The sequence below is a fragment of the Plecotus auritus genome (genome assembly GCF_963455305.1).
Source record: "Plecotus auritus genome assembly, chromosome: 4".
NCBI lineage: Eukaryota > Metazoa > Chordata > Mammalia > Chiroptera > Vespertilionidae > Plecotus > Plecotus auritus.
The window spans coordinates 110,827,554-110,899,310 of NC_137775.1; the positions used below are offsets into that span (position 1 = coordinate 110,827,554).

The following is a 71,757-nucleotide window of genomic DNA, read 5'->3' on the forward strand; positions in this document are numbered from 1 at the left end:
TGTCCCAGAGGCTCCTTACACTATATTCATATTTTTGGATTCTTTTTTCTTTTTGCTTTTCTGGTTGGGTGTTTTTTGCTTGTTTGTATTTCAAGTCTTTGACTTGATTCTTGCGATCCTCTAATCGGCTGTTGGATCTCTGTATATTATTTTTTATTTCATTCAATGTATGCTTAATTTCTAGTTGGTCCTTTTTCATTTCCTTGAGGGTCTCGCTAAATTTATTGGCTTTTTCTAGAAAATTCTTGAAAAACCTTATAACTGTGGTTTTGAACTCTATATCCAGTTGTTTGCTTTCCTCCATTTCTTTTATTTGTGACTTGTTTCTTTGTCTCCGCATTTTGGCTGCTTCCCTGAGTTGATAGAGTGGCTTTGTGTGCTAGGTGTCCTATAGGGCCCAGTGGCTCAGCCTCCCCAGTTACCTGAGGTAGACACTCTTGGTGCACCCCTTTGTGGGCTGTGTGCACAGTACTGTTGTAGTTAAGCATTGATTGTTGTTGGTATTACTGGGAGGAATTGACCTCCAGGCCAATTGGCTGTGAGGATCAGCTGTGTCTATGCTGGGAGAACTTCTGCGCTGGAGACACCCTTATGAGACAAGACTTGCAAAATTGCAAAAGCCTCTGTGCTCAGCCTGTATGGAGCAGAGTCTCAGGGCAGAGCAGACAGCCTTGGCTTCCCGTCAGCCCTGCCCTAATAGGCCCCTGGGTCTAGTGTCCCGCAGTAATCGCTGCAAGCACCTCTGAGAGAAAGCCGCCCTCGAGTTTCGCCCGCTGCCAGACAGTCCAGTTTCTCCCCGAATGAGTCTGGGTCCCCAGAGTCTTGCCCGGAACTGGAGTTCAGAGCAGTCAGGAGCTTTTGTCTTCCTCCTGCTTGAGAAAGCCAGCTGTGCACTCAGTTGCCCATCCTCTCTGTTTGTGCGCCTCAGTACCTCTGCCTTCCACAGTTCCTCTGAGTCTCAATGTGCTTTTCTCTTTCCTGACAGTCCAGTTTCTCCCGGCATGAGTCTGGGTCCCCAGAGTCTCGCTCGGAACTGGAGTTCAGCGCAGTCGGGAGTTTTTGTCTCCCTCTTGTTTGAGAAAGCCAGCCGCGTACTCAGTTGCCAGTCCTCTCCACGTGCGTGCGTGTGCATCTCTGTACCTCTGCCTTCTGCAGCTCCTCTGAGTCTCAGTGTGCTTTTCTCTTTCCTTCTAGTTGTAGAATTTCCACTCAGCCAGCCTTCCTGCGGTTCTGGATGATGTCCATTTTGTCTTTTAGTTGTAGTTTTGAAATTGTTGTGTGAGGCAGCAGTTTAGGTGTTTACCTATACCGCCATCTGGTTTCTCCTAATTCCCTTTTAATGTGCATGAATTTTGTGCACCAGGCCACTAGTCCTATATAATAAAAGTCTAATATGCTACATGTTTGGTAGTCTGGTCAGTCATTCAACCAATCAAAGTGTAATATGCTAATGATATGCTAAGGCTGCTCAACCACTCGTTCTGATGTGCACTGACCACCAGGGGGCAGATGCTCTGACAGGTTAGCTTGCTGCTGGGGTCAGGCCAATCAGGACTGAGTGAGATGGGTCGGACACACCCTGGAGCCCTTCTGTAATCCCTCCCCAGCTGGCCAACTTCTCACATCCCTCCCTGTCCCCAGTCATGCACTGGTGGGGTCCCTCGGCTTGGCCTGCACCCTCTTGCAATCCAGGACCCCTAGGGGGATGTCAGAGAGCTGGTTTCGGCCCGATCCCATAGGCCAGGCTGAGGGACCTTACTGGTGCATGAATCCATGTACTGGGCCTCTAGTACATAGATAAGGTGTACCTGGCTGAAAAAAAGTAAAAACTGAAAGAAAACTAAAAAATAACTTAGAAATGGGATCTATTTACTTAAACTATCCATACAAAATTCCTAAAACCATACCTCTCTAGTGTGCACCAACATTATCAATACACCAATGAAAACATTCAGTGCTGATGAATCTTTTTGGGACACTGGCTGTTTTTTTTGCTGCTTAGCATCTGATTTACTCTTTCTGGGAACTTTCCTTTGGAAACACCCATCCTCCACTCCCAGTCCCAGCGCTGCTATGACTCTAACTTTCACCCTCCAGGCCAATTCTCAGGTGTCCCTGGCCACTGCATGGGTTTAGGTATGGGCTATGATCCAGGCTCACCCACAAAAAGCTGGGATTTTCGTTGGAATGGTTGGAAAAAGAAATTCTTTTTCTTCCTGGATTACTAGCTATAAAAAAATAATGTAAGCTGGCGCTCAGCATCCTCTCATGGAGAGGGCCTGTCTGAGAGTAACACTAACAGAAAGCAGAGCTGAGAGGTGAAGGGAGCCAGGCAGGGAGGGAGACAAGGAATAAGAAGAGGAGGAGGGGAAGGAGGAGAAGGAGGTGGAACTGATACCAGACAAAACAGGTTGGAGACCACCTGTCACCACTTGAGCCAAATGAAGCAGAGACGGGGTTGGATCACGTATGAGCGTTTATTCCAATAATGCCGGCAGCATGGAGGAGCCATCGGTCACCCTGGAAATTCACCCCCTTGCTAGTTGGCTGATTATATATGATTGAGGGGTAAGATAGCTACTTGCAGCTGTGGGCTGCAAGTGTAACAGGGAAAGTGTCGGGTCGGGTCTGCAGTCCGGCCTTCAGGAGCTCAAAGGCAGATAACAAGATGGCTAATCTGTGATGCTACAAACAGCTCAGCCCGTTCCTGGGACTGGAGAACAGTCAGATGGTCAGTGTTCTTGAGGTCAATTCCTGGAGGGAGTCAGGGTCCAGGCATAGCAACCAAATCAAAGTGTGTCCTATCCTTGGGCTGTTCTCAAAATGTATTTCTTTTTTGAGTCATGGACCCATCGAGGCATCTTATCTTTTTACAGCCTTGTTTCATCCTCCAGTTTCCCAGGGTCTGTAAGAAAACTTCTTATCTATAGTTAGTAAGGTGAATAATCATTAGACAACTGTGGCTCTATTCTTATTTCATGCCCTTCTCTCTCTCCCACCCCCCCATCAGAATCATAAGAGAAAGGAAAGAAAGGGCAGAGGGAGGGAGAAGGGAGGGGGGAAGAAGAGATGGGAGGATAGGAAGAGTGAATGGAGATATGACTGGAGATGTCTCTGCACTTTTTTATTATCTGAGGTGATAAATTTCCTTTTTGCTTAAAAGCCCGTGTGAGTTGAAATTCTGTTACCTGCCACAAAAGGGCCCTGACTGATTCAACTGCCTACTTAGAACCAGAGACAAAAGGGTAAAAGTAACAAGAATGTTGCCAAGCACACAGAGTAGGCCAAGCTGGCTGGCTGTAACTGCTGAAAGTAGACCAAAAAGTTAGAAAGCATACAAAAGTTTGCCAAAGCATCCCAGGTTTCAGAAAGTTATCTAAGGAGATCCCTTCCTGATTCTGGGGCTGGGTATAATTGCTTAAAAGTATGTTACAGGATTCCAGGGTAGGAGGAATAGGGGAAACTGAGACAGAAAAATTAGGACAAGGCCAAACAGTGTGAGTAATTTGCAGCCAGCTTGCAACTAACAAACTCTTATCATCTTCCCCAACCAAGGATGCAGAGCAAATGGTTAAAATACCTCCCTAATGACAGAATGCAGAAAGGGAGGAGGAAAGGAGAAAGGAAAAAAGGGCACTTTTACTCCCTAAGCAGAGAAGTCAGCAGTCTCAGGGCTTGGCAAGATAAAATTGCCAGAATTCTGGGAAGACCACAAGAAAACCTTGAGACTTAATCTGCACCAAGATACTCAGCAAAAGAATCTTTTGAAACCTATAGACAGGAGAAGGGTGTATTACTCCTCGAACTTGCTCCAGACACTCGCTTTTCTGAATTAGCCGGAAAAGCCCATCTGTGCTCCAAGCCGGATAAAATAGATTTGCTTGCTTTGCTTTTTCAATAAAGGTGCATGCTTTTATTGCTTTAATAAGTTGGCTTTTCACAACGCAGCCAAGGTCTCTTGTATGAATTCATTTATATGAGAAGATAAGGATCAAGGCTGGGGACAGCCCTCTCCCTCTAGTTCAGGGGGGCTGTCCTGTCTAGTAACACTTCTCTGGTGTCGGTGAGAGGTGCCTATAACAGGTAAGGCTTTAAAACACAGCAGACATTATGCACAAATTATAAACCAATAACCAGAATGAGTAATTTTTTGCGGGGGAGGGGGGCGAGTAAAAAATTTTTTTTTATTGGAAAATAAATATACAACTTGGAATGGATTTGAGGCAAATTGTTCCATAAGCAGATTTTCTTGAAGTGGCTAAACAAAGTTTAAAAAGCAAGTAACAATAAAAGAAAATGTTTCTGGTACAGGACCAGCAGTACAAAAAAATAGTGTACTAGTACCTGGATAATACACCCGTTTTGCAATAGTACAACTTTTAAGTACATGTTGTTGACTGCCAATAGTCCACACAGAGTTACAACTCCACACTTCAACATCAACATGCTGACAGTTCCTAAAGAAAACTACTTAAAAAAAGGCATAACCAGATGTTCCCTCAGTTGACCAACTCCACCTAAGTTTAGATGTGCAGAAGGCTTAGATATATCCAGAGTAAGCCACATGCAGCATGTTACTTGATCAATTTTCTAAAATAAGGTTTCAGGACAATAACAGTAAGATAAGGGAAGAAAACATGGAGGAATGAAGTCCTAATTACTATACATGCATATATTTTTTTTAACAGTAGGGGGAGTCTTTTACAGACAAGTTACAAAGAAAAGGCAAGTAAACAATTTTGTACAAGAAATTTAACACTTTCTGTACAATATCCCCACTTTGCTGTCATCATTTGTACAAACTCTTCACAGTTTACTTAACCATCACCATCAATATCTGCTTCCCTGATCATTTCATCGACCTCTTCATCTGTTAACGTCTCTCCAAGGGTTGTCATCACATGGCGAAGCTCTGCTGCACTAATATAGCCATTGCCATCCTTATCAAACACACGGAATGCTTCTCGAATTTCTTCTTCACTGTCTGTGTCTTTCATTTTTCTTGCCATCATTGTCAGAAATTCTGGGAAGTCGATTGTGCCATTACCATCAGCATCCACTTCATTTATCATGCCCTGTAACTCTGCTTCTGTGGGATTCTGCCCAAGAGACCTCCTTACCGTTCCCAATTCCTTTGTTGTTATAGTTCTATTACCGTCCCTGTCAAACTGTGAAAAAGCTTCTTTGAATTCTGCAATCTGCTCTTCAGTCTTTTTTTTGTCTCCCCATTTTGGCTGCCTGTTGGGGTCAGTGTGTGTGTATTAGGTTGATCTGCTGTGACTCCCTATCTCTAGTGCAGGACAGTGTCAGAAGCTGTTTGTGACTGGTCTTGAGTACCCTGTTTGGAGCTATTAGCAACCCACAGCGTATGGCTCCCTCTGCTGGGGCTGGATGCCTTTGGAAAGGACCAAGATGTGCACCAAGGTCTGCTTTTCATAGCTGCAGGTCCAGAAGGAGATCACACAACGACTGAAAGCCCCCAGAGACCCTGCTAGGCCTTCAGTCAGATCCTTATTCATACTGATTTCCTCAGGCTATTGACTCCAGGGTGGGGTGAGAGGTTTTCCAACAGGGTGGGGCAATTGTTTGCCCCCCAGGCAAAAGCTGTCTGGATGGTAAAGGAGATCTGCTGAAGGAAGATGTCCTCTGCAGTTTGAGGGAATGACTCAGCACAGGAAACGGGGCGGCTGCCTTCCAAGCTCTAACTCCAGAGCCCCCAACACCGGATTTTGCTCACACAGCTATAGTGCACTCTGTCCTCTCTCTGCCAGAGCCCAAGGTGAGTGGCTGTACCTGGAATTTTGTGTCTTGCCCTTTAAGTGGGTGCCTGCATTTCCAGCGGTTTCTCCCCAGCAGACAGAAACCCTGCTGATTTTCACAGCCAGATGTTGTATGGGTACTTTTTTCAGTTCTGGTGCTCCAGGCTGAGGGGTCCAGCTTGGGATTTAGACCCCAGAATTCTCAGTGGGAGCACCCCACAGCTGAGCTGTCCCTCTGGAACTTCAGCTGCTGTGTGTGGAAGCCCGGCTAGTCCTTTCTTGCCTCCGCACTTCCTTTCCGTCTTTTTGCAGTCTTCATTTTCCCTCCTTGGTTATCAGGGTTCTCTCCATATAGTCTTCAGTTGATTATTCAGAATGTTTTTTCTGTATTTTAGTTGTAATTCTAAAGTGTCAGTGTAGCTTCCACTTACTCCGCCACCATTTTTCCTTCTCCTTGACTTCCTTCTTAATCTCATTGCTCTTCCTCCTGTCACCAAGTTATTGTCACTATCCTGTCCTTTGTGACAATTATTCCCTTGCATTTCATTATATTTTTTCTACCCATGTCTTTTGCTCTAAATAATATTTATTTTTAGTGTTATTCAATATTAACCATGATAAAAATATAATCAGACTATTCTTCTGGGAACTGCTTCTTTTATTCAACATACTGTATGTGAAATTTTATTTTTTACATTTTATTTTATTGTTTAAAGTATTACAAATAGTAGTACATATGTCTCCTTTTTTCCCCATTGACCTCCTCTCAGCCTCCCCTACCCCTGGCACATGACCTCATCCTCCCCCTCCCCACCGTGACTGACGTCCATTGGTTATGCTTATATGCATGCATACAAGTCCTTCGGTTGATCTCTTACCTGTATGTGAGATTTAACTATGCCAATGTAAATAACTGTGTTTTGCTAACTTTTACTGTTGTGTATTATTCCATTATATGAGTACTAGTGGCCCGGTGCATGAAATTCGTGTGTGTGTGTGTGTGGGGGGGGGGGTCCCTCAGCCCAGTCTGCACCCTCTCCAATCAGGGACCCCTTGGGGATGTCTGCCAGTTTAGGGATTGGGTCTAAACCGGCAGTCGGACATCCCTCTTGCAATCTGGGACTGTTGGCTCCTAACTGCTCACCTGCCTGCCTGCCTGATCGCCCCTAACTGCCTCTGCCTGCATACCTGATTGCCCCTAACTGCCCTCCCCTGCCAGCCTGATCTCGCCCCCAACTGCCCTCCCCTGCTGGCCTGATTGCCCCTAACTGCCTCTGCCTCGGCCCCCACCACCATGGCTTTGTCTGGAAGGAAGTCGGATGTCCAGAAGATGGCCGGTTGACCCGGTTTAATTAGCATATTACTCTTTTATTAGTATAGATTCTATAATTTATTTAATCTACTGCTCATGGGTGTTCGGGATGTTTCTAGCTTTTTACTCATATGACCTTTCTTATGAAAATATCCTGATGTACTCTCATGTAAGAGTTTCTCTAGGGCAGTGGCCTTCCAACTATTTTTGCTTGTGTATTCACTAGAATATTTTTAAAAATCTAGGTGCTTTCTTGAACATTTTATATTTAACTTCTAAATATTTTTTTCATCATGAATGTTTGCAAAGGATGAAATTTCTATCACATTATAGACATTGACATTTAAAAATATAATTGCTACTTCTTTTTTAAAAATATAAATAACATAGAAATTGGATACCCACCATAAGTAATTGTAAAAATATACAAACAAGCTCTTTTCTAATAGAAATTTTACACTGTTCCTTTTTTCCCCTGACTGCCCATTTATATCCCTCATAGAATTGTATCATGGATTTTTTTTTCTTCAAGATAAAACATGTTTTACAGGTGCATTCACAAGTATACAAACACTCAAAGAAAGTTCTAGAAGGACACAAGTTATGCTGTGACACCAGCGGTGGTGGGGGGAGATATTTCCATGTTTCTGGATCACCTGAGATTTTTTCCTTTGGTTTTTTACAAAATACATTAAAACTATGAAAAAAGACCCCTGAGACTCTCCTAACTCCCTCCCAAACCTCACTGCTACCCCCACAGGATCAGGTGCCCAAAGTGACCTCTGCTCAGCTCCACTCTAGGGCCTGGACCCCAGCAAGTCCCCGTGGGGGAATCTGGCTAGCTAGAGCTTGGTCACCATCAGCAATAGGGAGCTCACTCATGTTCTGCGGTCAAGTTCTTCCCCAAGGAAGTGAAAACCTCGCTTGGCCTAAGCCACTGGTCGGCAAACTCATTAGTCAGCAGAGCCAAATATCAACAGTGCAACGATAGAAATTTCTTTTGAGAGCCAAATTTTTTAAACTTAAACTTCTTCTAACGCCACTTCTTCAAAATAGACTCGCCCAGGCTGTGGTATTTTATGGAAGAGCCACACTCAAGGGCCAAAGAGTCGCATGTGGCTCGTGAGCCGCAGTTTGCAGACCATGGGCCTAAGCCATTCCCAGATGTCTCAAGGCTCCTGGGTGTCCATCCAGCCTGGTTCAAGCTTCAGCAGTCCCCTCATTTGCCCACGCAGAAGTCCCGGAAGATGATGTCCAGGAACTCCTCAGTGCCCCCTCCACTGTGGAGGTGGGCCAGGTGTCCCCGGGTGACACGCAGTGCCTCGGCTGCCAGGGCTACATCTGTAGCTTGCTTGTAGTGACCAAGGGCATCCAGGCAACCCTGGAGGTGATGTTGGTGCCTTGCCCGTGTCAGAAGTGGTGGGCCAGTGGATGGGTTCCCACACACTGCAGCCAGCTCCTTCCTCAGTGCCTCCAGGAGACCGTCCAGCCCTGCCCCAGTCAGGCAGGACAGCAGCAGGTGGGGGGGGGCAGTTCAGGGCTGAGGTCTGGACCCCCAGGGGGCAGCAGGTCCGACTTGTTCAGCACCAGCAAGAGGCGCTGGCTGTTTCCATTGGGGCTCCATGGCGTGGGTGACAACCGTGTCCAGGAAGTTGCAGCTAGATGGAGAGGCCAGGTCAGAGGCGTCCAGCACGGCCAGGATGAGGTCAGCCTGCTCCAGCCTCTCTCGGGCGTGCCGCACACCCTTCTGCTCTACTGGCCCCTGACCCTCCCGCAACCCTGCGTGTCGCTCAGGAGCGCTGGGAACCCGGCCAGGTCTACAGGAGTATCCAGCACATCACGGGTGGTCCCCGGCTCTGGGGGCACGATGGACACAGGCTTCTGGCTGAGTAGGTTCACTAGGCTGCTCTTGCCTGCGTTGCGGGGAGGGGGGGGGGGGTGGTCCCGTGACCACTACGTGCGCTCCTGAGCGCAGCCTCTGCCCGCACCTAGCATCTCGAAGATGTGTGTCCAGTGCCACCTCCAGCTCTCGCACTTGGCTGTCAGCTTGCTCCAGGATGCCCTCCTCCAGGTTGTCATCCTCCCCAAAGTCGATATAGGCCTCCACATGAGCCAGAGCCTTAGTGAGCATCTCTGCCCAGCCACAGCAGAGCTGACCCAGCTCCCCGTCCAGCTGCCTCAGGGCTTGCCGCCGCTGTGCCTCAGTTTCCGCATGGATCAGATCCGCCAGTCCCTCCACCTCAGTCAAGCTCAGCTTCCTGTGGGCAAAGGCCCGTCTGGTGAACTCTACCGCCTCCGCAGGCCACAGCCCTGGCACCCTGCCCAGGGCCTGCAGGACGCCACTCACCACTGCTGGGCCTCCATGCACGTGGAACTCCGCACAGTCCTCACCCGTGAAACTGTGGGGACCTGGGAACCAGAGCACTAAAGCGTGGTCCAGAGGCTCCCCAGAGCGGGGGTCGGTGAGCAGGCGCAGGCTGGCGCTGTGGGCGCGGGGCAACTCCCGGGGTGCAGTCAAGCTCCGGAGGGCGTGCCCACTGGCAGGACCGCTGGTCCCGATCACCGCGATGCCTCAGCGGCCTTGGCCAGAGCTCAGCGCGAAAATGGTGGCCCCGGACCCAGGAGCCCGGGCGCCGCTGCTCTGGCGCATTCACGGTCTGCAAGGCCCATGTGCCGCCTGGGCTACCAGGGTCCAGAGCCCCTGCCACATGGATTCCCAGCAGCGACCAGCCTGCCTGCCCAGCCTAGAGGTTGCGAGTCCAGCTGTATCATGGATTTTTATGCTGGAAAATCTTGATCACCCTAGCTTACATTTCTGTCACAAAAATATATATGAATATTGATAAAAAGTTCTGTGACCATAAAGCTTTAAGTGTGAAACATCTCTTCTGTATTTATTTATTTATTTATTTATTTATTTATTTATTTATTTATTTATTTTCATTCCCCGTTCTTTTTTTTTAAAAAATAAATCTTTATTGTTCAGATTATTACAGGTGTTCCTCTTTTTTTTTCCCCATAGGTCCCCTCCACCTGATTCCCCACCCCACCCCATGCCCTTACCCCCCGCCACTGTCTTCATCCATAGGTGTAAGATTTTTGTCCAATCTCTTTCCACACCCCTCACACCCCCTGCCCCCTGAGAATTGTCAGTCCACTCCCTTTCTATGTCCCTGATTCTATTATATTCACCAGTCCATTCTGTTCTTCAGATTTTTTATTCACTTGATTTTTAGATTCACTTGTTGGTAGGTATGTATTTGATGTCATTTTGTTGTTCATAATTTTTATCTTTACCTTTTTCTTTTTCTTACTCTTCTTAAAGAATACCCTTCAGCATTTCATGTAATCCTGGTTTGGTGGTGATGAACTCCTTTAGCTTTTTCTTGTCTGTGAAGCTCTTTATCTGTCCTTCAACTCTGAATGATAGCTTTGCTGGGTAGAGTAATCTTGGTTGTAGGTTCTTGCTGTTCATCACTTTGAATATTTCTTGCCACTCCCTTCTGGCCTGCATAGTTTCTGCTGAGAAATCAGCTGACAGTCGTATGGGTGCTCCCTTGTAGGTAACTAACCGTTTTTCTCTTGCTGTTTTCAAGATTCTCTCTTTGTCTTTTGCCCTTGGCATTTTAATTATGATGTGTCTTGGTGTGGTCCTCTTTGGATTCCTCTTGTATGGGGTTCTGTGCGCTTCCTGAACTTGTAAGTCTATTTCTTTCACCAGGTAGGGAAAGTTTTCTGTCATTATTTCTTCTAATAGGTTTTCAATATTTTGCTCTCTCTCTTCTTCTGGCACCCCAAAAATTCGGATGTTGGTACGCTTAAGGTTGTCCCAGAGGCTCCTTACACTATCTTCATATTTTTGGATTCTTTTTGTTTTTCTGGTTGGGTGTTTTTTGTTTTCTCATATTTCAGATCTTTGGTTTGATTCTTGGGGTACGTTGATCTACAGTTGAGTTTCTGTATATTCTTTATTTTGGACAGTGTATGCTTAATTTCTGACTGGTCCTTTTCCATTTTTTTGGCATTCTCATTAAGGTCCTTGAAGGTCTCACTAAGCTCCTCGGAGGTCTCATCAAGTTTCTCGGCGGTTTTTAGAAGATTCTTGAGTAACCTTATAAATGTGGTTCTGAACTCTATGTCATCCAGTAGTTTGCTTTCCTCCATTTCTTTCATTTGTGACATGTTTCTTTGTCTCTGCATTCTGCTGCTTCCCTGTGTTGATGGAGTGGCTTTGTGTGGTAGGTGACCTATAGGGGCCAGTAGCTCAGCCTCCCCAATCACCTGAGGTGGATGCTCTTGGTACACCCCTTTGTGGGCTGAGTGCAAAGTCTTGGTGTAGTTAAGCCTTGATTGCTGTTGGTACACTGGGAGGAATTGACCTCCAGGCCAATTGGCTGTGAGGACCCGCTGTGTCTATAATGGAAGAACTGCTGCGCTGGAGACACGCTTATGGTGCAGGACTTGTTTCAGTGGGGCTTTGGTGCTCACTGAGTCTGCCTCTTGAATGTGTCACCTATGGATGTGAGGAGTTGAAATCTGGTGTCTCACACTGACCACTAGGTACACTGGCTTCTGGATCTCCAATGGGGTGCAGGTCAGCTACTGTCTGAGGCCACCCAGCAGGAGCTACAGCGAGAACTATAGTTTTCTCCTCTTTGCTTGGGGTTTGGAGGTTTTGGAGCTGTCTAACCCGGGCTGCAAGTTTGCCTGGTTAAGCTGCGATAGGGCAGGCCATTCACATACTAAAGCTGCTGTTTGGAGCTTGGGTGGGTTTGTAGGTTGTGCGGGGCGGGGTCTCAGGGCGTCACTAAGCTAGGGCGTGGCAAACAGCAATGGCTGCCAATAAGCTGGCTCTGCGTCTCCGACCGTGTCCCTGCGTCCCGCTCCCCAGCACAGTAAACAATTATTCCTGCACGCAGCCCTGCAAGCAAGCCTCACTCACTTTCCGACCCGATGGCAGACAGTCCAGCTTCTCCCCGTAGGAGTTTGGGCCCCCCGCTGTCTCCCCAGAAACTGGAGTTCAGAGTAATCGGGAGCTTGTCTCTCTTCGGGTTGAAAAAAGCAGCGCTCCCAGTCGCCTGCCACCAGCCCGATTCACGCACCTCCGTACCTCAGCTTTTCAGCGCTTGTGCACCTCTCAATGCTGTTTCCTCTTTCCTTCTAGTTGTAGAACTTCCACTCAGCCAGCATTCCCATGGTTCTGGGTGATAGACGTTTTGTCTTTTAGTTGTAGTTTTGAAATTGTTGTGCGAGGCAGCAGTTTAGGTGCTTACTTATGCCGCCATCTTGGATCCTCTCCCCATCTCTTCTGTATTTAGTTATCATTATTAAAGTACTAGAAGCCCAGTGCATGAAATTCATGCACGTGGGGGGGGGGGGCGGGCAGGGGAAGGGGGTGTCTCTCAACCCAGCCTGCACCCTCTCCAGTCTGGGACATCCCTCTCACAATCCGGGACCACTGGCTCCTAACCACTCACCTGCCTGCCTGCCTGCCTGCCTGATTGCCCCTAACCGCTTCTGCCTGCCAGCCCAATAACGCCCTAACTGCTCCCTGCTGGCCTGATTGATGCCTAACTGCTTCCCTGCCAGCCTGATCGCCCACAACTGCCCTCCCCTGCTGCGACTCGCCTCCTCCGCCGGGACCCACTTCCTTCACGCCACGCAGAGCTGCCTGACCCCTAGGCCTCACTGCGCGGAGCGGCCACTGGGCACCACGTCCGCTGTGCATGCGGCCATCTTGTGGTGGCCATCTTGTGACGACATCGGGCGAGGGCGTGATGCCACCTAGGCTTTTATTATATACGATTATTGGCGCACAATTGATAAAAGCAATGCAAACATGTCACAACATTTGTAAAATAATTATTTAACAGTAACTTTTAGTTTGGAAATGCACCTCTCAGTGGAATGGATGACACTTTTCCCCATTTATTTTATACTAGAGGTCCAGTGCACAGATTTATGCAAGGGGGGCAGGTCCCTTAGTCTGGCATGCACCCTCTCACAATCTGGAACCCCTCGGGGGATGTAGCAGTGCGCCAAGAAGCAGGTGGCCAGGGAGCAGCCCAAGCTGTGGCCTGGCACCATGCCGCTCGCGCTCATCCTGGCCTGCTGTGCCTGCCATCACTACTTGGGAGCGCTGCCAAGGAGTCTGGAGAGGCTCCCGCTGCTGCAGTTGCACTGGCCAGCAGTGAGCCTGGCTTCTGGCTGAGCGGTGCTCCGGGAGCACGCTGACCACCAGGGGGCAGCTCCTGCGTTGAGTGTCTGCCCCTTGGTGGTCAGTGTGTGTCATAGAGACTGATCAACTGGTTGAAATGATTGCTTAGGCTTTTATATACTAGGTGTACCAGTTAATAATGAAGATGTTTTTCAATAGGTGGTGTTACACATATGTTGATATATATGCGATTTGATATGTATGCTATTTTGTTGTATTGACAGCAAGTTTCAAAACTTCATATGTCATATTTTCTGAAGGTGTTAACATCAGAGATATTTTTACGCTTAAAAATGTCGAATTTCATGCCAAAAAAAGAGCATTTGCGGGAAGTTTTAGTTCATTACTTTACTTTGAAGAAAAAGTTATCGGATACTTCGGGAAGCTTATGGTGAACATGCTCCATCTCAAGATACTTGTGAACGCTGGTTTAAATGCTTTAAAAGTGATGATTTTGATGTGAAAGACAAAGAACGTCCAGGTCAACCGAAAAAGTTTGAAGACCAACTATTACAAGCATTATTGAATGAAGATGCATGTCAAACTAAAAAACAACTTGCAGTAAGATTAAACGTTGCTCAGCAAACAATTTCCAATCAGTTACAAGCAATGGGAAAGATTTTAAAGGAAGAAAAATGGGTGCCACATCAACTGAACAAAAGACAAATGGAAAACCGAAAAGTCATCAGTAAAATGTTGCTTCAACGGCACGAAAGAAAGTCTTTTTTGCATTGAATTGTGACTAGCGATGAAAAGTGGATATGTTTTGAGAATTCCAAATGCACAAAATCATGGGTTGATCCAGGTCAACCATCAACATTGACTTCAAGGCCAAATCGCTTTGGAAAGAAGACAATGCGCTGTATTTGGTGGGATCAGGAAGGTGTGGTGTATTATGAACTTCTAAAACCAGGTGAAACCGTTAATACTGATCACTACAGACAACAAATAATCAATTTGAATCACGCTTTGATCATGAAACAACCAGAATGGGCCAGAAGACAGGGCAAAGTAATTTTGCTTCATGATAACGCACCACCACACACTTCAAAACCAGTTAAAGACACGTTAAAGGATCTTGCCTGGGAAGTATTAACCCACCCACTGTATTCACCAGACCTTGCTCCTTCAGATTACCACTTGTTCCGATCGATGACACGTGGACTTTCTGAGCAGCACTTCAAAACGTACAAAGAAGTGGAAAATTGGGTCTCTGAATGGTTTGCCTCAAAACAAGAAAAGTTCTATTGGGACGGTATCCACATATTACCTGAAAGATGGGGGAAATGTGTAGCTAGCGATAGTCATTACTTTGAATAAAGCACTTTTGATGTTTCTCTTGAAATGATCGTGTTTTCTTTGATTACAAAATCTGCATTATTAACTGGTACACCTAGTACATAGATATGCATGCATAACTATGCTTCTTTGTTAGAATGAGAGAGTGTTCAGATCAATTATATTCTTATTTTTGCTTTAATCAGTACAGGCACTGAGAAACCTTGTTCATATAAATAAGTAAATAGAAATGGAAACAATTTTGTTATGACACTGCCACTCAATTCCTTGAATTCCTTCCAAGATAAATGTCAAAAAACCACATAGCAGTGTATTATTAATTTTTAAGTAACTATTAATGGATATATCTGCCTTCTTTTTTGTTGAAAACAAAGTAGTGTAAACTGCTTGACTTGAAAAAGGATCGATTAGTCAGCCATTGGAAACATTAGATTTCACAATATCAAAAAAGACTTTACTAAGACCTATCAAATGACTATATAAATCTCTTACTCTTTCACTTGAGAGGCTAAAAGGTATCTCATTTAATCCAATATATCTAAATTTTTTGAAATAAAAAGAAATATTGTGAACCTTTGTCAATATGTTTTGAAAACTTTAAAAGTGAAACATTCTATATAGAGAGAAGTAGCAAACTCAATGTATCATCATTAGCTGTCATTATTATACTTGGACAGTCTTGTTTCATCTTCTCCCTCCCTTCCTGTCTTGATTATTTGAAAGCCAACCCAGATATCATATCATTTCATATCTAACTTCTTTAGCCCATAACTTTGAAGCAGTAGGACTCTTCCTTTTATTAATATCACATCCAAAACAATAAATACCTAATAGTAAATATCCAGACAAGGTTCACAGGACATCCCTATCCCTTAAATGCTGTCACTTTGCCTAAATGACAGCGTGGGTGGTTGGAGGGACAGATGTCTCCCTAGTTTCTGTGGAAATGCAAGTCCGCTTCTGTGAGGAAACCTCCTAAACTTGTTTTCCCTCAGGTCACAGCCTGGGTAACCTGAGGGCAGGATATTTGACAGAAGTAAGAGGGAGGCCAGAGCCATAGAATGTCTCAAACATCGTGCCTGCCTTGAATTCAACCTTCACTGGCATCTAGAATTACCCACAAGAAAGAATCTTGATGCCAGAGAGGCATACGGTGGGTGGGGAGGTGCGTTTGCTCCAGTCTGGGCCAGTGGCTGGCTATCATGCTGAGCCAAGCCCTGTGATGGAGACAGAGGGTGTGACACCCTAATTGATCACAGATGCTCTTTCTTCCGGGTCTTTTCCTTTTTTGTTCTCCTACTCCTCTTTCTCCTCAAAAGGCGTTTATTACTCTCAGTCATCTCAGACTAAAATAAAATACCATAGACTGGGTGGTAAACAACCAATATTTATTTCTCACTGTTCTGGAGGCTGGAAGGTCTAAGATCAAGGTGCCGGCAGATTCGGTGTTGGGGGGGAGAGCCTGCTTCCTGTTGTTGTGTCCTCATCTGGTGGAGAGAGAGCTCCACTCCCTTCCTTTTCGTCTAAGGGCACTAATCCCATCATGTGGGGGCTCCAACCTCCTGCCCTCATCTAGTGCTAACCACCTTCCAAGGTCCCAGTTCCAGATGCCATCATATTGGGGACTAAGGTTTCAGCACATAAGTTTTGGAGATACTAACATTCGGTCCACAGCAATTACACATTATCTTTAGGTGCTCTGACAGGTGGAAGAGAAAAATTTAACTCTAGGATCATCCTCACTGAGGCTTGTCTTGGTGGGAAAATCTGGCAGAGAGAAAAGTGCCATTGGGAACAGCATTCTCTGCCAGCCCCCCTTGTCCATGGCCTCCCTCAGCCCGAAGTGTCTCAGTGGGTTCCCAGCAGCTCCAGCACCACCTATCTAGGGAGCCCCTGCCGAGCCCGTGTACTCTCCCTTAGGCCAATGTCTGACCTCCAAATCCTTTCTCTCACATCCCATTTTCCTGGAACTCCATCGTCTATCACACAGTTGCTTTTGGAAGCAGGAACCTTGAATTATTTCTCTTACATTCCCGGTGCCGAGCAGAGAAGATGACACTCAGTATTTGTGAAATAAATGTCTGTGCAGCTGGATTGAATTAAGTCCAGGAAGGGGGAGACCTAGGCAGGTTTGACAGTTTGGGAACCGTGTTGCAGAGGTGGTCCCTGGTCAGAGAACGCAAGTTCCTTTGGGTGGACAGGGTTTGAGGAGCTTATACATAATCCTCCCTGTGGCTGTTTGGAGTCAGTAATGTGCTTCAGCTGGTCAGATCAAGGCAACACCTCTGTTACCAGTAGAGGTTTGGAGAATGACAGCTGGGTGGCACCACTGAGTTCCTAAGACTCATCCCAGACTTAATCATTTACCCATCCAGTCACAGGCTGCCTGGGACAACTGCAGGTGTCCCATACAGGGTACAAATGAGCAGAGAAGGGGGGACAGCCACCAAAAGGAGGAGAAGATGGGGCAGGGGCCATCTGGGGACTTCATCTGGCTTCCCATTTCCACAAACTTCATGACCTCTGCCCAGATGTCACCCTAATGTCTGCCCTCTTCCCTTTGCTGCTGTGGAACACCTCTCCCTCCCCGAGTTCCCAGACATGATTGTGGGGATATTGGGGCTAAAGAGGCTGCTTTACAACACAGCTCCACCAACAATGGGAATTTACTGTAAATGGGGGTGGGACCACATTGGCCTGCTGCCAGTTTTACAGCCTCCCAGTTAAGAAGGAAGGGCTTTTAGGTATTTAAAAAGTTGAAGAAATAAAAAGAAGAATAATGTTTCATCACCACATAAGAAAGCCACATGAAACTCAAATTTCAGTGTTCACAAAGTTTTATGGAATTCAACCTCACATCTTGTCCATCCACCATTTCCTTTGTAAGTGACTGAGATCATGTAGTCTGCTGAGCCTAATCCACTATCTGGCTCTGCTCTATGAAACCCCAGTTCCTTTTTTCCCCCAGCCACTGTCTCTGTTTTCCCCAAGGCCTCACCCCATCCCACCTCTGTGGCCATTTTCTCTTCTTCTCACATGTTCATGTCTCCTCCCACCTTCTTCCCCAGCCCCCTCATGCCTCCAAAATTCCCCCCAGAACATCCTCTCTCAGGTGGGGATGGTGATGGGTGTCATCCCTTACAGCCTATGATGAAATCAGAGCACATTTCTGAATAATGTAAGGAATTCTACATCCAGCTTCTAATATAATGTGTTTCTTTCCTCAATGTGTAATATCACAGTCCACTTACCTTCCTTCCTACAAAACCCTTCCAAAGATTCCAGGATTGTATATAGCTAAGTTATTATTTACCTCCATGATTTTTAACAAAACAAAAAAGAAATATTTTTTTTTTTTTTTTTTTTTTTTTTTTTTTTTTTTTTTCAAATTTTTATTAAGGTATTACATGTGTACATATCTTATCATTGCCCCCGACCCCCACCCCACTCCCATATATGCCCTCACCCCCCAATGTTTTGCATCCGTTGGTTACTCTTATATACATGCATATAAGTCCTTCAGTTGATCTCTTATTTCCCCCACCTCTCCCTAACCTTACCACTGTAATTTGACAGTCTGTTTGATGCTTTACTGCCTCTGTAACTATCTTTTTGTTCATCAGTTTATAATGTTTTTCATTATCCCCAAATGAGTGGGATCATGTGGTATTTTTCTTTCATTGACTGGCTTATTTCACTTAGCATAATGTTCTCTAATTCCATCCAAGTGCCTACAAATGGTAGTAATTCCTTCTTTTTTACGGCAGCATAGTATTCCATTGTGTAGATGTACCATAGTTTTCTGATCCAGTCATCTGCTGATGGGCATTTAGGCTGTTTCCAAATCTTAGCTATTGTAAATTGTGCTGCTATGAACATAGGGGTGCATATATCCTTTCTGATTGGTGTTTCTGGTTTCTTAGGATATATTCCTAGGAGTGGGATTACTGGGTCAAATGGGAGTTCCATTTTCAGTTTTTTGAGGAAACTCCATACTGTTCTCCACAGTGGCTGCACCAGTCTGCATTCCCACCAGCAGTGCACGAGGGTTCCTTTTTCTCCGCATCCTCGCCAACACTTGTCGTTTGTTGATTTGTTGATGATAGCCATTCTGACAGGTGTGAGATGGTATCGCATTGTTGTTTTGATTTGCATCTCTCGGATAATTAGTGACTTTGAGCATGTTTTCATGTGTCTCTTGGCCTTCCTTCTGTCTTCTTTCGAAAAGCTTCTATTTAGGTCCGTTGCCCATTTTTTTATTGGATCATTTATCTTCCTTTTATTAAGTTGTATAAGCTGCCTGTAGATGTTGGAAATTAAACCTTTATCAGTGATACCATTTGCAAATATGTTCTCCCATACAGTGGGGTTTCTTGTTGTTTTGTTGATGGTTTCTTTTGCTGTGCAAAAGCTTTTTATTTTGATGTAGTCCCATTTGTTTATTTTCTGTTTGGCTTCCATTACCCTAGGGGCAGTATCACTGAAAAAGTTCTTTTGGCATATGTCTGAGATTTTGCTGCCTGTGGATTCCTCTAGTATTTTTATGGTTTCCCGTCTTATATTTAAGTCCTGTACCCATTTTGAGTTTATTTTTGTGTATGGTGTAAGTTGGTGATCTAGTTTCATTTTTTTGCATGTATCTGTCCAATTTTCCCAACACCATTTATTAAAGAGACAGTCTTGACTCCATTGTATGCTCATGCCTCCTTTGTCAAATATTAAATGCGCATATTGGTTTGGGTCGATATCTGGATTCTCTATTCTGTTCCATTGATCTATATGTCTGTTCTTGTGCCAGTACCAGGCTGTTTTGAGGACAGTGGCTTTGTAATACAGCTTGAAATCTGGTATTGAGATCCCTCCTACTTTATTCTTCTTTCTCAGGATTGCTGTGGCTATTCGGGGTCTTTTTTTATTCCAGATGAATTTTTGGAGAGTTCTTTCTAGGTCTGTGAAATACGCCGTTGGTATTTTAATGGGGAGTGCATTGAATCTATAGATTGCTTTGGGTAGTATGGACATTTTAATGATGTTGATTCTACCAATCCATGAACATGGTATGTTCTTCCATCTGTTTACATCTTCCTCTATCTCTTTTTTCAGTGTCCTGTAGTTTTCCGCATATAGGTCTTTTACCTCCTTGGTTAGGTTTATTCCTAAGTATCTTAATTTTTTTGGTGCGATGGAAAATGGGATTGCTTTTTTAGTCTCTCTTTCTGTAAGTTCATTGTTGGTGTATAGAAATGCCATAGATTTCTTGGTGTTAATTTTGTATCCTGCTACATTGCCGAATTCATTTATTAAGTCTGTTAGTTTTTTGATGGAGTCTTTCGGGTTTTTTATGTACAATATCATGTCATCTGCAAATAAGGACAGCTTTACTTCTTCTTTTCCAATTTGGATGCCTTTTATTTCTTCTTCTTGTCTAATTGCAGTGGCTAATACTTCCAGTACTATGTCAAACAGGAGTGGTGAGAGTGGGCATCCCTGTCTTGTTCCTGTTCTTAGGGGAAATGGTTTTAGTTTTTGCCCATTGAGTATGATGTTAGCTGTGGGTTTATCATATATAGCTTTTATGATGTTGAGGTATGATCCTTCTATTCCCACCTTGTTGAGAGTTTTTATCAAGAAAGGGTGTTGGATTTTGTCAAATGCTTTTTCTGCATCAATTGATATGACTATGTGATTTTTATCTCTCAATTTGTTTATGTGATGTATCACATTTATTGATTTGCGGATATTGAACCATCCTTGCATTCCTGGGATAAATCCTACTTGGTCATGGTGTATGATCTTTCTGATGTACTGCTGGATCCTATTTGCTAGAATTTTATTGAGGATTTTGGCATCTACATTCATGAGAGATATTGGCCTGTAATTCTCCTTCATTGTGTTGTCTTTATCTGGTTTTTGTATTAGGGTGATGCTGGCTTCATAGAAGGAGCTGGGAAGTGTTCCTTCCTCTTGAATTTTTTGGAATAGTCTGAGGAGGATAGGTTTTAGTTCTTCCTTGAATGTTTGGTAGAACTCTCCTGTGAAGCCGTCTGGCCCCGGGCTTTTGTTTGCCGGAAGCTCTTTGATGACTGCTTCAATTTCTTCCATAGTTACTGGCATGTTGAGCTGTTTAGATTCTTCCTGATTGAGTTTTGGAAGGTTATATTTTTCTAGGAATATGTCCATTTCCTCCAGGTTGTCCAGTTTGTTGGAATAGAGTTGTTCGTAGTAATTTTTAACAATCCTTTGTATTTCGGCGGGATCTGTTGTTATTTCACCTCTTTCATTTCTGATCTTGTTTATTTGGGTCCTCTCCCTTTGCTTCTTGGTGAGCCTGGCTAGAGGTTCATCAATCTTGTTTATCCTTTCAAAGAACCAGCTCTTGGTTTTGTTGATCTTTTGTATTGTTTCTTTGGTCTCTATGTCGTTTATCTGTGCTCTGATCTTTATTATTTCCTTCCTTCTGCTTACACTGGGCTTTTCTTGTTGCTCTTTTTCTAACTCTTTGAGTTGTAGGGTTAGGTAATTTATTACCCCTGTTTCTTGTTTTTTGCAGTAGGCTTGTAGAGCTATGAACTTCCCTCTCAAGACTGCTTTCGCTGTGTCCCATAGATTTTGGATTGTAGTGTTTTCATTGTCATTTGTTGTCATGATGTTTTTTATTTCTTCTTTGATCTCTCTGGTAACCCAGTCATGGTTTAATAGCATGCTGTTTAGTCTCCATGTGTTTGATTTCTTTGGGTTGTTTTTATTGTAGTTGATTTCCAGTTTTATGCCACTGTGGTCTGAGAAAATGCTTGATATGATTTCTATCTTCTTGAATTTGAAGAGACTTTGCCTATGTCCCAACATATGGTCTATCTTTGAAAATGACCCATGTGCACTTGAGAAGAATGTATATTCTGTGGCTTTGGGGTGAAATGTTCTGAAGATGTCAATTAATTCCATCTGGTCTAGTGAGTCATTTAGGATTGATGTTTCTTTGCTGATGTTTTGTTTAGAGGATTTGTCCAATGGTGATAGTGGGGTATTAAAGTCTCCTACTATGATTGTATTGCTGTCAATGTCTCCCTTAATATCCTCCAGGAGTTTTTTTATGTATTTGGGTGCTCCTGTATTGGGTGCATATATGTTTACCAGAGTTATTTCTTCTTGTTGGATTGCTCCCTTTAGTATTATGAAATGGCCTTCCTTATCTCTTGTTATGTCCTTCAGTTTGAGATCTAATTTGTCAGAAATAAGTATTGCTACCCCAGCTTTTTTTTCAGTTCCATTTGCCTGGAAAACCTTTTTCCATCCCTTCACCCTCAGTCTGTGTGCGTCTTTTTTTCTGAGGTGGGTTTCTTGTAGACAGCAGATATATGGGTCGTGTTTTCTTATCCAATCTGTTACCCTATGTCTTTTGATTGGGGCATTTAATCCATTTACATTTAAAGTTATTATTGATAGGTACTTATTTGTCGCCATTCCTATTCTTTACCCCTGTGTTACTTCTTCGCTTCCTGTTTCTTTCTTTCTTTCTTTTTTTTTTTACAGTAGACCCTTTAGCATTTCTTGCATTGCTGGTTTGGTGGTAATAAATTCCCTTAGTCCTTTTTTGTCTGTGAAGCTCCTGATTTCACCTTCAATTTTGATTGACAGCCTTGCTGGGTACAGTATTCTTGGATTCAGCCCCTTCCTTTGCATGACTTTGTATATTTCATTCCATTCCCTTCTGGCCTGATGAGTTTCTGTTGAGAAATCAGTTGCTAGTCTGATGGGGGTTCCTTTGTATGTAACTTTCTGTCTCTCTCTTGCTGCTTTTAAGATTCTTACTTTGTCGTTGGTGTTTGCCAATTTAATTATAATGTGCCTTGGCGTCGGTCTTTTGGGGTTCATTTTGCTTGGGACTCTGTGAGCTTCTTGGATTTGTGTGGGTTTTTTCTTCCCTATATCTGGGAAATTTTCTGTCATTATTTCTTCAAAGAGGTTTTCTATTCCTTGCTCAGCTTCCTTTCCTTCTGGAACCCCTATTATGCGGATGTTGTTTTGTTTCGTGTTGTCCCAAAGTTCCCTTAGACTCTCCTCCTGCCTTTTAATTTTTTTTTCTAGAAGTTGCTTTTCTTGGGTATTTTTTTCCATCTTGTCTTCTAGCTCACTGATGCGGTCCTCTGCTTCTTCTAGTCTACTCTTGATGCTTTCTATTGAGTTCTTTACAGCAGCGATGTCATTTTTCATTTCTTCTTGGTTCTTCTTCATTTCCTCTTGGTTCTTGCTCATATTGTCGAATTTGTCTTCCATTCTTTTCAGCCACCTTATGACCATTTCTCTGAATTCTTTTTCTGGAAGGTTGCTTGCCTCCATTTCGTTTACTTCCTTTTCTGGTGATGCCTGCTTTTCTTTCATATGCGGGCTGCTTCTTTGTCTCCCCATGGTCTCTCTTCTCTGGGTGTCTGGTTATGTAGTTCTCTCTCTCCTGGGTTGATTTAAAGGCACAAAATACAGCACTACCAGGTACAACTCACAAGGCACTGAACAGAAATGTATTCACGATATTAATAACCTCCAATAAAGGTGACCACCAGAGAAAGGCAAATTAGGTGATAGGAGAGAAAGAAGAAGAGGAAAAAAGAAAGAAAGAAAGAAAAAAAGAAAAAAGGAGTGTGAAAATGAAATTGGGAAAAGGGAAAGTAAAGAGAAAAAAAAAAGTAAGAGAGACAAGAAAGTGACTAAGAGAGAAAGGGGAACAGACTATATATATTGGGGATAAAACTCCAATAGAACAATCACTAATCCCGGCAAATGCCAGCAACAAGTGCCTGGGGATTAATACAAACTACAACACCAACTAATATGGATTGAGGCAAGGGAAAGCTGAAGCACAAAACAAACAAAAAAATAAACAAAAGAAGAATAAGCAAAACAATCTCACAAAAACAGCATAAAAATTGGATATAATCTACATTCAAGCAAACAACAACAAAAGGACAGAGAGAAGGACAAGTTTATGGATAGCTCAGACAGCGAAGGGAGAGGTGTATGTGGACTTGGAGCAGGGGATTAGAGATTAGATATGTAAGTAGGGTGAAATTTTAACAAGGGGTAAACAGAAAGAATAGGGAAAATCTAAAGCAGTAAAAGGGTAAGACAAACAGGACACTGAAAAGGGGGAGGTTAGGAAGAGAGTGATGGCCTAAAGGTAGAGTTGAGATAGAGTAAAACGATGCTAAAGGAAAGATAAAAAATAGAATGTAGAACCCTAATCCCAAAATAAAATGAAGAGAAAATAAAATGACACTTTAAAAAAAAAAGATAAAATAGCAGTAGTAATAATACGGATTGAAAATAAAAATGTAATCATTAAAAAGGTAAAATCAAGTGATGAAAAAAGAAAAAAAAGTTTCTTGATTAAAGGATGCAAAAAATGAAAATAAAAAAAAATAAAAAAATAAAAAAATAAAAGGTAAAAATAAAATGTGAAGTAGTGAAGGTCATTCACTTCCTCTGTTTTTCTGTTTGGCACGCCTGTTTCTCAGTCCAGACAGTATTGCAGTTCCCTGCGATCCACTGCTCTTCGGTGTTGTAAGCCAGTCCTGATTTTAAGCAGGCGGTGTGTCTTAATTTCTCGTATTCCTTTATTTTTGATTACGCAAGAGTCAATTTGTGATTCAGCCCCTGGGTGGCAGTGTTTCTGGATTGACTTCCGGGTCTATCTATGGCCTCTCTAGGCAGTGTTAGAGCCTTTTTTCTCTGTGGCACTGCCACCGGCCTGTGGGCGTGGTCTGCCTCAGAGCTGACTCTCTGATGGTCACTCCCCGCTCCGATCCCCAGGTTCCAGAAAAACAACTTTCCCCTGCAGTCTCCCAGGGTGTCCCCAACTGGGTGATCCTATGTATTGGGCTTAGTAATCAGAAGCAAGGATTTGAAGAGGAAAAAGCCCAAGTGTGCGAACTCCAGGACTGCGAGTAAACCCAGGCACAAAGGGAGCGCACGGGCTGCGCGTAAGTCTGGACAGCCTGAAATTCTTAGGGTGTCCCTGCACTTCAGATCAAAATGGGTTGCTTTTTAGAGTGCCCTTCTCTTAGCAGCTCTGAGGACCCCTTTCCACAATCACAGATCACGCCAGCCCCTACAGCCACGGATTTTTCTAGGCACAGACTTCCCTGGTCCTCCAGCTCCCGCAAAACGCGCGTTCCTCTCTCCCGCCGGGACCAGAGACCTCACCTTATCCCAGGCGAAATCTGACCTTTCCGTGGTGGAGTGTAGAGCTCCTCTGAACCCGTGTGCTTGCGCCAGTTGGGGAGCGTTGTTCTGGGGCTCGCAGCTGTTCCTGGGGTGCCGCAGTTGTGGATTCTCAGGCTTCAGATAAGCTCCACTTTCCGGATCAAGATGGCGCAGACTCCGCGTCCAAGCCCGCAGCTCCGGGAGGGGACCCAGCCGCAGTTGGTGCTGCCAGGTCAGGGGAACCCCGTTCAGCAGTCCCCCACCTCCTTCTGGAATTCAGCTGTCTCCCAACCAGCCAACAAACACTCCTTGTGCGTCCCTCAGCTGTTCTTTCTTTCTGCTCCGGGACAAGGCTCGGAACACGTCTGTCTATTCCGCCGCCATTATTCCCTCCCTCAGAAATATTTTTTTCTTTGGATTTTATTTATCTAGAAGCACTAGGAGAACATGAATGACATGTCTAATGCAAGGAAGAGAAATTAAAAAGGAACTTAAGCAAAAAGCAAATAAGTTTCTTACAAACATAGACAGAGATGGTGAGTCTGGAAAAAAAGAAGCCAGTTGCAGAAGTCAGCTGAAAGTCCTCAGCGTCCTTAAGTAATACACAAGTTAATTAAAAGGGCAAAAAAAATCAGAGTGCATATCACAAGGAAAACCGATAACCCAGTGTTAGAATGCATCCACTTTCCGACTCTGAGGAGCGCCTTGGACACCCAGTGACTCCGGGCCTCCTTCAGGTCTCGCTTTTGCTTTTCAATGTGAGCTTGCACCTTGGCCAGGTAGCACCTGGGCTCTTCTCCAAGGGTGCTTCCCTTGCCTTCCTGGAGCATCTGTGCATCGAAGTAGAGGTCGTTTGTGTAGAAGGCGCCCTGGTGCTCCCTCTCCAGGCTCTCGACCACAGCCATCAGCTTCTCTAGCTGCTCCCTCTGCTCCTCCCCTGTGGCCCGGTTGTTGAAGCCACAGTACCTCCTCCCACACTCCTGGATCAGGCTCCTCAGGCTGTCGTTGTCCGTGTTGACTACGTACTCATCCAAGGACCCATCCCCTAAGTCCTCCTTGTGGGTGAAGAGGACCACCACATGTCTCATGGCTCCTGCCCCAAAGACCTCCTTCACCCTCCTTACTGCGATTGTGTCCTGGGCAGTGAAGCGCCCCAGCTGTGTCACCAGCAGCAGCACATGGGGCCCTGGGGCTGAGAGCAGGTAGCAGTCCCCGATGTCCTTGTACATCTTTTGGTCCTGGGTCTTTGCCTCAAGGATGGAGGGCGTGTCAACCACTAAGATGTTCCTGCCATTCCATGTGCCTGTGGCCTTCCTGCAGCTCCTGGTCACGGTCTGGGGCCCCAGTTTGGACTTAAACACAGGCTGGCAGAGGATGCTGTTCCCAGTGGCACTTTTCCCGCAGCCAGATTTGCCCACCAGGACCAGCCTCAGTGAGGATGATGATGCAAACCGGTTATCTTCTACACTGCCTGAAAGAGAAAAATTGTGTCTTACTAAGCCAGTGTTGCTTCAGATATTTTGATCATGGACCATCATGGTATCTCATTAAATCTGTGGACCTCCATCCCAGGAAACTGTCATATCTAAATACATACCCAAATTTGCTGACAACTGTATGAGGTTCTTGGGTCATAGAAAGTCTACATCGGAAGCCCACGTTGGATCCATAGCCAAGAGTAAGAACTGCTACACCGACGAGGATGCTCTAAGACCTTCATCTAAACCAGGGAAGATACAGTTTTTCTGAAAGTAAAGTGGTCCCTGTGTTTCTCCAGGGATGGTGCTTAGGCCAGTTTCATGCTAAATAAATGTGAGGTTAGAAGGAGGCAGAGGATGAGAATTCACACATGGGAAAATATTACCACCTCTTTTTCACCCACAAATTCCCAGGCACACATGTGTAGAAGTGCTCAACACATTCATAAACCTTGGGATGAAAGGGAGTCACAGATGTGACCTCCCACCAAGGACCAGCTGAGGTCCCTGGGCCTCGGCTCTTTGAGTGGGAGTTGGATGCTTGAAATTGAGACAGCAGGAAGGTCGTAGGTAATGTCAAAGGCAAAGACTGGGAGATGACTCCAGAAGGGTGGCTGAAGAGGATGGAATTTAGGACCATTAATAGTACATGTGATAGAAAGGTCACCTACTTGGCTGATTGAATTACAAGAAGTTAACAGAAGTGATGCTGGGGAGGGAAACACTGAGCCAAGAGCTAAAACCTTCAAGGGATGAAGGAAGATGAGAACGGGAGATGTTCTAGAGTTCTTATGAGCCCAAATGGATTCCAAATTCATTGTAGGCTTCTAAAATCTATTATTTTATTCCTACTCTGTGTTGGTTCTTCCTTTTCTGCAGTGTTCTGGGATGTTTTTGTAGCAAACATGATTATTAAATCTCTCTGGAAAACTTTTCCATTTCTTCAGCTCAGAGCAGACAAGGAAAGAGAAAATTTATTCACGATTCAGTTCAAAATCCTGCAACTTCTGACTTGAAGTTTCATTTCCACATTTCCCACATGTCCTGTGTCTGGAGAGCATTGCACTGGGGGATCAGGTGTGTGTGTGTGTGTGTGTGTGTGTGTGTGTGTGTGTGTGTGTGTGTGTGATGATGGTTGGGAAGGTAAAGAAAAAAATGAGCATTATATTTTTCTTCTTCAGTTTAAAATCACTGGGTTTCTGTCACTGTGTTTGAGGTGAGGGACTGGTACCTTTTAAGAACTTGGAGGCTTTCTTACCTTCAGCCATAGTTCCATATCTGTTCTTTGAAGTCCTTCCATTCTCTTCTGGAATAAAAACAGGAGAAGAATAAAAAGCAAGTGTCTGATACCCTTATAATTAACCCAGTTTTAAAAAACTGAAAAGGAGCAAAGGGAAGGCCAAATATTACAGTCATTTGTGCAACTTCGCCAGGAAGCTGCGGTTTAACACATGCCCAGTAAAGTTTGGGTGATATAGGGAAGGTACTTGCTTGTCAGTCACAACTGGGAACAGGTCGTTGGGCAGAGTAGGCATGGTCACTGCAAGCATCAGGAGATTTGAGGTACTTAAAGCTCTGAAACAAAAGTGTTAGCTCCATTGCTTCCTCTTGGAGCTTGACTCCTGGCCTGGGGACTCTCAGGCTCCTGATCTCTTGCATTTGCCATATGGCTCACAGCCATGTGGACCCCACACAATGGACTGATGGACTGCAAATACCTTGATGCTGTGCCGGACCCAAGTCCACCATGGAAAAGAAACTTTGGACACTGACTTTGCTTCTAGCTCTACTGAATCCTCAGCTGCACCTCTTCCAGGACTGGATTGAAGGAAATGGGATTGAAACCCAGGATATAATTCCATGCAAATAAAAATCACTCATCCTCCTGTGTGAATCTCAGGAAATTCTTTTTGCACATCTCATCCTCCCTCTGAGGCCTCTGAAAATGCTTATTCCAGTGGTGCCCCAAGAACCTCACTCCCACAAGCAAAGGAGAAAGACAATCAATGCAATTCTCTGATAAAAGTCCACATGGGAGTTGGTAAGGCCTGAGGGCACTTCCAGTTCAGACGCCTAATGCTAATTCTCCATGAGGAGCCATTTTCATTGTTAATTTTCTAACTCACATTATACTTGCAAACATCAATAAATAACTTTCAGCAAACCAGGTGATGCTAACACATTGCACTGTTCTTATAATGCTTGGTGGCTTTTTTTGTTTTGTTTTGTTACTTAGCTTACAGGAAAGTAGCAAATATTTAAAAACAATCAGTTGCTTATGTCCCTCCAACTGGAAAAGGCATGAAATGAAGAAAGCATTCTTTTATGGAACGAAGAGGGGAATATTATTTTATTTTATTTTATTTTTTTTGGAATCAAAGTAGGCCAACTTTCTGGAAAAAGTACTTCCTCTCATGTCAGTCCTTGAAGGACTCATGTCCCAGATTCAACCTTCCCCTGGGAAGGTGCCGTGTACTTTTCCTCTTGGTCACTGGATACCCATGTGACACAAAGAGTGCCTGGCACTGGAAGTTCTCATTACTTCAAACAGGCCAATGCCATTTACAGCAAGGTAATTTCTTTCTCTGTTCTAGCAAGTTTGTGGTTAGCCCCCTCAGCAGTTAGTTGGTAAGAGAGAAAGGGGTGCCATGGCCGAAGAGAAGGAATCAACACTGAGGACAGATTCAAGAAAAACTCACTTCCTGCTCAGTGTTTAATCAAATGTTTTTCCTGGCTGGCTCTGAGGTCCTTGTCTCCAAGTGATCACCATTCTGTATCCCAGTAGATTTAAACAGAAATTGGCACAACCACGGGCATCAATTGGCATAAATGTTTCATTCAAATGAGGCATAATATTGTGTCACTTATCTTGGTGTTAGAAAAGGCAAGTATGTCACATACATCTATACCTAAGATGAGGTTGCATTTACTTATTCAGTTTTAAATATTATGCAGTTATGAAACATAATTTTAAGTGAAGAAATACACAGAGTTATAAAACAAAACCTACAATTTGCAATGAACAAATGTAAATATTTTGGCATTTTTATTGAAGCTATTCTGTTTGATTAAAAAGCTAACATTACACATAGAATTTCATTTATGTTTTTTTGACTCCCCAGTCTCTTTCACACTCCCTGTGCCCTTCAGAGGCAACCAATATTCTGAGGTTTATATGTATCATTTCATATATGTACTTACAGTTATATATATATACCTGTATCTATAGGTTATGTCTAATACTGTTTTTGCATTTTCAACTTTTACATAAATGACATTATTTGTGTAACATTTTATCCAATAATATTTTTAAAAAGGAGGTCCAGATACTTTAAAAAAATATATTTTTATTAATTTCAGAGAGAGGAAGGGGGAGGGAGAGGGAGAGGGAGAGGGAGAGAGAGAGAGAGAGAGAGAGAGAGAGAGAGAGAGAGAGAGAGAGAAACTCCAATGATGAGAGAATCATTGACTGGCTGCCTCATGCATGCCCCCCACTGGGGATCAAGCCCACAACACCAGGCATGTGCCCTTGACTGGAATTGAACCCGGGACCCTTCAGTCCGCAGGCCGACGCTCTATCATTTGAGCCAAACCAGATAGGGCCAGTTACTTGTTAAATATATGTTTTTATTGATGAGAGAGAGAGAGAGAGAGAGAGAGAGAGAGAGAGAGAGAGAGAGAGGAGAATGGGAAAGAAAGAGAGAGAGAGATAAATAGATATGAGAGAGAAACATTGATTGGTTGCCTCCCGAACATGCCCCAACCAGAGATTGAACCCAGGTTTCCTGACTGGGAATTGAACCTTTGACCTTTTGGTGCATGGGAAAATGCTCAACAAACTGAGCCCCTTTATTAACAAACATTTGTCTCAAAATACATGCTTGCTACAAAATAATTCCCACTTACTACATATTTCTGTGCAACAATTGACCTGGGATAGACAGCTCCCACCTGACAAGATATTGTCAGTATGACTCAAGAGCACCGTGCAAATCCTCACTGACACCAGCCATGTGTGAGAAGTCCCCAAATCTGCACTTGCACTTGGCGATGTTCCACTTTTAATATGTTTTTTTTTTTTTTATCACCCTTATGGGCATACATAAGGATGTCTTCATCCATTTACACTTGCATTTTACTGATTATCACTGAATTAAAAAAGGGTGTTTGTAGTCTGTTTGCTATTCAGGTTGCTTCTGTTATATAGAAATAATGCTTGCATGTTTTTCTATCCACTTAGTGATTTTTTTGGGCCTCCTTAGGAAAACCACCCATTTTGACATCATCAGATGTGAAACTTCTTTCCTTTTCTCCTTTCTTTTACCCTTTCCTTCCCCTTCTACCCTCCCCCACTTAAGGCCAGAGAAGAGCCTCTCCTCACCACCCTCTCTTATACACTGTACTGGACTCTGGGAAATTATACTCTGGCTCTTGCTAAACCTGCTCCAATTCTGTGACACCTTTTCTACTTTAAATGACCTTTTGTGAGGTTTGGAAACCTCAGAAAATATGTTTGAATCAATTTCTGGCAAAGACGATGACAGTGGTGACCATGTTGCTAGTGAACTTCATCATTGTAATAACCGTCTGTGTGGCCACTTAAAACTTTCTAAGTTCTTTCCTGTCCATTATTTATTCTTCTCCTAAATTAATACAGGTTTAAAATTTTGATTAAAACATTAGGAAACTGAGCAACAAATGACCCGCCCAAGGTCACACAATTGTCTTGGAACTAAAACTGAAAAGCAGCTCCTTTTGCCGACCAATTCTCCTTGGTTCCACACGAGGAAAGAAGATTAATCCAAATAAGTCCTCAGCCTCTTGGACCCCACATACAATGTGGCTGTCCCATGGTCAAGACATAAACTGAGGCTGACAGGCTGGAAGCCTGCCCTGAAACTAACAGAGACAATTGTACTGTGAAATCCTGAGCGCATGCTTTTCCAAGAAAAGATTATTCAAAAAGAAAACTGCAGGGGGCAGGAGCTGCTCTGAATTGAAGCATTTCAGTGCAAACCAATCTGGTGTTTCACTGACTTGATTATCAGTGTGACCCAAATGGACCAGGGTGCCTGACACAGAAAGTCAATCAAACTCAGGTAACATTAGCCACGATGCAGGGTAGTAGTTCTCCTGGACTGTCTTCTGAATATGTCAGGCGGCAAAGGAGACGTGTGTCCATAGGGGAATGGGCTTTTAGGCAGAAATTAACAAATAATGAAGTGTCCTGGGAGAGTGACAAAGAATATTGATGAAGATGCTAAAATGAGTCACAGACAAAATATTAACAGGACTGAATAAAGCCTAGGAAAAGACTGGGGGCAGCATGGCAGACCTGCAGGAATGTGGTGCAGGGTCAATCTCAGAGCAGGCAAAGGTGTCAGAGTAGGCAAGAATGTGAGGATCAAGAATGGAGGCAGATTCCTTCTCTAAAAGGAAAATTCTACTCATCTTCTCCAAAATGGGGCCAGGTATCACGAAAGAGTGGCAGGCAGTGTGCAAGCTGAAGTTGTAACAGCATTGGCAGGACAATAGGAGGGTCTAGTTCAGGCAGGGGATGAAGGAAATGAATATAATCTACCTTGATTTTATAATGATTTTAAAATTACAAGAGCCTGATTTTGTCATGATGACACCTTATTTTATCAAACCATGAGAAAGCAGGCTCCCTCCTGCTGTTTTAGGAAAATCAAACTATTTCTTGTCTGCCTTGTTCATAAGTGTCTCCTTCACTCATCTGCCACAGTCCCCATATTTCCTGGCATTAGAGTCCCCTGTTTTGTAGTTTAGTTCTTGCGATTTCAGGATACTTCTCTCACATAAGGTTTAGCAGACAGAGGGATTGTCCTTGTGCCTGAACATGAGTCTGTTCTCCATGCAGCTGAGCCATATGTCATGTCAGAGGAAAGGTGTGGGCTATTGGGGGAGAATAGAGTGGTTTCCAGAGGACAAGGTCATGAGACAATGTGTATTCTGGGGTGTCCTGTGGAACAGGTGCGCAGTGGGGCAAGGTTAAGAAATTAAGAGGGATAAACAGAAGCATACCTACGCCCCGCAAGCTGAGCACCTGGGGAGGCTCAATTTTCTCATCCATCAAGTGGGATAAGAATATTCCCGCAGCTGCGTGAAACCCTGTGGGACTCCAAGAAGATCCAATGGGCTAAGCAGTAGGCAATTAGCTGGAAAGCCTGAAGCGCTGTGGAATGTGCTGGGCTGTGGGCTCAGGGAGAGTGGTTCCCAGGCCTGTTTCCCCCACTACACACTCAGTGTTGCCCCCAGCACACAAAGTCCCCTTTCACCCATGGGTGAGCCCAGAAGTAGGGTAACCTGTGTGAGGTCACACCAGCAGTGAGTGGCTCTGACTAGGCTGTGGGATCTCAGACTCCCAGGGTGGTGGGACCCTCCCCTGCCTCCCCTTACCTGGTGGGGCACAGCAGGCCAGTGCTGGGTGGACAGGGGAAGGTATTGGGCGGCCTGGGGAAGTATGAGCTCTTGCAGGCAGTGAACTCAGAGGAAGCAGGCAGATGCAGTTAAACTAGAGTGGTCTGGAGGCCGACTGTTCCAGGACACAGCTGCTGTGAATGAAGAAGAAAGGGGTGTGGCCCCTGCAGACAGGAGCAGGTCCTCTGGTTGGGTGGAAATTGCTGTAAACAGGACCCAGCAACCAGCAAGGGGCCGCGTGCTTGTCCCCTTATGGGACGCTTCCTGTCAGAGCCTGCCAGTTGTCAGGCACCTCCCATTTCCTTTTTATGACTTGTTAAAATGAGCAATATGTGGAGGAAGAGGATATGCAGGCAGTGACGGACCCCCTCCCTCATCAGAAACAGCCCCTGTGACACAGGAAAGTTCCCATGGGGCACCCTCTCCCCAACACCCTCCTCAGCACCCATCCCAGGAGCACCTGCCTAACCCTATTCCCTATGGCCCTTCTCCAGGCTCTGCTTCTAGAATGTTCCTGCTCACTAGGGACAGACAGGCACTGCTGGTCCACAGAGGGCCTGGAAGACCAACTCTAAGGACATGATTTTGATGGGCTCTCCAGCCACAGGTGCTGGCTGCCACCTCTCTGCCATCAGACAGAGCAGCCCATGGGGCTCATAAGCACTGGAGCCTTATGTATAGGCAACCGGGAGCAGGGCTGTCATTCCTCTATTTGTCAGCTGACCGCACATTTAAGGCTGGAGCAGTGAGCATAGAACAATTACTTTGCAAAGTGAGATGGAGGAAGGGAAGATGGCTGCTGATGGGAAGGCAGACTGCAAGATAGTGTGTGAGTGAGAGAACAAAGGGAGAGTGTGTAGTCACACGGGGAGTGTTTGTTGGTGAGTTGAGGGACAGCTATTCTCCAGGAGACTGTGGGGGACTGCCAGACGGGGTTCCCCTGACCGGGCAGCCCAATGGCTGCTGGGTTCCCTCCTGGAGCGACCAGCTCTGACATGGAGACGGTGCCATCTTGAAGGGGAAAGTGGGTGTTGTCGGAAGCCTGAAAATCCCAGGAATCTACAACTATGGCACCCAGCGAACAGCTATGAACCCAAGAACACCGGTCCCCAAGTGGCGTGAGCACGCGGATTCAGAGGATCTCTGCACCCCCTCACGGAAAGATCAGATTTCGCCTGGGATAAGGTGAGGTCTGTGGTCTGGGCAGGAGAGAGAAACGTGCACAGTGGGAGCTGGACGACCTGGGGAAGTCTGTGCCCAGAAAAATCTGCAGCTGTTGGGGCTGGCATGATCTGCGAATGTGGAAATGATCCGCAGAGCTGCTAACAGAAGGGAACTCTAAAAAGCAACCCATAGCTGTACTGGATGCAAAAGGACAGTCTAAAAATTTTAAAAGTGTGCTGGTGGCTTAGACCCAAGGAGAAAAAAGACTGCACAGACTTGCACACAATGCCAGAGGTTGCGCACTTACTCTGGCTCTTTTCTTTCTCTTTTTTTTTCTCTTTAAATCCTTGCTTTTGATTACTAAGCCCAATACATAGGATCACCCAATTGGGGACACTCTAAGAGACTGCAGGGGAAAGTTGTTTTTGTGGAACCTGGGGATCAGAGCGGGGAATAACTATCAGAGAACCAGCTCTGGGGCAACCCGTTCCCCCAAACCGGTATTAAGTGCCACAGGGAAAACAAAACCTAAACACTAGCTAGAGAGGACCTATAGACCCGGAGGTCAATCCAGAAATACTGCCACTCAGGGGTTGAATCACAAATTGACTCTTGTGTAAACACAAATAAAGGAGTATAAGAAATAAAGACGTACTGCCTGCATGAAAATCAGGACTGTGGCCTACAACACTGAGGGGCAGTGGAACACAGGGAACTTCAATACTGTCCTGACTAGGAAACAGGCGTGCCAAACAGAACAGCAGAGGAAGTGAATGACCATCACTACTGCACATTTTTTTTTTTCATCTTTTACTTAAGAAACTAATTTTTTTTTCTTTTTTCCTCACTTTATTTTACCCTTTTAATTATTACATTTTTATTTTTAATCAATATTACTACTACTACTATTTCACCTTTTTTAAAAAACGTGTCATATTATTTTCTCTTTATTTTACTTTGGGATTAGTGTTCTACATTCTATTTTCATCTTTCCTTTAGCATCATTTTACTCTATCTCAATTTTACCTTTATGCCAACACTCTCTTCCTCACTTTTCACCTTTTGGTATCCTGTTTCTCTTACCCTATTCCTGCTTTAGATTTTACCTACTCCTTCTTTTTACCCTCTGTTAAAATTTCACCCTAGTTATATATCTAATTTCCAATCTCCTGCTCCAAGTCCATACACACCTCTCTCTTCTCTTTCTTCACTATCCAAAAATTTTCCCCCCTCTCTGTGCTTTGGATGTTGTTTGCTTGATTGTTGATTATATTGTTTTTTTTTTTTTTATGCTTGTTTGTGAGATTGTTTTGCTTTTTCTTTTCTTTTTTTGTTTTTTTTTGTTTTTTGCTTCTGTTTTCCCTTGCCTCACTTGATATGAGTTGTTGTTTGTAGTTTTCATTCATCTCTAGGTATTTGTTGCTGGTATTTGTTGGGATTAGTGGCTGTTCTATTGGAGTTTTCTTCCCATATAAATAGTTTTTCCCCCTCTTCTTATTCTCTTTCTTTTCTCTCTTACTTTTTTTTCCCCCAATTTCATTTTTGCACTCCTTTTTTTCCCTCTTCTTTCTTTCTTATCATCCAATTTGCCTTTCTCTGGCAGTCACCTTTATTTGGAGTTATTAATATAGTGAATACATTTGTGTTCAGTGCCTTGTGCGTTGTGCCTTGTTCTGTTGTATTTTGTGCCTTTAAATCAACACAGGAGAGAGAGAACTAGATAATCAGACATTCGGAGAAGAGAGATCATAGGGAGACAAAGAAACAGCCCACATATGAAAGAAAAGCAGGCATCACCAGAAAAGGAAGTAAACAAAATGGAGGCAAGCAACCTGTCAGAGAAAGAATTCAGAGAAATGGTCATAAGGTGGATGAAAAGAATGGAAAACAAATTCAACAATATGTGTAAGAACCAAGAGGAAATGAAGAAGAACCAAGAAAAAATGAAAAATTGCCGGGAGCCATAAAAGCAGAATTTGGTCTTACTTCCTGGTCAGCCCTACTTCCTGATTGAGCAAGGACAAAGAGCAAGGACAAAGAAAGCCCGCGTGCCCAAGGGCCAGAAGAACCCCCCACATCAGAATAACCAATCAGCTAGGACAGATACCCAGTCCCCAACCAATCATCCCATGGCAACTCCTTATCCTACCCCTCCCCTCCTGAGTGCTTATATACCGCAACACTCGAATAAAAAAACGAGGCTTGATCAGAACCTTGTCTTGCCTCCGTTCTTCGCGTTCCTTGTTTGTTTCATTCTCTTAGGTGGTTCCTGTGTGCCCTCGTTGCTGCCCCGCAGGCCGGGGCATCTGGCGCCCAACGTGGGGCGACCTGGGGACCCCCGACGAGAACGTCTACCGGAGAAGCCCTGGCCAGGCACCCCCCCAGAGTCGCCGCGAGGACCCGCGAGTGAAGACTCAGCATTAGATCGCCACGGTCCCACCCGCCGTGAGACAGATCGGAGTAAGGTAGGTAGACGATTTTTCAAACAAGATTTCAGAACATTTCACCCCTTTTTGCTCGACTGCTATTATTGGCTCTCTTGGTCGATTCCTTCCTGCCCACTAATAAGTACTCACTTGCCGATTTGGGGAAGAGTGAAAGGTACCCATCTCCGGCTGTGAGAACTCTGATTCACTTGAATTAGTATCGTCGCCCGGCTTTCTTGTCGCGAATTCTCTCCAATTAGATCTACTCTTAAAACCTTGAGCTTGCTTTGAACAAAAGGTCGTTCACCTCACAGACTCAACAAAGGGAATTCCTACTCCCTGACAAGGGCAAAAGGGGTCTTCCCGTCTGTGCGGATCCGTGTAGGCGGATTATACCTACCGACTGTTTCACGCAAGCAAGGGAGTAAAGGGTAGAGTCGAAAAGAGAGTAATTCCGCCTGAATCCCTGGGTTGACAGGAAAATTCAGGCTGACCTGGAACGGGGATTATACGTCCCAGAGGCTTACGTGGGGGAAGGAGTCACTCGGAGAGCCATCCTGTCGACCAATAATGGGGAATTCTTTGAGTGCCCATGAAATGTTCCTTGACGGTGTCAAGATATCCCTCAGAGCGCGAGGAATAAGGGTTAAAAGAAAAGACCTTAGGCAGTTCTTTGAGTTTGTTCATGATACCTGCCCTTGGTTCCCCCTAGAAGGAACTATTAATCAAAAACGCTGGGAACGGGTAGGAGATGCCCTACAGGATTTTTATCGGGCCCTTGGCCCTGAGAAGATTCCCGTTACTGCCTTTTCTTATTGGAACTTAATTCATGACATTCTAAAAATCCATTCTCAAGACCCTGATGTTAAAGAGGTCATCAAAACAGGAGAGGAGATTCTTAAGGAAAACTCCCGTCCCCCCTCAACATGCCCTTCAGTCGTTATAGATCTCCCAGGAGAACCCCCAGAGACCCCTAAAGACCAAAAACCTTTAAATATTAAAAAAGAACCGGAAAGGCCACAAGAAAAAATCCCCAATATCTACCCCTCACTTACCTTTAAAAGAGATCATTCAGATCACCTAACCCCCGAAGGACAAGAAACCTTAGATGAGGAGGCGGCTCGCTATCATGATGACCCTTGGCGCCTAACTGCCCCGGCGCTTCATAGACCGCCCCCCTATAATCCCAATTCCCTAGTTCATCCTTCTCCTCTTCCGTCCATCTGACCCCATCAGACAAGCTAAAATAACCCTTGCTCGAGAAGTTTCTTCTTTAAAGGAAATTTTACAGCAGAAACGAGAGCATGCCCAACTTATTAAAGAAATTCAAGCCCTCGAGGCTGAGCTTTCCACCCTAAGTCCTACCCAACAGAATACTCCTCCCTCAACAAAATCACCCCCCAACAGACGAAAAACTAAAACTAAAGCCCCGCCCCAGGCCCTATCGGCTAAAATACAATGCTAATGAACCTTGTTAAAAAAGTTAACTTTTAAGACCTACGAGAAAATAAATTTGTCTCTGTTATAGAATTTATCCAAAGTGAATGCTTGAAAATAATTATAATTGACTCTAGAATCTCAAAGAAATTGTTGAAATATAGATAAATAATGTAATAATTATAAAGAGCTAAGTAGCCCAGGTAACTGGCTACGCCCTTTGTTAATGGAGGAAGGGGTAGACGCCCTTCCCCCAGCAGACAGGTAATCTAGTTTCCTGCCAGGAACCATCTTTGAAAAATGTGGTAATTTACATTAGAATAAACCAAACCGAGTTTTACAGAGCTACTGGCAAATAAAAAGTAAAGTTTAAATTTGCCTCATAAAAAACCTAGAGGACAGAATTGAATCTATTAATTGATTATGTCTTGTATTTTTCTTAAAAATGTAAAGTGTTATTAATCTAGGAAATACTAAATATATTTGACTTGCCAGCTTTAAAAGTTCAAAGTGCAAATTAAATTGGGAGAAATTATATAGTTGTGGTAATTAAATGTCTAAAGTATAAGAACTTATTTTTGAGAAAATAAAATGTTGTGTTTTCTCTAATAATTAGGAATTCAAAATAAGTTGCTTATTATTGGTCTAATTAAAAAAGAGGATTAATTCAAATTTTTCTATGCAAAAACTAGTTTAAAATCTAGTTGATATCTTAAGATAATTATAAAAAGTATTATAATCTTTAAATCATATATGGATATATATATATATATATATATATATATATATATATATATTTGATCATTTTTTTCCATGTTAAAATTTCAAGGCTTTAACAGAGATGATTCTTGGAAAGCTCCAAGGGCCCGGAGTAATACAGGAAATTTGTTCTCTCTTCTTAAAGGAAATCTTTTTAAATTTAACAGATCTAATATACTTGATGTAACGGAGCGCGTCCCCCGGAGATAGACCACCGAGACCAATTAGATCAAACAGGGAAAAGTTTATTGCAGATTCGAATCTGGGCCCCGCCGTAGCTGACGCAGCAGCAGGCAAGTACCGAGGCGAGAGCGCCGTTGAAGGGGCAGTCCCTTCCTTTATACCCCTTCCCTCCACCCGGTTTGACTTGGCATTCCCTGATTGGTCCCTTCGAATTTGCCCGCGAATTCGGGACCCTTTGTCTTTACTGGATCTTTCCCTATGCGGGTGGTCTGTGGAAGGGACAGCTCTGTCATGCCTCTGGTATGCAGGGGCGGGGCGGGGCCCTGTGGTCAGGTGAGGAACTGTGCCCTTTGTATTCAGTGAGGGGTGACTTTTCTATTCAGCTATTGAGACTATTCTTTCTATTCTAATTTTAGTTCTACATTGTTGGGGCCTAGTTGCCCCTTACATTCCCTACTGGTCTTATCGGGGAATCAAATCCTTGATTCTAATGCTCCTTCCCCATCTATTGACAGGGTCTGATAATGGGACCGGAGGACCATAATTTTAAGATCCTGGGTCCTAGCCTGTATTACATTGACCAAGGACCTGAAGAGGCATGGGCCTACTGACAATACCAATAGTAATCCGACTAGCGGGCCCAGCAAGGGGAGGAGGTAGGGGAGGAAACCGTTAAGTCCACTCCAGAGGGGATTTTCTTGGAGCTCCTTTTTTCTCTTGAGCAGGTCCTCCTGAAGGGTCTTGATCTTGTCCCGGACGATTCCCGACTTGTTGGCGTAGAAACAGCATCGCTCCTGTAGGGCTAAACATATTCCTCCCTGCTCGGCAGTTAGTAGATCTAGGCCTCTTCTATTTTGTAAGACTACTTCAGCTAATGAGTCTATCTGGTCCTGTAAGTCATTGATAGTACCTGATAGGGCCTGTACATCATTTATTAGCTGGTTAGAGAGCTTAGTGTAAGATTGGACAGCAACCCCCAGCCCTGTAGTCCCAGAGGCTACTGCGGTGGTCACTCCTAGACCTACCAGGAGCGGGATAAGTTGGACCGCCCTTTTTCTTCTTCCAGCAATATAATCTAAACTGGGAATTGGCACCGGCTCATCCCCCCTAATTATATCAATATCCGGGAGGATGGTGGCCTGAACACATAATCCGGTCCAATTGGTTGGCAGAGCAGTGTAAGCCAAACTGCCCCCACATATAAAAGTTTGGCCGATATCTGGGCATAGGGCCTGAGTAGTGTTAACTATACGGGAGCAGTTTGTAAAAGTTATAAAGCCTACATCTAAATCAAAGTGATTATCTGAGGATGGTCGTTGGAAACACGTAGAGGTGTTGAATCCTACAGGCTGTACTCTAAAGGGGAGGCTGATTGTACAGTTTTCCTCCCCCGTGGCGGAAGTGTTGGTTGAGGGGATGGCGAGTGGCATCGGTGTCCCCAGAGTCATGCAAAGCCAACAATCTTCCGCCAGTCTTGGATTAGAAACATTTAGGGCTCTGAGAGTGGCATCCAGGATTTTCTGTGTTAGAGCGCTTAAATCTGGTCCCCTGGACTTTGGGAGTGCCAAAGGGTGATAGCTCAGAGGGGGGTATTTAAGCCTGATAATCTCTTCAATCTGGGCTTTCACTAGTCCCTCTCGCACTCTGTCCGTGGGTCCTCCCCCGTCGGAAACATGGACAGGGGCTATGGAAGGCCAGCAAACAGCCTGTCCCAAATTTCCTGTACAGGATGCTAGGGCATACTTGGAATATCCTGTACGATGACTGAAATCCCAGTCCCCTCCAAAGGTTCCCCTGAACTCCCGTTGGAGGATCGCAGTTAGATAAACCTCTCCATCCTTGTGGGTACACTGTTGAACCTCGTTGTAACAGGAGGAATGCATCTCTGTAGCTGTATAGCAATCTTTAGGGCATGGGCCCGGTTGATCATTTAACAAGGGGATAATGGTGGGCTTTTGGACGCATACCCAAGATTGGGAGAATCCCCCACCTACCTGGGGTTTGAATTCTAGGTAGGCAGTCCTTCCTCCACAGTCAGTGATTTGGGAGTATGAGGTTGGGGTGGTCCCTCGGTTTCCCCCTTTGCAGTCACATGGGCTCCCAAACAATTTCTGGAGTACTTTGGCCTTGTCTACAGGCCCCCCTAGCCCCCCCTCACACTGTAAGGGGTAGGCTGCTAGCATACTTAAAAACACAGTGAAAGTTACTTGTTTAAATCTGTCCGAGTAATTTTGACCTTTAGAGGCTCGCTGGTGGGGCTGACTCGCCATCTTCCCTGGTCCTCTGACGCCCTCTTCAGTCTGGTGTGGTGTATCCAATGCCGCTTCCCCGCAACCTTGACGGCGGTAGGGGTGCTGAGAATTACGGTGAAGGGGCCGTCCCACCGGGGCTCGAGCTGGCCTGGGTTGAGTCTCTTTACCCAGACTAAGTCACCGGGCTCAGCAACTGGATCTCTGGACGTCTGGGCTTCTCCGGTGGTTTCCCTGTAGACAGCTTTTTGGATCGCGCTCCGGGTTAATTGGAGGGCCTGTAATGACTTAAGGAGATTTTGGTTGTATATAACCCCGAGATGTTCCTCCCCCACCCGGGGAAGGATCGGGGGTGGCCTCCCGAAAATTATTTCATAAGGGGTGAATCCCTGTGTGTACGGAGTGCACCTGGCCCTGAGTAGGGCAAAGGGGAGGAGACTTACCCAATCACCGCCAGTCTCGAGCTTTAGCTTCGTTAGAAACTCCTTAAGTGTCCGATTCATTCTCTCTACCTGTCCTGAGCTCTGGGGTCTATATATACAGTGGAGCTTCCACTTAATTTTTAGACAGTCTGCCAATTGCCTGGTGACCTGGGCGGTGAACGCCGGACCATTGTCAGACCCCAAATATATCGGTAGGCCAAACCGGGGGAGAATTTCAGAGACCAATTGTTTAACTACTACCTGGGCTGTCTCTTTCTTGGTGGCGAATGCCTCTGGCCAGCCCGAGAAGGTGTCCACAAGGACGAGGAGGTACCTGTAGCCTCCTCTGGTCGTGGGTAACTCCGTGAAGTCCAGCTCCCAGTGTTCTCCCGGGGTGCTTCCTCGGAATCGGATTCCAGGTTCTCTAACTTGGATGGGGTTGGGGTTTACTCTGGCACACGTCTGGCATCTTCGAGCAGTGTCCTGGGTGAGTCTGTGGAGTCCTTTAAGTAGATAACTCTTCCGGAGGAGCTCGGCCAATTTTGTTCCCCCAAGGTGGGTGTTACGGTGAGTTTGCTCAACTATGTTTCTCCCTATAGCCTGTGGTAGGAGGACCCTGCCATCTGGTAATCGGATCCATCCTCCCTCGTCCTCCTTCCCCAGTAACCTCCGGCCTAATTCCTCTTCCTCAGAGGTGTAGTGGGGGTTGGGAGGAATGATGTCTTCCTGGAGGGCTAAGACTTCTAGGGGCCCTACTGGTCTTTTGGCAATGTCCCTAGCTGTTTGATCAGCCAGCCGATTTCCCCGTGAAATTTCAGAATTGTCCTTCTGATGTCCTTTGCAGTGGATGACCGCTACTTCCTTAGGCCCCCAGACGGAAGACAATAGATTTAGGATCTCTTGAGCATTTTTAATGTCCTTCCCTCCTGCCGTGAGGAGGCCTCTCTCTTTGTACAGGGCCCCATGCACATGGACAGTGGCAAAAGCATATCTGCTATCCGTGTAAATATTGATCCTTTTCCCTTTTCCCCACCTAAGCGCCTGAGTTAGGGCAATTAGCTCGGCTTTTTGTGCAGAAGTCCCATGCCCCAGGGCTTGTGCCCAAATGACAGAGTCCAGGGTGACTACCGCAGCCCCCGCATAGCGGATCCCCCCTTCTACGAAGCTGCTCCCATCAGTGAAGAGGGTCTCGTCCGCTTCAGGGAGGGGAATGTCAGTCAAGTCTGCTCTTAAAGAAGTTAGAGACGTAAGAATTTCCCCGCAGTCATGGAGTGGGGCGTTCTCGGCAGGCTCTGGTAGTAAGGTGGCTGGGTTTAAGGCAGCCGTTTGGCGGAAGCTTATCCTCGGGGGGTCAAGGAGGAGGACTTGATACTGAGTTACTCGGGCGTTAGAGAGCCACTTCTCTGGGGGTGCTCGTAGTAGCTGCTCTACATTGTGGGGAGCCGTGATCTGGAGGTTTTGGCCAAAGGTTAGCTTTGACGCTTCTTTGACTAGAATGGCTGTGGCTGCTATTGCCCTTAGGCACCCGGGCCACCCGGCCGCTACAGGATCTAGTCTTTTGGACAGATAGGCTACAGGTCTCTTCCAAGGGCCTAACGTCTGAGTGAGTACCCCCTTTGCTACTCCCCTAGACTCTGCCACGAAGAGGTGAAATGGCTTCTCGAGGTCTGGTAGGGCCAAAGCTGGGGCACTCACCAACGCAGTCTTGAGCGCCTTGAATGCTTCTTCCTCCTCACTGGTCCAGGAGAGGGTCGGCTCCTTTCCTCCAGTGGCAGCGTACAGGGGCTTTGCGATTTCAGCGAAACCTAGAATCCATAGTCTGCAGTACCCCACTGCCCCCAGGAACTCCCTTACTTGCCTTTTTGAGGTAGGCGTGGGAATCTGAAGAATGGCCTGGATCCGACTCTGGGAGAGGGTACGTTCCCCTTGACGGAGGTGATATCCCAGGTAAGTAACTTCTGTCTTACAGAGTTGAGCCTTCTTAGCTGACACTCGGTAGCCGAGGTGACCTAGAGTCCTTAATAAGGCTCTAGTGGCTTCCTGGCACTCTGATAGAGTAGAGGTCGCCAGGAGGAGGTCATCAACATACTGGAGTAATGTGACATTAGGGTGGTTAATCCTAAAGTCTCGCAAATCTTGACTTAAGGCCTCGTCAAAAAGAGTGGGGGAGTTCTTAAAGCCTTGGGGCAGTCGGGTCCAGGTTAGTTGTCCTGATTCTCCTTTTTCGGGGTCTACCCATTCGAAAGCGAAGATGGGTTGACTCTGGGGTGCAAGGGGGAGGCAGAAAAAAGCGTCTTTCAGATCTAGAACTGAGTAGAACTGTTGGTCTGGCTTCAGGAGGCTGAGTAAAGTGTAGGGGTTTGGGACCGTTGGATGAATGGTCTCTACCCGCTTGTTTACTTCTCTTAAGTCCTGGACTGGTCTAAAGTCCTCCGTGCCTGGTTTCTGGACAGGTAAGAGCGGAGTATTCCAGGCTGACTGACAGGGGACTAGGATCCCAGCCTCTCTAAGCCTCCTGATATGTTTTGAAATCCCGGCCCTTGCCTTTCCACTGATCTGGTATTGGCGAACTCGAACAGGGAGGGCCGTGCTGAGGAGCTGGACAACTACCGGGGGCCGATGTTTTGCCAGCCCTGGTGGATTAGTCTCCGCCCAAACCTCCGGGATCTCTTGCCGCCACCTAGTCAGGAGGTCAGACTCTATTTCCTGGGGAGGTTCATCAAGTAACCTGTACTCTTCTTCCAGTGGGAAGGTGACAAGAATCTGTCCTTCTCCTGTTTGGACTTGGGGGCCCTCTTCCGTGAAGGAGATAGTAGCCTTCAGCTTTTGTAAGAGGTCCCGTCCTAAAAGCGGCTCAGGGCACTCAGGGATGACGAGGAACGAGTGAGTGACTGTTCTCTCCCCCAGATTAGTGATGCGAGCTTGGGACCATGGGTAGGACTTAGGCTTCCCTGTTGCTCCCACGATGGCAGTCTTCTTAGAGGAGAGTGGGCCCTCGGGCTTTAAGAGAACGGAGTGGGTGGCTCCGGTATCCACCAAGAAGCTAACCGGCTTGCCCCCCACCTTCAATGTTACCCGGGGCTCCCGGGGGGTTGAGGAGCCCTGACGTCCTCAGTCTAGTTCCTCTACTAGCACTGGGCTGGGTCCTGAGTCCCTTCTCCTCGGTTTCTCAGGACATTCATTTTTCCAGTGGCCTAGTTTCCTGCAATAAGCACACTGGTTCCGCCCGAGCTGGGGTCTTCTGCCCGTTCCCGGCCGTTTTCCTCTGTCCTGTCCCTTTCCTCTCTGGTCTCTTTCTTCCATAGCTATGAGGACCTTTGCCATCTTCTGAGTTAGGGCCTGCGACGGGTCCTCTCGATTTTCAAAGACTCTCTGGGCTATAGCCAGTAGTTCTGAAAGAGACTTGCCCTCAAAGCCTTCTATCTTTTGTAATTTTTTCCTAATGTCAGGGGCTGACTGTGCTACAAACTGGACTACAAGGGCTGCCTGATTTGCCGGGGCGTCAGGATCTATAGGCGTATATGTCCTATAAGCCTCACACAATCGCTCTAGGAAAGCCGCCGGACTTTCATTTGGCCCTTGTTTTGTCTCGGTCACCTTGGAGAGATTAGTGGGCTTGCGGGCTGATGCCCGGATGCCTCTTAGGAGGACTTGGCGGTATTGGTCTAAGGCCTCCCTCCCCACTACAGAGTTAGGGTTCCACTCAGGACGTGCAAGGGGAAACACAGGGTCAATCCGGGTTGGGTCTGTGATAGGTTCTCCCCGCCCATCCAGAACCTGCTTCCTTCCCTCCGTCCTTATTCTCTCTCTCTCCTCTGAGGTGAAAAGGGTGTTTAAAAGCTGCTGGCAGTCGTCCCACGTGGGCTGGTGGGTATAAAAAACAGACTCCAAAAGAGTTATTAACCCCTGTGGGTTTTGGGAAAAAGGGGGGTTTTGGTTTTTCCAATTGTAAAGATCCGAGGTGGTGAATGGGACATAAGTCCTCAGACGGTTGCCACGAGAATCCGCCTCTCCCACCTCCCTCAGAGGGAGCTGAGTTACTGGTCGATCATCGCCAAAAAGGGCTCCCGTCCTAGTATGGGAAGGGCTCAAGGGGGAATCAGAGGGGTGAGCCTCTCCCTGTGAGGTGGAAGAATCGGGCGCCATCGGAGAGCTCGGCCCTGGCGCGCCCCCTCGTGGCAAAGACGGGTACTCCCTCTTAACCCGAGACTCCTCCCGCGGCTCCGCAATGGCGGCTGAGCCGGCCGCCGCCACGTAAGGAGGCGGGCGGGGAGTCCTTTGTTCTAGGACTGGCTCCTCCTCTGGGGTTTCCAGAATAGGAGGAGCCGATGGAGCTCGCCGCGGTTTGCCGCTGCGCTCCTCAGGTGGTCTCGCCACCAAGATAGGTCTCTTTCCCAATTTTTCTTTATACTGGGGGCAATCACAATCCTTTAGCCACTTGGGGTTATCAAACAGGACATCAATCCAGATATCTATGTATGGAATTTGGTCCGGGTGCCCAGGCTTGCCATAGACTATACGCCGGACTCCCGCACACGGTCCCATATCTAGGGTCCCCGTTGAAGGCCAATTAACCCCGAACGTTGGCCATTCCAGTTCACAGAGTCTCCGAAGGGTGAAGGCATCTACTGACACCCCATAACCCTCTCCTCTCTTTCTGAAATCTGTGAAATTCTTTATCATGCACTCCAGGGGGCTCAGAGGGCTAACTTTACTACCTCCTTGACCCATCCCTGCCCTCGAGCCGATTCTCCACACACTGTAAAGAGACAACGAAGCAAAACAAAACAAAAAGCCGACAAACAACACTTCCTTCACAATTAACAGCGGCCGCACAGACACTTCTCCAGTCATTCACACAACCAGACCAACCAGATCAGGTCTCTCAACAGACCTGTAACCAGGCCTCAGTGATCGTCACCACTTCGGCTGTGAAAAGGGAGTTCAGCGGCGTCCCGCCTCCCTAATTCACTATTCAGGGGTACGTACCAAACCAGACCAGACCAGGAACCAGACCAGGAAAAACCGAAAGTAAAACAGGCCTGACTTACCGGCGCCGTGCAGGCAGCTTCAGGAACGTTGCGGAGCTCCGGAGGACGGGGTGAAATTTGGAGGGGCTTAACGAGAAGCCCCCCTAGTGTTATCTCGCTGGGGCCTCCAAATGTAACGGAGCGCGTCCCCCGGAGATAGACCACCGAGACCAATTAGATCAAACAGGGAAAAGTTTATTGCAGATTCGAATCTGGGCCCCGCCGTAGCTGACGCAGCAGCAGGCAAGTACCGAGGCGAGAGCGCCGTTGAAGGGGCAGTCCCTTCCTTTATACCCCTTCCCTCCACCCGGTTTGACTTGGCATTCCCTGATTGGTCCCTTCGAATTTGCCCGCGAATTCGGGACCCTTTGTCTTTACTGGATCTTTCCCTATGCGGGTGGTCTGTGGAAGGGACAGCTCTGTCATGCCTCTGGTATGCAGGGGCGGGGCGGGGCCCTGTGGTCAGGTGAGGAACTGTGCCCTTTGTATTCAGTGAGGGGTGACTTTTCTATTCAGCTATTGAGACTATTCTTTCTATTCTAATTTTAGTTCTACATTGTTGGGGCCTAGTTGCCCCTTACACTTGAAATTGCATGGAAAGACTTATCAAATAAAGATTAATAAATATATTTTAAATGTTATGAAGGTTTTGTCCTCTAAGAAGGGTGAAATGAAGTAACTAAATATTTCTTATAATCCAACAGCAGAATTTAAAATGACAAAAAGCCCATAGCTGCCTGCATTCTTAATTAAACTAAGAGGCGGGGCAACATTTGCTGCTTGTGAATCAGACATAAACATTTACTAAATTTGCTTTGCTTTTTAAATGAAGATACCTACTTTAATTACTTAAATAAATTAGCTTTTTAAATTATAATCAAGGTTTTCAGCTAAATAAAAAGCCAATATTTTTATAAACAATTCTAATAAAGACCAGAAACAGCTAGTGAGATATTTGTTTGTCTGCAATATAAATTTGACTGTCTTTTAAAAGAACGGATTAGACAGCCACCATGATGGCCACATGTCTTGCCACTCCCCCTGGGGCCGCCATCTTGGAAGCCGTAGAGGCCAACCCTTTCCTTTGGAATAAGCCAATGTCTTTGTAAGCAATTTGATTAAGTATTCTAAGAAAGTTACTGAAGGCTTCCCATGATCCCTCTGTATATGCAAATTAGCTAATGGGGATACTCTTAAAAAATAAAATTCCAGCTTAATAAAAAAGGAGAAATTTGAGAGGTGCAGAAATGTAACTAGACCTTGTCTATACAAAAAGAAATTGACAGCCAGTTTGAAATTGAATTGTCATGGCTTAGAGCAAAGAATATCCTTACATGATATTATTCTACAATGCCATTATAATTTTCGATGCTTCATAACAGCATGTTGTACAATTGTTCCAAACAAACTTACAAACTAATTCTTTGAATGATTGGCAGTAATATAAAAAGGACATAAAAGGATTTAATCCCTTCCACTGTGTGGAAGGCCTCTTGGGAAGGTACTTGAGCATTCTATATTGGCCCTTTTTGTCAAAAGGAACCCTCTTCTCACAATTCAATTGCCCACAGCTGTTGCTTGAGTTTTCAGTTCATTCTGAGGTTGAAACCTCATGTTGGATGGTACCATAGATCTGTCTCTCGCACAATGGCGTGAGCTGGGCCCTCCCTGGAGAAGAAACCTGGGTTCCCCAAGATATATGATCAATGCCAGGGCCCCCCACCAGTGGGGGGATCCCAAGGCAGGTGCTGGGCATGGAGGCCATAGGGGCATAGGCTACCAAGGAGACAGAACTGAACCTTACATCACCCTGCTTGGCCCCGGAGGATGGCTGGTTAGTCAATGACGGGTAAGACTCCTCAAGGAAGGGGCAACCTAAGACAGGCACAGTCGCAGGGGGCCATCAGGAGAGAACTTGGGGGTCAACAGAGGTGTGGCACAGATCCTCACCCCCCCAACATTACAGGGGCTTGAACACTCGCCCCTTCTGAGGGAGGTCTCCTGCCCCATGGCTGCTTCGTGCTTCCCATGCCCAGCTCAGATTGGGACCCAGGCAACAAGAGACTTGGCCCAGCTAAGACTGAGACCCAGGCAGCAGAGAAGTGGTTGATGGCAGCTGCCCTATACCTAAATCTAGCCTAAATCCAGGAGTGCTCAGGGCTTTCTCAAGGATGCATATAATCCTTTCCATTAACTAAAATTGTTGTTAAAGTATTAAATTTGACAGTAAAATAGTCAAGTTTTCAGATTAATTTAAATTGGCTAAATGAAATAAGGGAATATTCAAGAAAATCTAATTGTACAAAAGGCTGTTCCTAAAGTATTAACCAAAATTTCTATTTGTAGTTCATTTCATGGTAAAATTGCTTAACATGCAATGAACCTAAAGCAGTCATATTTTTGTGCAAAAAATTAAAATTTAAAGTTATCAAGACTGCATTATATATTTTCCAAAAGCCTCCTAATAATTAAATCAAAAAAGGAGGGATAGTGGAGTAATATTATGTAAGGAAAAATACCTTGTAAGTAAATTACATCTAGAAAAATTTTTACTTTGAAAATTAATTTTCATTTGTTACGCTAACAGCAAGACACCCATGAAAAACACACATGGTGTCAAAATAAGCCAAAGGAAAATTAGTTGGGCAAAAATAAAAAGGATCCCAAGTCAAATTTATAGAAAAGACACCTTTGTTAACTTTTGGTCGAGAATATGTTTGTATATTTTCAGAAAAAAAAAAACTCCAGGACCATGTGGATTCCTGCAACAGAGAGGAATTAGCAGGAAATAATTCAGCCATGAAGACAAGAGGAGACAGTCGTTACCTGTGGGCTTGGGAAACCCACGGGAGGAGCCGGGTCACTACTCCCTCGCTCGGTTAAAGCCCACTCCCGCTTAAAAACAGAAAGGGAGGAGATGCCGGGAGCCATAAAAGCAGAATTTGGTCTTACTTCCTGGTCAGCCCTACTTCCTGATTGAGCAAGGACAAAGAGCAAGGACAAAGAAAGCCCGCGTGCCCAAGGGCCAGAAGAACCCCCCACATCAGAATAACCAATCAGCTAGGACAGATACCCAGTCCCAACCAATCATCCCATGGCAACTCCTTATCCTACCCCTCCCCTCCTGAGTGCTTATATACCGCAACACTTGAATAAAAAAACGAGGCTTGATCAGAACCTTGTCTTGCCTCCGTTCTTTGCGTTCCTTGTTTGTTTCATTCTCTTAGGTGGTTCCTGCGTGCCCTCGTTGCTTCCCCGCGGGCCGGGGCAAAAAATGACATCGCTGCTGTGAAGAACTCAATAGAAAGCACCAAGAGAAGACTAGAAGAAGCAGAGGACCGCATCAGTGAGCTAGAAGACAAGGTAGGAAAAAATAAAAATGAAACTAGACTACCAACTTACACCATACACAAAAATAAACTCAAAATGGATAAAGGAGTTAAACATAAGACAAAAAACCATAAAAATACTACAGGAATTCACAGGCAGAGAAATCTCAGACATATGCCGAAGCAATTTTTTCACCGATACCGCTCCTAGGGCAATGGAAACTAAAGAGAAAATAAACAAATGGGACTACACCAAAATAAAAAGCTTTTGCACAGCAAAAGAAACCATCAAAAAACAACAAGACAGCCCACTGTATAGGAGAACATATTTGCAAATGTTATCACTGATAAAGGTTTAATCTCCAACATTTTCAGGGAACTCATACAACTTAATAAAATGAAGATAAATGATCCAATAAAAAAATGGGCAATGGACCTAAATAGAAACTTTTCGAAAGAAGACAGAAGGAAGGCCAAGAGACATATGAAAACATGCTCAAAGTCACTAATTATCCGAGAGATGCAAATCAAAGTGACAATGCAGTACCATCTCACACCTGTCAGAATGGCTATCATCAAGAAATCAACAAACAACAAGTGCTGGTGAGTATGTGGAGAAAAAGGAACCCTCGTGCACTGCTGGTGGGAATGCAGACTGGTGCAGCCACTATGGAGAACAGTTTGGAGTTTCCTCAAAAAACTGAAAATGGAACTCCCATTTGACCAAGTAATCCCACTTCTAGGAATATATCCTAAGAAACTAGAAACACAAATCAGAAAGGATATATGCACCCCTATGTTCATAGCAGCACAATTCACCATAGCTAAGATTTGGAAACAGTCTAAGTGCCCATCAGCAGATGAGTGGATTAGAAAACTATGGTACATCTACACAATGGAATGCTACGCTGCTATAAAAAAGAAGGAATTCTAACCATTTGCTGCAGCATGGATGGATCTGGAGGGCAATATGTTAAGTGAAATAAGCCAGGCAATGAAAGAAAAATACCACATGATCTCACTAATTTATGGAAAATAAAGAACATTATAACCTGATGAACAAAAATATAGATACAGAGGCAGTAAAGCAACGAACAGACTGTCAAATTACAGCGGGAAGGCTGGGGAGTTTTGGGGAGGTGGGTAAAGAGATCAACAAAGGACTTGAATGCATGCATATAAGCACAACCAATGGACACAAGACACTGGGGGCGGGTGCGGTGGTGGGATGAAGGCATGTGACAGGGGGTAGGGAGGATGGTGGAAAGTCAATGGGGAAAAAAAAGGAGATATATGTACTACTATATGTAATACCTTAAACAATAAAAATAAATAAATAAATAAATAAATAAATAAATAAATAAATACTAAAAAAAAAAAAAAAAGCGAGATGGAGAACACAATATGGGCTTAGGCTCCCACATTCTGTTTGTCAATTCCAATAGTTTTGTTTGGTATATTTGCAAATCAAGGAAACTCTTCTTATAGGTGCTGTTTTATATTGATCATTAAACAAGAAATTGATTTATAGCATCAAACCACCGGATTTACATAAGTGAGGTCAGAGGGCCTAATCTTGAACTCAGGGGGAAAAAGTCCTATCAGCCACAGCCTGAAAGAACACTTTACTAGATGGAATGGTGGATTGCAGCTGTTTTATAATAAGAAGATTCAGGTGCTAGAAAGTTCAGACAATGGTCAGAAGTCCATAACTCATTTTCCACACATTTGCTGATCCCATTTTACATGCCAGGCACTGTGTTATCTAATGGGGATAAAGATGAAGAGGTCAGAATAAAAGTATCTGAAAAAGAAAATCACTAAAGAAATGCTTTTGACCACGAGGAGCAACTGTTAAACCTCTCTAAGAATATATGCTTTAAATTATTGAGAGCACATTGTGAGAATCAGATTGGGGATGTCATATGACATTTAGTCCCTCTCTTTGTAGTTTATATAAACACCTGCCATCATCATTATAACATTTTCACAGTAATAATCATCAAGCACCCAAACTTGACTCATCTTCCCAAGACAACTGACAAACAACTGGGAATTTCATGCCACTCTTTGTGCCATTGCCATCCCTTGATAGCAGGTGAGAACTTTTTATCAGTAAGCAAATGCCAAAATATTGAAAAACTCAACATTTAAACAGACAGGAACTATAGTCATCTTTGTATTATCAAGTGTACTAAAAAGACGTGAGCTCTCCAGAGCTAAAGTTCTGGTACACTTAGTTCTGTAGCTTTTGATTATTTGGAGATTTTTAAAGTTTTATTTTGCCAAGATGTTTCTTCACAATAGAATTTGATCTCTGAGGCCCATGTACATTTTTTAGACCTAACATAGAATCTTAGTCACATGAGACCGGAGCAGGGACATTTAGCTAGGTACAATTCAAAATACTCTTGGAATTCCATTAATTCAACAGGACCATGTTCACTCTCAGCTCCATCAGAAAATGTCTTAATTTAAAAAATATCAAATATTTTAAACTATGCCATTTATTTTTGGAGTTGATCAAAATAGTTTATTTTGTTTTAGTGTAATGATGTAACCATAGTCTCAAAGAATTAAGTAATGATATTCAAGGACATATCTATCTATATAATAGAGGAATATGCAAATTAGCCGGGACACCATACTGTCACAACCAAACAGCAGGGACCTGAGGCTGCATGGTGCCTGGCCAGGGCGAGGGACCTCATGCCACGCCCTCTGCCCCATGGGGCTTGACAGGGGACCTCAGGCTGTGCCCCTTGCCTGGCAGGGCTTGAAGGGAGACTTCAGGTCGTGACCCCCATCCTCAGTGGAGGAGGGGCCATCCACCCTACTACTCTAGGAACCAGACTGATAAAAACTCCAAGGTCACAGCTGACCCCATTGGTCTCTATACAAGGATCTCTGTCCATCCAAAGGCAGAGCAATATTTTGGGACATTCATGGAGGAGTAGGCTGGGACAGTAAAAAACACCCATCATATTCCCTGCAAGTGAAATAGCACCAACCCCACCTAAAGCCCTATTAGAAACAGACTCTTGAGTGATTAAGATTGACAGCTGGTAGACAGGCAAAGAGGGCAGATTGGTCCCTTCTGCTTGAAGCCAAGACCTGTGAAGACAGACACAAGCAGTGGACTTGGAGCTTCAAGTAGGGTGCTAAAAGCCAAAGGACAGTGCCTGATAGTGATTAGCACCTAAGTACCTACCAGGAAGCCCAGAATTGGCAGACAGAACAGAAGAGTGGGTCCTATGCCAGCTCCCACAGGGCATTAAAACTTGGCTGATGTGAATGTTACTTCATTTAAAAATTTTTTCATTGTTTATCTTTTGCACCTTTTTTTACTCTCTTCTCTTTTTTTGCCTCCCTTTCTCCTTTTTACTATTTCCTTTCTTTCCTCCCTATTTTAAAATTGATCTTCCTTATCTATCTGCTTTATTGATTTGTTATTATTTTAGTCTCTGTTGTTTTGTTCATATATCTAATTTCCTCTTCCCTGCGCTTACTCAATTTTCCTTTCTCTTTTCTTTTTATATATATATATATATATAATCTCTTCTCTTTCTATTTTCTTCTAATCCTAATTTCTTAAATTGTTTCACATCCTAAATTTAGGCCTATTTGCTCTCTCCTCTATTCTTTTCAAATTTCTTTCTTTCTTGTCTTCTCATTTATTCTCTCCCTCCTTTATTCTAAACTGTGATCCTTCACCTACTTTTCTAATTCTTTTTTTTCCTTTCTCTTCTAATTCTTTAATGTTATTTTCTTTACTTAAGCTCTCCATCTACAGATTCTGCTCCCACTTTTTCTGGGTGTTTTTTGTTAGTTCTTTTTAGTTTATTTGTTTGTTTTATTGTGTTTTCTCCTCAGATTTCTTTCTCCCTCCCCCCATCATTCTTGTTCTCTTTTCTCTTTCCTAATTCCTTTTCTCTGGTGGTTACTTTTGTTGGGGCTCTAGGGGTCTTATGTACATTCATATTCTGTTCCTTCTGTGTTGTGTCTTCTCTCATTGTATATTGTGCTGTATGGTCAGCACTTCCACAATGGCTGGCATGATGTGGCCGGGAGTGAGCCATATAATCAGACACCCTGAGAGGAGACCATCCATTAATGGGACAATAACATTCAAGACACAACCAGAACAGGATAACCTGAATATCTCAATTAGGAGGCCTCTTTAGAACATAGCCCAGGAGACCTGAGAGACTGCACCACTGGGTTCCACAAAAAATCTAGTACATAGCCCAACCCAAAATATCTGGGTGGCATAGCAGTTTGATCTAATACATAGAAACAAATACAAAGGATCAGCAAAAATGTGGAGAAAAAGAAACAACCCCCAAATGAAAGAAAAGGAGGAATCACCAGAAAAGGAACTAAATGAAATAAAGGCAAGTAATTTGTTAGAGAAAAAATTTAGAGTAAATGGTTATAAGAATGCATAAATGTCTGGATGAGAATTACATGCAACTCAGTGAGAATTATAAGGAGCTGAATGAGAAATACACCAACATGAGTAAGAATCAAGGGGAAATGAAGAATGACATAGCTTTAATAAAGAACACAATGGAAGGTTTCAACAGTAAACTAGAAGCTGAGGACTGAATCAGTGAGCTAGAAGACAAGGTAGAAAAAACCCAAACAGAGCAGCAACTAGAAAATAATTAAAAAGCAGAATGAGAGTCTAAGGGAACTTTGGGGCAACATGAAATAAAAAAAATCCACATAATAGGGATGCCGAAAGGAGAGGAGGCTAAGCAAAGAATAGAGAACCTGTTTGAAGAAATAATGATAGAAAACTTCTGTGATTTGGGGAAGAAAAAAGTCACACAAGCCTAAGAAGCACAGTATCCCAGTCAAGATTAACCCCAAAAAACCTACAATACCAAGACACATCATAATTAAATTGGCAAACTTAGAAGACAAAGAAAGAATATTAAAGACTACAAGAGAGAGACAGAAAATTACCTACAAAGGATCTCTTATTAGACTATCAACTGATTTATCAACAGAAACACACCAGGTCAGAAGTGAATGGCATGAAATATACCAAATAATGAAAAGCAAAGGACTGAATCTAAGAATACTCTATCCAGCAAGGCTATCATTAAAAATTGAAGGTGAAATCAGGAGCTTTGCAGACAAAAAAGGCTAAGGGAGTTTATTACCACCAAACCAGTAACTCAAAAAATGCTAAAGGGACTGTTGTAAAAAGAAGAAATAGAAAGGGAAGAAAGAACACAGGCAAAAAGAATAAAAATGGCAACAAACAAATACCTATCCTATCTAATAAAAGAGTAATATGCAAATTAACCATCACTCCACTACATCCACAAGCCACACCCACCAGCCACACCCACCAGCCACGCCCACCAGCCAATCAGGAGTGAATATGCAAATAAACTCAACCAAGATGGCTACGGCCACAGAGAGCAGGAGGGAGGCTTGGGTTTCCCTGGCGATGGAGGAAGCCAAGCTTTCCACCTGCCCTTGCCGGCCTAGGCCTCCACTCAAGGCTACAAAGTTTCAGTGATAGAAGATACATAAACCTAAACAGAAATGGCAGCAGCCACGGAGCTGGAAAGTGCAGGAGGCTAGGGTTGCCCGCGGCGATGGAAGAAGCCAAGCTTTCCGCACACCCTGGCCAGCCCAGGCCTACCTTAAGGCTACAAAGTTTCAATTATAGAAGATACATAAATCCCCCCAAAAATGGCTGCCGCCACGGAGCAAGCAGAAGGCTTGGCTCCGCTCCAAGCTACAAAGTTTCAATTGTAGAAGATAAATAAACCCCAGATACCAGGGCCTCTGCTTGGGTCGCCGGGGGGCGTGGCCGGCCTGCAAACCACCACAGGCCCCTTGCCCAGGTTGCCCCACACCCCAAGGGAACCCCCACCCTGATCCGGGACACCCTTCAGGGCAAACCAGCTGGCCCCCACCCGTGCACCAGGCCTCTATCCTATCTAATAAAAGAGTAATATGCAGATTGACCATCACACCAACACACAAGATGGCTGCCCCCATGTGGTCAAAGATCCTACCCCCATGTGGACACAAGATGGCCACCACAAGATGGCCAGCAAGGGAGGGCAGTTGGGAGGGACCAGGCTTGTAAGGGAGGGCAGTTGGGGGCGATCAAGCCTGCAGGGGAGGGCAGTTACGTGTGACCAAGCAGGCAGAGGAGGGACGTTGGGGGCAACCAGGCCTGCAGGGAAAGGCAGTTGGGAGGGACCCAGGCCTGCAGGGGAGAGAAGTTGGGGGGGACCAGGCCTGCAGAGGAGGGCAGTTAGGGGTGATCAGGCCTGCAGGGGAGGGCAGTTAGGGGTGACCAGGCCTGCAGGGGAGGGCAGTTAGGGGTGACCAGGCCAGCAGGGGAGGGCAGTTAGGGGCAGTTAGACTGGCAGGAGAGCAGTTAGGCATCAATCAGGCTGGCAGGGGAGTGGTTAGGGGGTGATCAGGCTGGCAGGCAGAAGCGGTTAGGGGCAATTAGGAAGGCAGGCAGGTAAGCAGTTGGGAGCCAGCAGTCCTGGATTGTGATCTCCACCAGGATCGGGCCTAAACGGGCAGTCAGACATCCCTCGAGGGGTCCCAGATTGGAGAGGGTGCAGGCTGGGCTGAGGGACACACACCCCCGTGCACGAATTTTGTGCACTGGGCCTCTAGTCTATACTAATAAAAGCCTAGGTGGGCGGCTGCCACAAGATGGCCGCCACAAGATGGCCAGCACGGGAGGGCAGTTGGGGGTGATCAGGCTGGCAGGGGAGGGCAGTTGGGGGCAACCAGGCCTGCAGGGGAGGGCAGTTGGGGGTGATCAGGCTGGCAGGGGAGGGCAGTTAGGGGCGACCAGGCCGGCAGGGGAGGGCAATTGGGGGCAATTGGGCTGGCAGGAGAGGGCATTTGTGGGTGATCGGGCCAGCAGGGGAGGGCAGTTGGGAACGATAGGGCTGGCAGGGGAAGGCATCTGTGGGCTGGCAGGGGAGGGCAGTTAGGGGGGACCAGGCCTGCAGGGGAGGGCAGTTAGGGGTGACCAGGCCAGCAGGGGAGGGTTGTTGTGAGTGATCAGGCCAGCAGGGGAGGGTAGTTGGGGGCTATCAGGCTGGCAGGGGAGGGCAATTGTGAGCGATCAGGCCAGCAGGGGAGAGAAGTTGTGGGCGATCAGGCCAGCAGTGGAGGGCAGTTGTGGGCGATCAGGTCAACAGGGGAGGGCAGTTGGTGGGTGAGCAGGCTGGCAGGGGAGGGCACTTGGAGGTGATCAGGCTGACAGGGGAGGGCAGTTGGTGGGTGAGCAGGCCGGCAGGAGAGCAGTTAGGTGTCAACCATGCCAGCAGGGGAGTGGTTAGAGGATGATCAGGCTGGCAGGCAGAAGCAGTTAGGGGCAATCAGGTAGGCAGGCAGGTGAGTGGTTAGGAGCCAGTGGTCCCAGATTAGAGAGGGTGCAGGCTGGGCTGAGGGACACCCCCTTCCCCATGCACAAATTTTGTGCACTGGGACTCTAGTCTATATATGTAAAAGCCTAAGTGACTGAACAGGTGAATGACTGAATGACCGGTTGACCTGTTGCTATGATGTGCACTGACCATCCGGGGGCAGATGCTCAATGGCAGGAGCTGCCCACTGGTGGTCAGTGTTATCCCACAGCCAACCTCCTGTGGTCCTTCCCCCTGCCAGCTGGCCCCTATCGGCCCTGATCAGGGCTGGCCGAGATGGCCCCGATCAGCACTGATCTCTGGCCAGGCCAAGGGACCCCATCTGTGCATGAATTCATGCACCAGGTCTCTAGTCAATAATAACATTTAATGTAAATGGATTAAATGCTGCAATCAAATGGCATAGGGTAGCTGAATGGATAAGAAAAGATAACCCGCCCTAGCTGGCTTGGCTCAGTGGATAGAGTGTCAGCCTGGGGACCAATGGGTCCTGGGTTTGATTCTGGTCAAGGGGTTGTACCTCAGTTGCAAGCTCCTCCCTAGTCTGAGCCCTGGTCTGGGTGTGTGCAGGAGGCAACCAATCAATGTGATTCTCTCACATTGATGTTTCTCTCTGTCTTTCCCTCTCTCTAAAAGATCAATGGAAAAATATCCTCCAGTGAGGATTAACAACAACAAAAAAACAAAAAGAAAACATGAACCATATATATATATGCACTCTACAAGACGCCCACCTCAGACCAAGGAACTCACACAGACTGAAAGTGAAGGATGGCAAAATTTTTTTCAGGCAAGTGGAAATGAAAAAAAAAAAAAAAAAAAGAAGATGGGGTAGCAATACTTATACCTGACAAAATAGACCTCAAAATGAAGGCCATAACAAGATATAAGGAAGGTAACTTCATAATACTACAGGGATCCATACAACAAGAGTCTTTAACTCAGGTAAGCATATATGCACCCAATCCAGGAGCATCCAAATATATATAAAAAGCTTCTGGAGGATATCAAGGGAGAGATCAACAACAATACAATCACAGTAGGGGACTTTAATACCCCACTGACATCACTGAATAAATCTTCTAGACAAAAAAAATCAACAAGGAAACAGCGATCCTAAATGATACACTAGATCAGATATAATTAATTGACATTTTCAGAACATTTCACCCCAAAGATACAGAATGTAGATTCTTCTCAAGTGCACATGGGACATTTTCAAAGATAGACTACAAGCTAAGTCTCTACAAATTCAAGAAGATTGAAATCATATCAAGCATCTTCTCAGACCACAATGGCATGAAATTAGAGATCAGCTACAGTAAAAATGATCAAAAACAATCAAACACATGGAGACTAAATAGTATGCTATTAAATAATGAATGGGTTACAAAGAGATCAAAGAATAAACAAAAAACATTCTAGAAACAAATGAAAACAGACACACAACAATCCAAAATCTATGCAACACAGCAAAAGCAATCCTGAGAGGGAATTTCATAGCACTACAGGCTTACCTCAAAAAATATCAACTTTATTCCAACATACAGGACCACCTGGACAAAATAGACATATTTCTAGAAAAATACAACCTTCCAAAACTCAATCTGGAAGAATCAGAAAACCTGAATGTGGGGAAGTACGGGACTTGGTTAGCAAGTCTGTAAGGAGGAAACTCCAAAAGGGCCCCCAGGGGAAGTTGGCTGAAGGCAACCACCCCTGCCTTGACTTTTCCAAACAAATCTGAGCCCGTGGGTATTTACTGGAATCTTTTTGCTTAGTCTTTAGAAATCCTTGCTTAAAGGACACTGCAGACGCATGTGTCTTCTCAAGGATGCTTACCCTACTGATAGTATCTAATAGTTTATTTTAGTTCAAGTGACTGTTACAATAAAAGCTCGAGGAGGCAGGCAAAGGGGGCTGTTTGGTTTCTCTAGCCAGGCAGTCTCTTAGCCCTCTCTTTCACAGAAATGTGTGTCAGAGTAATTATTCATCCATTCCTCAGGGTCTGCTGGTCAGCCCTGGCACCTGAATAGGTCAATAATTACTGATGAAATTGTAGTAGGAATAAAAAGCTCCCAGCAAACAAAAGCCCTGATCTGGATGGTTTCTCATGGGAGTTTTACCAAACATTCAAAGAAGAAATAACATCTATACTCCTCAAACTATTCCAAAAAATGCAAGAGGAAGGAACACTTCCAAGCTCTTTCTATGAGGCCAGCATTATCCTAATTCCAAACCCAGATAAAGACATTACAAAGAAAGAATACTAAAGGCCAATAACCCTGATGAACATAGATGCTAAAATCCTAAAAAAAAAAAAAAAAAAATTTAGCAAATTGGATCCAGCAACATATTAAAGAGATCATACACCATGACCAGGTGGGTTTTTTCCCCCCCCCTGGGGATGCAAAGCTGGTACAATATTCACAAATCTATAAAAGTGTTACAACACATAAACAGATTGCAAGATAAAAGTCACATGATCACATCAACTGATGCAGAAAAAGTGTTTGGCAAAATCCAACACACTTTTTGGATAAAACCTCTCAGCAAAGTGGGAATAGAGGGATCATACCTCAACATAATAAAAGCCAGGTATCCTAAAACTACAAGCCAACATTATACTTACTCAATGGGAAAAACTAAAAACTAAAAACATTTCTCCTAAGAACAGGAACAACAAGCTTTTGGGTGCCCTCTTTCACCACTCTTGTTCAACATAGCACTGGAAGTCCTAGCCATAATGATCAGACAAGAAGTAGAAACAAAAGGCACCCAAATTGGAAAGGAGGAAGTAAAACTCTTATTATTCGCAAATGACATGATACTATACATATAATACCCTAAAGACTCCATAAAAATGGTTGGGTTTAATAAATGAATTCAGAAATGTAGCAGGATACAAAATTAACACCCAAACATCCATAGCATTTTTATATACCAATAATGAATTGCCAGAAAGAGAAACAAACAAACAAAAAACACAACAATCCCATTTACCATTGTATCAAAAATAATTAAGATTATTTTTTTTGAAATTAAGATTATTTTACTTAGGAATAAACTTAACCTAAGAGATAAAAGACCTGTACTCTGCAATCCACAGGATGTTGAAAAAAGAGATAGAGGAACATATAAAGAAGTGGAAGAATATATTATATTCATGATTTGGTAGAACAAAAATACTACCCAAAGCAATCTACAGAGTCAATGCAATCCCTATTAAAATAACAACTGCATAATTCACAGATCTAGAAAAAAGACTCCAAAAATTTATATTGAACCATAAAAGACCCCGAATAGCCGCAGCTATCTTGAGAAAGAAGAACAATGTTGGAGGAATCACAATACCAGATATCAAGTTATACTACAGAGCCACTGTGCTCAAGATAGCCTGGTTCTGGCACCAGAACAGGCATGTAGACCAATGGAACAGAACAGAGAACCCAGAAATTGACCCAAGCCATTACACTCAATTAATATTTGACAAAGGAGGCAAAAACATACATTGGAGCAGAGATAGTCTCTTCAATAAATGTCTTTGGGAAAATGCGACAGATACATGCAAGAAATGAAACTAGACCACCAACTTACACCATATTCAAGAAAAACTCAAAATGGATAAAAGATTTAAATGTTAAGAGGTGAAACCATAAAAACATTAGAAGAAACCATAGGCAGCAAAATCTCAGACATCTCTCATAGCTATATGTTTACAGATATATCTCCTAGGACAATGGAAACTAAGGAGAAAATAAACAAATGGGACTACGTCAAAATAAAAAGCTTCTGCACAGCAAAAGAAGCCATCAACAAAATGACAAGAGAACCCATTGCATGGGAGAATATATTTGCCAATGATACATTCAATAAGGAGTTAATATCCAAAATATATAGGGAACTCATACAACTTAACAAAAGGAAGCAAACAATCCAATTAAAAAATGGGCAACGGACCTAAATAGATACTTTTCGAAAGAGGACATACAGAAGGCCAAGAGACATATGAAAAAATGTTCAAAGTCACTAATCATCCGAGAGATGCACATCAAAACGACAATGAGATACTACCTCACATCTGTCAGAATGGCTATCATCAACAAATCAACCAACAAGTGTTGGCGAGGTGTGGAGAAAAGGGAACCCTCGTACACTGCTGGTGGTAATGCAGACTGGTGCAGCCACTGTGGAAAACAGTATGGAGTTTCCTCAAAAAACTGAAAATGGAACTCCTATTTGACCCAGTGATCCCACTTCTAGGAATATATCCTAAGAAACCAGAAACACCAATCAGAAAGAATGTATGCACCCCTATGTTCATAGCAGCATATTTTACAATAGCTAGATCTGGAAACAGCCTAAGTGCGCATCAGCAGATGATTGGATAAAAAAACTGTGGTACATTTACACAATGGAATACTACCTGGTAATAGAAAAGAAAGACCTCTTACCATTTGCAACAGCATGGATGGGCCTGGAGAGTATGCTAATTGAAATAAACCAGTCAGAAAAAAGATAAGTATCACATGATCTCACTCATATGTGGAATCTAATGAACCAAATAAACTGATGAACAAAAATAGACCCAGAGACTTAGAAGCATGATCAGACTGTTGAACCTCAGAGAAAAGGCAGAAGAGGGTGGGTGGGAAGAGATCAACCAATGAACTTGTATGCATATATGCATAACCCATGGACACAGATAATGGGGGTGGTGAAGGCCTGGGTTGGGAGGATGAGAGCAGATGGGAGAGGTTAATGGGAAATAAAGGAGAACTTATGTAACACTCTTAACAATATAGATTAAAAATATTTTTATTGATTTCAGAGAGGAATGGAGAGGAGAGAGAGATAAAAATATCAATGATGAGAATTATTGAATGGCTGCTTCCTGCATGCCTCCTACTGCATACCCCCTATCGTGGAGCCCACAACCCCGGCATGTGCCCTGACTGGGAATCGAACCCTGACCTGGTTTATATGATGACATTCAACCACTGAGCCACACCAGCTGGTCCATCAGGTTTAAAAAGAATACATATTTGCCCTAGCTGGTTTTGCTCAGTTGTTAGAACATCAGCTCTGGGACTGAAGGGTCTCAGGTTTGATTTTGGTCAAGGGCAAGTACCTCAGTTGCAGGCTGGATCCTTGGCACTGGGTTGCAGGAGGCAACCAATCAATATGAGATGTTTCTCTCTGTCTCTCCCCCTACCTTCCTCTCTCTCTAAAAATAAATGTAAAAGAATATCCTTGGGTGAGGATTAACAACAACAACAACAAAATAATACATATTTGTGCTTATTTCTGGTATCTATTTGTTTTATATGAGTAAATGACTCAATTCAAGTCTTCTAGCTATGGGAGAAGCGCTGTCTCTTTTTAAATTTTCTCCAATTGGCTTTCCTAGCTATTTGTTGCTGCTAGTTATCTCAGTTGTTTGATTGCTTTCAGTTTCTTTTTCATGCTTGATTTTATTCTCTATCTCATGATATTGACCAAGAAAAGAGGTTTTGTGGTGTGCTTCCTGTTTTGCAGCTTTTGGCCTCATCGTCCTTTGTTTTCTACGTGACTGGGTTTGAGATTGGCTTATACTTTGCCCTTGTGGTTTCACATTCTGGGTGGCTTCTGGTGTGGCTTGAGACCAGGGACTTGTTTGTTGCTCAGAGTTGCAGTTCTAAAGGTCTTCCAATATGGGTTCCTTGCTGGGCACTTCACTAACAACTGCTGGATAAGTGACCAAGTCCTTTGGAAATACTTTGTCGGAAAATTTCTGCAGGGAAAGGCTAGCCTAATGCAGAACCCTGTACCTGATGGCACACTTAACAGTTTCATTGAGCTCCTCCCATCTGGGCACCAAGAAAAGTATGTAAAATTAGAGGCCACTGTTTTGGAAATAAGTTTGTGTTTTTTAGTACTCCACACCAAGATTTGTCTTAAATTTAGGATCACATAGCAAGAAGCAACAAGCAAATTGTTGCCTTGAAAGGAATTTGGCTACAAGGCCAAGCTCATCATAAATGGGGCCATTTTAATCATTGCACTATAGCATTTTCTTCATTTGTTGCAAGTACAAGAGTGTTATCCACACAGGAAACTATTGTTTTGTTATCATCTGTACTAGCTATTGTTAACTCACCAGCAACTCTCAGATCCTATATTTCCAAATTTGTCTTGGCCTTAGACACCTTTGTGGCTAAAGTTTCATGATGTTACTTAACTCAAGGGCTTCACATTTGGGATGTTCTGTTTAAGCATAAGACGTGATTATCGCAAGGTAGTTTTATTTCCTTCAGCAAGATGAGGGATTCACATCCAAAGCCCTTTCTCTGCAAAAGGAGGCTTAGCCATTGCTTTTATACACTATTTGGTCAATTACACATTGATTTCTTCTTCGCAGTTAGCTATACTTGTGGGGTTGGGTTCCTGTCAAGCTCATCTTGCTTACAGCTACGTCTACAAAATAATGTAGGCGTAAACACAGCAAGATGCATTTAGTAAGTGCTGCCCAGACCTTACGATCCTTGTCTTATCTAACAATGTCATCCACCAAAACAAGGTACAGTTCTAGTCTAATAACAGGAAGTTCACCCTTATTGAAATCCCACTTGATGGTAGCATATGATCCTTTAAATATGCTGTTGAGTTCAGTTTGCTAATATTTTGTCAAGGGTTTTTGCATTTATAATCATCAGGGAGATTGGCCTATAGTTCTTCAAATGTTTGCTAGAATTTACTTGTGAAACTATATAGTGTAGGCTTTTCTTTGTTGACAGATTTTTGATTCCTGCTTCAATATTCTTACTCATTATTGGTCTGTTCAGATTTTTTGTTTCTTTATGACTCAATCTTGGTAGGTCATATGTTTCTAGGAATTTTACCCATTCTAGTTTATCCATTTGTTTGTTCATAGTAGTCTCCTATGACCCTTAGTATTCTTGTGATACCAGTTGTAATGTGTTCTCATTCATTTATGAATTTATTTGAGCCTTCTCTTTTTTTAAAAAAATTTAGTCTAGTTAAAGTTATAGGCACCTCTCAAAGGCACCAGAGAGGTGATATCGGACAGACAGCCCCCTGAGCCAGCGGGAGAGGGCTGTCCCCAACCTCGATCCTTATCTTCTCATATAAGTGAATTTATGCACCTTTTTTGAAAAAAAGCAAAATCAAAGCAAGCCAACCTATATATCTGGCTTATGAAGCACAGACAGGCTCTCAGCAAGTTGGGTGAAGGTCTGAGATATTACATACCCTCTTGTCCATTAGGCTTCAAAATTCCTCTGCAGACTCTTGGTATAGATTAATTCTCACTCTTCTTAAAAATATGTTTTTATTGATTTCAGAGAGGAAGGGAGAAGAAGAGAGAGATAGAAACATCAACGATGAGAGAGAATCATTGGTCTGCTGCCTCCTGCTTACCCTTTACTGGGGATTGAGCCTGCAACCCAGGCATGTGCCCTTGACCGGAATAGAACCCGGGACCCCTCAGTCTGTAGGCTGACGCTGTATCCACTAAGCCAAACCAGCTAGGGCCCACTTTTTTTTTTTTAATACTTGGTGTGGCCTTCCCAGAATCCATGAAAAGTATGAAAAGCCGCTGGCAATTTTATCTTGCCAAGCCTTGAGACTGCTGGCTTCCCTGCTTAGGGGGTAAAGCAGCCCTTTTTTCCTTTCCCCTTTCCCAGTTCCTTTCTGCATTCTCTCATTAGGGAGGTGGTTTTTTTTTTAAAACCATTTGCTCTGTCCTTGATTGGGGAAGATAATGGCTTTTTAGTTACAAGCTGGCTGCAAACTGCCCACACTGTTTGGCCTTGTTTTAATTTTCCTGTCTCAGTTTCCCTATTCATTCTGCCCCGGAATCCTGTAACGAAAGATTTTGTTTATCGTTTTAAAAAACCAGCTCTTAGTTTTGTTGATATTTTTTGCTATTTTCCTGATCTCTATTTCCTTCCTCTGTTAACTTGGGCTTTGTTCTTTTATTTCTGGTTCCTCAATATAAAGTTAAATTGTTCATTGGAACAATTCTTTCTTAATGTTGCATCTTATCGTTATAACCTTACTCTTAGAATTGCTTCTGCTGTATCCATGCATGTTTGTATGTTGTGTTTCCATTTCAGTTTGTTTCAGAATATTTTTTAAATTTCCTTTTTAACTTCTTCTTTGGCCCATTGGTTGTTCAGGAATGTGCTGTTTTAATGAAATTTTCAGTTTTCCTCCTGTTAGTGACTTCTCTAGTTTCATACTATTGTGGTAGAAAAGATACTTGGTGGTTTTTCAGTATTTGTAAATTTTCTAAGACTTGTTTACATACATATACACCATTTCCAGACATTGAACAACAGGTTGCTCAGGACTGATCCAGAGATGGGTCAGGTGTGCAGAAAATGAAAATGGGAGATAACTGCCACCTCCACAAAGGATTGAGCCTCCTAAAACCACGAATAGGTGGATGAACAGAGAAGATTACTTTTATCATTTAAAAATTTCTGCAAAAGGCAATTGACTCTTGAAAGCAAAATAAAACAATATGTGGTTGAGTTTATATTTTATGTAAATGTATAATGTATAAAGGGGTTCCTACATTGATGTAGTGTCCTTTTTATCATTATAAAGTGTCCATCTTTGTCTCTTGTTATCTTCACATCTATTTTGTTAAATATAAGTATGGATACACCTGTGTTTCTGTGGATATTGTTTGCTTGGAGAATCATTTTCCACCCTTATACTTTGAATCTACCTTTGTCTTTGCAGCTTAATTGTGTCTCTTGTAGGCAGCATATGGTTGGGTTTTGTTTGTTTGTTTGTTTGTTTTTGATATACTGTGCTACTCTGTGCCTCTTTATTGATGAATTCAGGCCATGTAATTATTGATGTATGAGAATTTCCTATTGCCATTTTATTTTTTGTTTTCTGGTAGCTCTATGCCTCCATTGGTTCTTTTCCTTTGTGTTTCTGTTGTTTTTATTTGGTACTATTCCATACTTTTTTTCTCTGTTTCCTCTTTTTTTTTTAATTTAATAAATCTTTATTGTTCAGATTATTACAATTGTTTCTCCTTTCCCCCCCCATAGCTCCCCTCCACCCGGTTCCCACCCCACCCTTTGCCCTTACCTCCCCCCACACTGTCCTCATCCATAGGTGTACGATTTTTGTCCAGTCTCTTTCTGCATCCCCCATACCCCTTTCCCTCTGAGAATTATCAGTCCACTCCCTTTCTATGCCCCTGATTCTATTATATTCACCAGTTTATTCTGTTCCTCAGATTTTTAATTCGCTTGATTTTTAGGTTCACTTGTTGATAGATATGTATTTGTTGTTCATAATTTTTCTCTTTACTTTTTTCTTCTTCCTCTTCTTTAAGAATACCTTTCAGAATTTCATATAATACTGGTTTGGTGGTGATGAACTCCTTTAGCTTTTTCTTATCTGTGAAGCTCTTTATTTTACCTTCCATTCTGAATAATAGCTTTGCTGGGTAGAGTAGTCTTGGTTGTAGGTTCTTGCTACTCATCACTTTGAATATTTTTTGCCACTCCCATCTGGCCTGCATAGTTTCTGTTGAGAAATCTGCTGACAATCGTATGGGTGCTCCCTTGTAGGTAACTAACTGTTTTTCTCTTGCTGCTTTTAATATTCTCTCTTTGTCTTTTGCTCTTGGCATTTTAATTATGATGTGTCTTAGTGTGGTCCTCTTTGGATTCCTTTTGTTTGGGGTTCTGTGCGCTTCCTGGACTTGTAAGTCTATTTCTTTCACCTGGTGGGGAAGTTTTCAGTCATTATTTCTTCAAATAGGTTTTCAGTATCTTGCTCTCTCTCTTCTTCTGGCACCCCCATAATTCTGATGTTGGTACGCTTGAAGTTGTCCCAGAGGCTTCTTACACTATCTTCAACTTTTTGGATTCTTTTTTTTCTTTTTGCTTTTTCTGTTGAGTGTTTTTTGCTTCTTTGTATTTCAAATCTTTGACTTGATTCTTGCGTTCCTCTAGTCTGCTGTTGGGTCTCTGTATAATATTTTTTATTTCAGTCAGTGTATGTTTAATTTCTAGTTGGTCCTTTTTCATATCTTCGAGGGTCTCGTTATATTTATCGGCCTTTTCTAGGATATTCTTGAAAAGCCTTATAACCGTGGTTTTGAATTCTATATCCAGTCGTTTGTTTTCCTCCATTTCTTTTGTTTGTGATCTGTTTCTTCGTCTCCCCATTTTTCACTGCTTCCCTGAGTTGGTAGGGTAGCTTTGTGTGCTAGGTTTCCTATATGGCCCAGTGGGTCGGCCTCCCCAGTTAACCCGAGGTGGATACTCTTGGTGCACCCCTTTGTGGACTGTGTGTACAGCCTTGTTGTAGTTAAGTCTTGATTGTTGTTGATATCACTGGGAAGAATTGACCTGCAGGCCAGTTGGCTGTGAGGATCAGCTGTGTCTACACTGGGAGATTTTCGGTGCTGGAGACAGCCTTATAGGATTAGCCTTGCCAGATTGCAAAAGCCTCTGTGCTCAGCTTGGAAGGGGTGGAGTCTCAGGGTGGAGCAGACAGTCTTGGTTTCCCGTCAGCCCTGCCCTTGCGCGCGAGTCTCCAGACCTCTGCCTTCCGTGGTTCCCGAGTTTCCACCTTACAGTCCAGATTTCCCCCGTAAGAGCATGGGTCCCCAGGGGCTCGCCTGGAACTGCGGTTCAGTGCAGTCAGGAGCTTCCGACTCCCTTCCGCTAGAGATAGCCTGTGGTAAGCTCCGCAATCAGTCTTCGTGCGCACTCGCACCTCCAGACCCCTTCCCCTGTGGCTCCCCTGAGTCTCTGAGGCTCCGAGTCTCTGTGTGCCTTTCTCTCTACCTGACAGTCCAAACTCCCCCTGTATGAGCCTGGGTCCACAGGGTTTCGCCCGGAACTGAGGTTCAGTGCAGTCGGAACTGGGGTTCAGTGCAGTTGGGGGCTTCCTTCCCCCTCCCGCCAGAGAAAGCCAGCCAGGCACTCCGCGGCCTTCCTCTCTGCGCACGCGTGTCTCCGTACCTCAGCTCTTTGCCACTCCTTCTCCGTGAGGTTTCCTCTTTCCTCCTAGTTGTAGAATTTCCACTCAGCCAGCTTTCCTGTGGTTCTGGGTGGTGTCTGTTTTGTCTTTTAGTTGTAGTTTTGAAATTGTTGTGCGGGGCAGCAGTTTAGGTGCTTACCTATGCCGCCATCTTGATTTCTCCTCTATTTCCTCTTTTTCAAAGCTATGTGCCCTGGTTTGGGGATTTTTGTGTGTGGTTACTATTAAGTTTATAAAAAATAAACTTGCATATACAGTATACCATAGCTTTTTTTCTTTTAAGTGCATCTGAACTTCATCATCCTTTGTCAGTTCAAGCCTTTACCCTCTTCCCTTTTATGTTTTTGTTGTCACAAATTATCCCTGTTTATGCTGTGATCTTACTTAGTGTTGTGACATTATGTTCTTTGTTTCAGATAGAATAACTCCCTCGAGTATTTCCTGCAATGGAGGTTTTCTGGTGATAAAACCCCTCAGCTTCTGTATATTTGGGAACATCTTTATTTCTCCTTCATATTTAAAGGATAATTTTTCTGGATATATTATTCATGACTGATAATTTCTCTCTTTCAGACATTTGAATATTTGATTTCACTCTCTTATGGCTTGTAGCATTTCTGCTGAGAAGTTGAATGAAATTCTGATGTGTTTTCTTTCGTAGGTCACTTCCTTCTGCCCCTGGCTGCTTTGCGACATTTTTCTTTGTTATCATTTCTGATAGCTTTAATTCCAAGTGCCTTGGAGAGGGCCTGTTTGGATTGACCTAATTAGGTGTTCTGTTTACTTCTTGGATTCGAAGATCTAGTTCTTTCTATAGGTTTGGGAAGTTCTCATCCACTATTTGTTTAACTAGATTCTTCATTCCATGCTTCCTCTCCTCCTCCTCTGGAATGCCTATAATTCTAATATTGCTTTTTCTGATGGAGTCAGATAGTTCTTGTAGAGCTCTTTCATTTTTCTTTATGTGCAGGCCTCTCTCTTCTCTGCATCATTTCTAGATTCCTATCTTTGATATCTAATTATTTCCTCCATTTGGTTGGCTCTGTTTTCTATGCTCAGTAGTTCACTATTAATTTCCTTAATTGCATGCTTCATTTCTAGGATTTCTGATTGGTTCTCTTTTAAAATCTTAATCTGTTTGGTAAAGTACTCATTTTGTTCATTGATTTGTTTTCTGAGTGCATTGAATTACCTGTCTGTATTTTCTTACATCTCATTGGTGATTTTCAGAAATGTAATCTTAAAATCTCTGTCATTTATATCACATATTTCCATGTGTTCCAGCTTGCTTTCTGGAGATTTCTCATTTTCTTTCTGCTCATCCTCATTACTTTGGTTATTCAGGTATTTGCTGTCCTTCTTTGACTATGCATTTATTTTGGAAGAGGTTTTCCCACTATTTTCCAGTGGATGGTGCTTAATCACAAGATTTTTTACCTCTGTGATCTTCCAGTCTTGGACCTCTGCGGCTTCTGTAAGACAGTACAGCCACACTGCTTGAGAGTGGGGTTTGTTTTGCCCTCACTGTAATAGCAATACCTGACGTCTGTGGAGTTTCACCCCAAGCACCCTTCCTGGGGATCAGTTACAGAGGGAAACAGTGGTTCTACTGCAATAGCTCTTGGTTTACAGATAATAAGCTCATGGACCCAATCCAAGGTCAACAGGAGGCAAATTTTGGGAGACCAAGCAGCAGGGCTCTGTGGTTCTGTTTCTTTGTCTGAAAAAACACTGCCAACCAAAGAGTGGAGAGCTGCACAGCAGAACCCTGTGCTTTGTCAGGTGTCTCCTTACTCAGACACTGTCTACTCTCTCACCTCTTGCCCTGCTGGGGTCCCTTCCCCAGCTCTCTGTTTCTCCCGGCCAAAGGAAGTGCCTGCTACCACCAGCTTTCTCCCCTCTCCCAGCTGGCCAAGCCATGAGCTCCTGGCTACTGTCTTATGGAAACTTCAGGGGCTGTACTATCTTACAGAAGCTGCAGGGGCTGTGTCTGCAGGCCCTCTGCATGTTCCTTCCTTCTCATCTCCCCATTTTCCTGGTTGCCCACTTTTAGATGTTTCAATGCACGGGTCTCTCAGGCATTCATCTACGTTAAGCAGGGATTTCTTTGCTAAATTATAGTTGGCTAACTTGTTGAAATTTCAGGGGGGGAAGACAAGGGGCTCTCTCATGCCACCATTCCTCTGATGTCCACTGAAAGATGATGAATTTAAACACAGCCATATCAATAATCATATTAGTTGTAAATTGTCTAAATGGTCCAATTATAAGACATTCAGATTGGATAAAAAAGCAAGACCCAACTGTATGCTGTCTAAATGAAATCCAACTTTAAATATAGGGACACAGGCAGGTTAAAGGAGAAGAATTAAAGGAGAGATCAACCAAAGGACTTGTATGCATGCATATAAGCCTAACCAATGGACACAGACAACGGGGGGGGGGGGAGTTTAAGGCATGAGTGGGGGGAAAAGGGGTAATGGGGGAACAAGGACACATATGGAACACCTTAATCAATAAAGAAATTTAAAGTGAAAAAAAAGAAAATATGGGGCTTTAGTCATTCCTGATATGAATGACTAAATCAAATTTATTCCCATTGCTCTATTTCTGTATATTTTTGCAGATATACTGACTCCTGTTTCAATGCCAAATCATAGTGTAATCCTATAAAACACATTTTAAATGGCAATTAAACTCAATACTTGTAGCATCTAAAATACTCAAATCTCAGTGGAAATGTGCCAGTGTGAATATATATAATCAAGACAATGACAACCACATAAAAACTGTCACCTGGCCAGCATGCCACTGAAACTAAGACTCATCCCAATTTTAACAATGTTCAAATGTGAAAAACTGTACTTAGGATCAGTGAAATAAAGAAATATTGAATGTAAAAAAAAAAAAAAGAGATATACCATGAAAAGGCTACACCATGCACAGATTAGGCACATGAAACCTGCAGTGGTGGTATTCATATCAGACAAGTAGGCTTCAAAGCAGTCCCATTTTTGCACCTGAGATAAAGAAGAACCTTTCATAATGATAAATAGGTTAATTTATCAACAAGACAATAATTCTGAATGTGCATGTACCTCATAAGTAACTGAGTTTCAAAAGCCACAACAGAACTTGGCCCTGGCTGATATTGCTCAGTGGTTAGAGTGTTGGCCTGAGCACTGAAGGGTTTTGGGTTTGATTCCCAGTCAAGGGCACGTACTTGGGTTGCAGATTCAATCCCTGTCCTGGTCGGAGCATGAGTAGGAGGCAACCAATCGATGTATCTCTCTCAGATTGATGTTTTTCTCTTTCTCTCTCTTTTCCTTCTTCCCTCTCTCCCTTCCTTCCATACTTTCTAAAAATCAATGGGAAAATATCCTAGCCAGAAGATTAACAAAAAATACCTCCCCAAAAACAAGAGAGCTTCAAATTCAAGAAGTAAACGCTGACACAACAAATGGAGAAATAGACAAATCCACATTTACAGTTGGAGATTTCAATGCTTTTTTCTCAATACTGGATATTATTTTCTTTTTTCCTAAACTGAGTACAGATAAGAGGAGAAAAACTGGGTTTCCTAATTTAGATGTCTCTCAACCCAGC

General features: G+C 44.1%; 2 protein-coding genes and 1 pseudogene across 3 annotated transcripts; all 3 read right to left on the bottom strand.

Annotated features, from left to right (window-relative positions):
- Nucleotides 1-4,794: 4,794 nt before the first annotated feature.
- Nucleotides 4,795-5,150, bottom strand: LOC308246377 (calmodulin-A). The gene has a single exon (XM_080664566.1). The coding sequence runs from the start codon at nucleotides 5,070-5,072 to the stop codon at nucleotides 4,818-4,820; it is 255 nt and encodes an 84-aa protein (XP_080520692.1). The 5' UTR covers nucleotides 5,073-5,150; the 3' UTR covers nucleotides 4,795-4,817.
- A 3,140-nt stretch (nucleotides 5,151-8,290) lies between these two features.
- On the bottom strand, nucleotides 8,291-9,781 carry LOC308246658 (tRNA modification GTPase GTPBP3, mitochondrial-like; annotated as a pseudogene). The gene has a single exon. The product of its transcript is annotated as a tRNA modification GTPase GTPBP3, mitochondrial-like (transcript).
- A 15,418-nt stretch (nucleotides 9,782-25,199) lies between these two features.
- Nucleotides 25,200-27,562, bottom strand: LOC308247231 (GTPase IMAP family member 5-like). The gene is made up of 2 exons (XM_080666032.1): nucleotides 27,521-27,562; nucleotides 25,200-26,255 (listed from the first exon to the last, which is right to left on the bottom strand). Exons 1-2 carry the CDS (start codon nucleotides 27,528-27,530, stop codon nucleotides 25,378-25,380), a joined length of 888 nt encoding a protein of 295 aa, XP_080522158.1. The 5' UTR covers nucleotides 27,531-27,562; the 3' UTR covers nucleotides 25,200-25,377.
- Between the last annotated feature and the right edge of the window lie 44,195 nt (nucleotides 27,563-71,757).

Coding starts and splice junctions, on each gene's coding strand:
- LOC308246377 (XM_080664566.1), bottom strand. CDS start 5,072: ATGATAAATGAAGTGGATGCTGATGGTAATGGCACAATCGACTTCCCA.